This window comes from Mus caroli, unplaced genomic scaffold, assembly GCF_978045245.1.
Source record: "Mus caroli unplaced genomic scaffold, Mus_caroli_1 scaffold_14, whole genome shotgun sequence".
Lineage (NCBI taxonomy): Eukaryota > Metazoa > Chordata > Mammalia > Rodentia > Muridae > Mus > Mus caroli.
Genome location: NW_028227269.1, coordinates 5,618,737 through 5,679,684, shown reverse-complemented (window position 1 = coordinate 5,679,684; position 60,948 = coordinate 5,618,737). Strand labels below are relative to the sequence as shown.

Below are 60,948 nucleotides of genomic sequence, written 5' to 3'. Positions count from 1 at the left end.
TTTGAACTCTGGACCTTCAGAAGAGCAGTCAGGTGCTCTTACCCACTGAGCCATCTCACCAGCCCTAAACATGGTTCTTATTTTTGGCCACTGAGCCATCCCATGGCCACCCGCTGAGCCTTTACAGAAAGAGTTCCCGGGCCATGAAGTTGCTCTGTGGCCAAGAATGACCTCGACAATGGTGATCTGCCTACTCTCTGCTCTCACTGCCCTCTCCAGTCCTAGAATTACACACGTGTACCACCATGCCCAGTTTACTTGGTTCTGGGGCTCAAACTCAGGGCTTCTGTCGAGCTAGGCAAGCACTCTACCAACTGTGTATATACCTCTGACCTTCTAACACCTGTCTTAAATATTTTAGTTAAAATTAAACACCAGAAATTTAATTCCTTCATGGTATGAGGGACAGACACTCCAAGTACCTATAGCCACCTGTGGTTGGAGGCTGCAGCACAGCCTTGGAGCAGCATGCCCACAGCCCTTTAGCTCTTTCCCCAGATTCTGGGTTAGGCAGGGAGAGAGGTCAGACCAAAAGGCCATTGTCCAAGTTCCCAGGTTTAATAGTCTAACTGTGTTGGTTCTCTGAGGAGTTCACTAATCTGTTTTGAAACCCCCAAGTCAAACTAGGTCTCGAGTTAAGAGACAGAGAAGCTGGAGGGCAACACACACACACACACACACACACACGCACGCACACGAACCCACACTAAATGTAAAAAAAAATCAAAAGAATCTTCTTGTGAAGTGTTTTTTAGAGTTTTATATCTTGTAACCGATTTTAAAATAAAAATATTCACAAATGCCAATTTTAAGTGCTTTTTTCATATTTTTTAAAAAGAAAAAAGTTATGGATACTGCCACAAGGTGGCGCTAAAATCTAGTGAAAATTCCAGTGTCTGGTCTGATCTAGTAGGGTGTGATTTACAGCCGCCCCTGGGGGAGGGAGGTGCAGTAACAACAACAAAACCCACAAAACAAACAAAGGGCAGATACATTAGGTTGCAGATAGAAATAAATTAGTCCCTTTCGGGTTGAAAGGTAAGTTCTGCTCTCACACTCGGATGACTTCAGTCTCCTTCATACACATAATAACTCCTGGAGAATTAAATCTAGTCATTGCCTTGCAGTGACAGTGCACTTCGAAGGGTGTGGGGCCTGAGAAGGGGATACTATAAAACGCATCAGCACGTTTGGAAAAGTTAATGCTATAAGCAGTGAGCTAGGTCTTTGAGGCCGCCAGTCCTCCTGTTTTGAGAGAACGCCGTTTTGCTTCTTCTTCTTTACTTCAGCATAACTTGCCCACTTTGTATTTTTAGCAATTACTTCAATATAGAGATTTGAGCTTGGAACACCCCGTGTAATAGTCTGGAAATCAGGAAGCGGGTGGCCGTAATCCTGCTTCCTGGTTCTTTGTATGTAAGTCTTTGAAAGACGCACACGGAACAAAGCTCTGGTTTATATTTTCTTAATATTTAAAGCTGAAGGACGTAGCCAAGATTCCCAAGCTATATTAAGACCATGGAAAGCAGAGCTAATAACACAGCAATCAAAAGGAGAAAAATACATGTAGAAAAGATATTTCCCCTAAAAGGTATATGTGGTGTGTGTGTGTGTGTGTGTGTGTGTGTATGTGTGTGGCCCTGCAGTGGGGATAATCCAGAATGCAGGGAACACAGCTCTCCCTCCCGCACTGATGGAACACTATGGCTTGACCATATCTGTACAGATACACAGAAACTGTAACATGGGGATTATATGTGAAAACATTGGCTGCTTGTATGTGTTTGGTCTGATTATAGCAGACTCTGGTGTTAAGAACTAAAAAGTTCCACTTTTGAGAAACTGGGTTAGCTCCCAAAGTCATTCACCCCTCCCCATTGTTTGCTCTCTCTGTCTCATTTGGTTGCCCAGACTGACCTCCAGAAGGCCCACCCCTGAGCATCCTGTGTGGCTGGGTCTACAGGTGGGCAGGGCTACCACTGCACTGACCATTTTTACTGCTTCTTTAGGGCCCGGCATAGTGCTAGGTCTTCATGATGCTCAGGTGAGAGGAAATCCTGGCCCTCCGACAACTCACAGTCCAGGGAGGGAGACAAAGATATGGGTAATAAGGTCATCATGACATGGTGGGTCACTGATAAAGCTTTCTCTTAGTTGGTACCTCTAGCCTAGCCCTCCATGAGGGACCCCAAGCAGCAATCTTAAGCCATTTCCCCATTTTCTTTCCTTCTTTTTCTTTGTTCAGTTTCTCTTGGGGGCGGGGTAAGGCCCTCTTTGACGCCCTTTGCAGCTTTCTGTCTTTTCTATTTCTTACAGTGGACTGACTTAAATCCTTTAAGATAGGAAGAGGTGTCATCTCCTGCAGGAAGGGGTAATTCACGAGTTAAGACCTGGTGTATATGAAGAGACTCCATCCTCTGCACAGAAACCGTGTGCCCTGCCCACCGGCAAGTCCCCTGTGAGGCTGCATGCCCACTTTCCCAGCTTGAAGCTTTTCATCTGCTCCATGAGAGCTGTTGGGATAGATGGGTTTTCTTGCACAGTGTACTTCAAGCAGTTCTCTGGCTTTAGGGAGAGAATCAGATGTAATGTGGTAGAACTGGGTGAAGGTTGCCTGCCCAAGCTGGGGTGCTTTCTTTTTCAGCGGAGTGCCCTGCACCTCTCTTTCCTTTGTCCTACAGCTGTGTGTCTCCTAGATTCCTCCCCTTATCTTCTTCACCCGGAGACCTAAGTGTGGGCCTTGAAGAGAAAGCCTAGAGGGGACTCACCCAGGCCCACACAATTTACTGTTAGCCTTTCTCAGTGAAAAGGCTGCCCCTGGGTTAAGTGTCAGAGTTCGGCCCAGAGCAGAAGAGGGGTTAGTTTTCTAAAGAAAGTTAAGAAAGACCGAAACCCTTGGCTAAGTAACAAAACCGTGCACGGGTGTCTGTTTAAGTGAAAACAAAACCACGTTAAAGGCGCCGCCCCTCCCCCATGTTTGATCACCCGTAGTTCGCTCGGAAGCTAGATAAAGCTGATGCCGTGGGAGCAGCCAACGCCCCACAAGAATGTAGCTCGTCTCGGAACTGCCCACCGAGACCCGGAGGGCTCCAGGCTGCCTGCTCCACGGTGTCGCGCTCAGAGAGGCTGCGACGAAGGCGGGGACCCGGCGGCCACACAACCCCACGAGGCGGGTCGCTGCGCAGACTCCATAGTCACCGCCTCTCCCAGCCCCGCGGACAGGGCAGTCAATCAAGCTGAGGCGAACCCGCCTTCGGACTGCAGCTGGCGACCAATCGGAGCCAAGCTCCGCAGCGATGAGCTCAGCCCTATGGCTTCCTATTGGGTGGCTATATTAAGAAAGTGGCCGGACTCTTTAAATAGCGGGCGCTAGGGCCGCAGCCCGCATCTGCCACCGCAGTTCGGTTGTCGTCGTCTGCGCCCCTGTACCCTAGGTCTGGAGTGAACCCGCCCCGGGAAAGAAGCTAGGCCGGGTCCGCAGCATCAGCCTTCACTTCGCACAAAGCAGCGCAGCTCCGGGACCGCCGAGGACCACAGCTGCGCGGCAGCAGCGCGGCGACACTCAGTGCACCGTATGCCCCTGCGCCCCTGCCGAGGCAACCGGAGCGCCCCGAGAGAACGTGCCGCCGCGGGGTCCAGGTGCCGTTAGCGAGCCTAGCCCGCAGCGCGCAGTCGCGGGAGAGCGGGGAGCGGCAAGCAACAGGGAGCGGGACGGCGGCGAGGCGCTCGCGGGCCCCTCCTGCTGCCCGCGCCCGGCGAGCTCATGGCGGCCATCCGCAAGAAGCTGGTGGTGGTGGGCGACGGCGCGTGCGGCAAGACGTGCCTGCTGATCGTGTTCAGTAAAGACGAGTTCCCCGAGGTGTACGTGCCCACCGTGTTCGAGAACTATGTGGCGGACATCGAGGTGGACGGCAAGCAGGTGGAGCTGGCGCTGTGGGACACGGCAGGCCAGGAGGACTACGATCGTTTACGGCCGCTCTCCTATCCGGACACCGACGTCATCCTTATGTGCTTCTCGGTGGACAGCCCGGACTCTCTCGAGAACATCCCCGAGAAGTGGGTGCCCGAGGTAAAGCACTTCTGCCCCAATGTGCCCATCATCCTGGTGGCCAACAAAAAAGACCTGCGCAGCGACGAGCATGTCCGAACGGAGCTGGCCCGCATGAAGCAGGAGCCAGTGCGCACGGATGACGGCCGCGCCATGGCGGTGCGCATCCAAGCCTATGACTACCTCGAGTGCTCCGCCAAGACCAAGGAGGGCGTGCGCGAGGTTTTTGAGACGGCCACGCGCGCCGCGCTGCAGAAGCGCTACGGATCCCAGAATGGCTGCATCAACTGCTGCAAGGTGCTATGAGGGCCGCGTCCTGCCTCACGCCCTTGCCAGCGTGGCTCCCCCACCTTGGCCCGGTCGCCCACGAACCGGGAGAAAGGGAGACCCATGCCCCCAAGGACACCACCAGACTGCCTGACATCTGCTGGTGGCTCTGGCTGGTCACGCTGAGAATTAGCGTGGGCACCGAGCTCCCCCTTCCCAGTGTCTGTGTGTGTCCAGCTGTGTGGCACAGGCCTGGGCACCCTGCTGAGTGCCAAGGGGTTCCTGAGCATCCTTTTCTAAAGAGCCAGGCCTCAAAGTGTGGTTGTGTGTGTGTACGACTCCCTACACCCCACCCGACTCCAGCCCCACCCCCGCCTCTGGTTTCCCCAGGGGCACGCAGAGTGGTTGCGCCCCCAGCAGATGTTTGCTTGTAACCAGCAAGCCACTACTGTTGCTCCATGTCTGTAACATAGACCCCTGGAATCGCGGGAGGGGAGGGCTGGGGGGAGGATGGGGCTGTTACATAAATACAGATTTTATTTTCGGAGGCAGAATGGTGTTGTTTAGTGGTGAGTGGAGCGACCAGGGCCCAGAGCAACTCCTTTCCCAGGCTGGGTCAGGCGCCCACCCATCCAAGCATGAACTGGACTTGGCCATCTTTCCACACCCTGGGGAAGACATTTGCAACTGACTTGGGGTCGAGAGGAAGCAGCTCAGACAGTGTCTCCTGGGCCAACCCCCAGCGAACCTCCGGCAGAGGATCCAGGGTGTGCAGTGGGGTCACTTTTGCCATAAGCGAACTTTGTGCCTGTCCTACAAGTGAACATTGTTCAGCTCAAGAGACTATTGTTACCGAATTTATTTAAAGGCTGGAGCTTTTTGTTGTTGATGAAAGAGTTCTTTGCACAATTGTCCCATTGTTTGATACCCAGTGTACTTGTCATTTGCATAAGACAGCATTCTGACCACACTTGTATGCTGTAACCTCATCTACTTCTGATGGTTTTTTTAAAACTATGATGACTTTAAGATTACAGAAACAACTAATTTTTGCTTTGTTTTCTTGAAAAATGTCAACAGTGTGATTTTTTTTTTCTTTAAATTTGTGTAGCATACGCAGTTTTGGTAAAGGAAGGCAACAGGTATTGGGGTCTATTTAACCCCCGCCCCCACAAGACAAGTCTCTTCTGTGTGAAATTTTCTGTACATTCCATGTGCAGAGAAAAGCCGACCCCCTTCTCCCCTCCCCCCCCACTTCCCAGCCCAGTGGTACTTCTAAATTGTCTTGTTTTGTTTTTGTTTTATTTTTTTTTAAATAAACTGACAGATGACAAATGGTGAACTTATGATGTTTACATAAAAGTTCTATAAGCTGTGTATACAGTTTTTTATGTAAAATATTAAAAGACTATGATGATGACATTTATAAACAGCTCCTGTGGCTTAATAGTGTCATAGAAGATGTCTGAATTGGGGGTAAGGGAAGAGTTCTTGTGGAGGTCCTTTCTGGCAGTAACTGCAGCCTCTATATAATAGTAAATATGGCCAATGAGCCTGGCACCTTTTAGGGGTTGGGTGACCCTGAGAGGCCAGGTTATTCCTGTCAGATTCCCGGAGGAGGCTAAGCTTGTCCATCAGACACCCAGAGTGTACTAATTACTGTGAATTTAGTCCCATTAGGTGAGGCAAAGGTCTTAGTTTGACTTCATCTGTAGGTCTTTAAGAAGTTTATTCTGGGCTCTACTACTGTCACTTCAACAATAAGAAAGGTTGCTGTTTGTGAATGTTAAACATAGATGACTTTTTTTTTTTTAAATGTTTTTAGGGGGGTGGTTAATCACACGTGTGGACCAGGCTAGAATTTAAGAGGTGGGAAATAGCATGGTAGTGATGGCAGATGCCTTGAGTCCCAGCAAAAGCAGGCAAATCTCTTGAGTTCTAGGCCAGCCTGGACTACACAGAGAAACCCTGTCTAAAACAAACAAACAAACAAGCAAAGGAATAGACAATACTCTCAGAAACTAAGCTGGTATCTCTGGGAAAGGTGTGTGTGTGTTTGTGTGTGTGTGTAGCTCTTGAGTGGGAGCCTAGGGAGGGAGTTGAAATAAGGAGCTGGCTCTTTAATTACAGAACTTTTGCCTGAATGTTTACAAAGGAACGCATGATGTCTTACGCTAAGGACCAGGAAAGACCCAGTGTTTGTGAGGTAGGCACTTTAAGCTAGAGCAGACCCGTTTTTTTGTTTGTTTGTTTGTTTTTTTAGATTTCAATATTGAGCCCCCCTAATTTCAGACAGGCTTCCTTCTGCAGTGTACTCCAGCTAGAATGGCTGGTTTGCTCTTCAGAGCCCACATTAAAACCCTGCTCTAGACGGGAGGGCTCAGACCCGCCAGCTCCGAGAGGCTTCCAGAGAAGCGTGCCAACCTCTCCCATCTCATTCAGGGGTGTGTTTTTGCTTTTGACAGCTTTGCTTTCTGGGCTCTTCGCGCTGGGTTGCCACCCTCTCTATGCCCCACCCCCACCCCCCGGGGTCCAAGCTGGGGAGGCCTCCTTTGAAGTTGCAGGCTTCAAAGAGTAGGCTTCTGTGCCCTTGTCTTCCCTCAGACTCTGAAGCACTTTTGTGAGCTCAGAAAAACCTGTCTGTGGTGACCTTTCACCCACTTAAGCATCCAGGAGCTGGGCCTCCAGCTCCGCAGAGCCAGAGCCCATAGGCCAACAGTGGGGGATTGTCTGGGCTCTGCCAGGAGTGCCAAGGCTGGGTCTGCCCTGGGTGGCTGCTTCTTTGAGCAGAGCTTACTCCTTCCCCGTCCCTTAACACCGCTCACCTTTATCCCACAGTTCATTTTAGAGACAAGTCTTTTTGATGAAAAGCAGTGTTTACTTGCAGATTTCCTGGTCGGAGTCCTTCCGTACCAGGGAGTGCGGGAACTAACTCTGTTGGGGAAGAGTTCAGGCTTGGGCCAAATGCCCAGAACTTAGCTCTACAGACAGCTGTCTGAGAACCTGGGGACCCAGTCTCCTGAAAAGGCCCATTCTGGACTTCCTGCCACTGCAGATCTGTCTGGTACCGAAAGCTGTTTTTCGTGTTTGGGGGAAGACCAACACACAGATAATGCACGGCAGCCCTGAGTTACCCTTGGTTTAAGATTCAGGGCACTTACTGTAATATTCCTGCCAGAACACACTCTTTTTGTTACACCAGGGACCAACTGGAAAATATAAAGATGAATTGCTCTAGGCTGGAAAATCAATTAGGAAAAAAAGGTAAAACATCTGGTGTTATTCTTAGGATATGAACATTCATTTTGCACATTTGAAATAAATGTGTTGAGTTCATTTAACTGCCAGTTGAACTGTTTTTCAGAAAAATGGTGGTGGTGGTGGGGAGTTTCATTTTACAGTAAGGGGTGTTGTCTAGTATTCTTTAATCTTAATTTTAATTCAGACTGGGTTGGAAGGTCTTTTCCACATGTATTTTAATGGGGATTTTAGAATTTGTGTGACAGGAGTCATATGGCAAGCTGGCTAAAACGCAGATTACTGCTAATGGCATCCTCAGAGTTTCTGATCCAGTCGGTTGTAGTGGGTGTGAGAACAGGAGGTACTGATGGAGCCCCGTGTGACACTGATGCTGTGAGGTCGGGGACTGTACTTTGAGGATGAGTGACTTGGAATAAGGGAGAGTGGACAGGTGACTTCCATATTAAAGTGGACCAACTTCTACAGACTTCTGGGATGTCCTGCATGACGAGAGGAAACAGAACACCTATTTATTCTGTATCAGCATCTATTTTGTTAGTCCCGATGAGATGGGGACACAAGAGCAATAGAATGCTCCATGTCCTTCAGGAACTAGGTCACAGCTTCTGGCTCAGGCAATGGCAGCCAAGCCCTCACCGGGAGTGAGCATCTCCTGTTAGGGGAGGACAGGGGCCCAGGGCAGCAGTTCCAACATTTATCTTGAACATTGGGAAAGATGTCATGGAGGAAGTCATTTGAGTGGGTGAAGTGTGAGTGGAAGGAATAGTGAGGGGAAGGGTGGGAGGGAGGGAGGGCAACTGGGCTACTAACGCTTTGATGGCATGTATGGCTTCTCTTTGTCACTAATCAGATGTGGCCTCTTTGAGGTGAGAACTGTGTGTATAGCCCCTCTGGCATATATTTCTTCAGTCAAGCCTCTACTCTCCCCTGCCATCCACAGCTCAGGATTTGTCTGGTAGACCAGGGAAGAAGGCGGTTACTGATTATTTCAATGTTTTCTCTGTGTCTCCCAAGAATGTGGTGCAGACACGGGCTAGTTTTGAAAGCACTGTGGAGACACACACTCAGTTCAGGAAAGTAAACTGACGCACCATGTGCCTCAGTTCCTTGGATACTTACCACATTCCTTGGTTCATCTTCAGGCTAGAGAAAGGACCTGGGTAACCAGACTATGTCTCCAACCCTCAATAGATCACACAAAAGTCTATCTAGAGGACTTAATTCATTCTTACCTATTTATTCTCCTCCTACCCCCCTGAGACAGGGGCTCATATAGCCCAGGCTAGCCTTGAACCAGCTATATAGTGGAAGATCACCTTGAACTTCTGACCCTACTGCCTCTACCTTGTGAGTGCTGGAATTTACAGGTATGGATGCATTACCATGCCCTATTTATATGGTGTTTGAACCCAAGGCCTTATGCATGCTGGGCAAGCACCCTACCAACTGAGCTACTTCAACAGTCCATCTTGTTTAACCTTGCAGTCAACAAAGTACTAGCTGAAAGACTCTGGGTTAAGCACTTTGTGAGGAGTTTGGCATGCAGTAGATGGACTTCATCTCTCCTCCATTAAGAGTATCCCATGTCTAAACAAGCAACAACAATCATATTAGTGAGGATTGATTGACTATGCACCAAGTATTATTATTCTAATCCCTTTATTTCTCATATTAACATCTATGATTACATAGCAAATCATTCCAAAACTCAATGGCTTAGAAAACCATTTATTGACTCAGAGTTTCTGTAAATCAGAATTCAGGCACAGTTTAGCTGTGTTTTTCTGGCTCAAGATTTCTCACAAGGCAGAAATCAAGTGTGTTTATGATCAGAACCTGAGGTTGTGTGGCCTCAAGATAACAATCTGTGGTGGGATTATGATTTGAGAAAGGTAGAACTGACTGACTGGAGTGTTGATGATGATGATGATGATGTGTGTGTGTGTGTGTGTGAGAGAGAGAGAGAGAGAGAGAGAGAGAAGATCTGGAGGAGGACTTTGTCATGGACAGCTAGAAGTAAGGGACTGGACATTGGAAAATGAAGTAGCTGGGAAAGGAAGGAGAAGCTGTGAAAATCGTCGTGGCAGTCACCATGGCAACCTCAGGATCTTGGCAGAAGAAACTTTGAGAATGTCAGTGCCATTATTTAAGCCACAAAGAAGAAAAAAAATGAACAGATCCAGGTGAAGGATGTAAGAATTCTGAAGTACTGAGTTTCATTTTCTACATATTGCAAACTGGATATCTTTGGAAATGTCCACTGCCCTTACTTCCTGTATCAGACTATGATTCTGTGTTCAGGTCATCTAGAGAGGCCACAATTTTTGTGGATAAGAATAGAGTCTCTGAAGCAAGGACTTGACTAAATGTCCTAGTTAGGGTTTCTATTGCTGGGATTAAAGTTGTGTGCCACCCCTGCCTGTCCACAGATTCTGAAGACTGAACTCAGGCCCTAATCACTGTACAAAAAGAACTTTACCAACTGTCTGTCTCCCTAATTCTATCATCATCATTGTCATCGTCAGCAGCAGCAGCAGCAGCCGCCTCACTATCACCACCACCAGCATCACTACTAGAACTGCTATACATTGCTGTGCTGGAGACCAAGCCTAGGCTCTGATGCATGCATGCTAACCCTGTGCTCTACAACTGAGCTACAGCTCCAGCCTAAACCCATTCTGTGTTAAGGCCAGGCTTTGCACGTCAATACCAGTGGAGAAAAGGCCTTCTTCTCTGAAATCCCCACTCCAGTCAGCCCCAGCAGAAGTGTATGATTCGATCAACCTTGCCAGGTCTCTGGGGGAAGGTGGCAGAGCTCCTGAGCCAGGCAGGAGCAATGCATTTCCAGGGCCGAGAGCCTCCTTCACAGGAGGCTGCATGTACTCAGCTTAGCCTCAAGTTTCAGAGGAAGGTGGAAAAGGTTTGGGCTCTTGGTTGGAAGCTTGGCAGAACTGAGCCTATCTTTCCATTTCAGAAGGGCCGGGGAAGCGAGCCTCTGGCTTTCAGGACTCAGCTCTGTTTGCCAACTGCGAGTCGGAGAGTTTGCTTCTCTTCAGTCCTGAAAAAGGTAAAAAGCAAGTGTTACAAGAAGTGAGTTTGATCGGTTCCACTTTGTTCCAGAGCTTATTTGACCTTTGGATAAAGAACTAAAACCTCCTAGAAGCACCTCAAGGGGATGCAAGCACACAGGTGTTATTTTAATAGCAGAAACGTTTTAAGTGGATCTCTGACAGTATTATTTATATCAGTGCAAAAAAAAAAAAAAGCACTTGTAAAATATACACTCTTCAGTAATAGCCAAATATGGAAGGCGCGGATATGCAACCGCACACCCAGGCAGACTCTGGAAATGGGAAGAGCCACTTGTGCCCCTTCCTTTGCATTGTGCAGTCACGTGACTACAAATTCCACCCAAGGATGTCTACAGTTGTAGACCACGGAGACCCGATGAAGTAGAGAAGAGAACATGAATGTAAGCCTGGGCTCTCTCTGGGTTTAGTTGGGCCAGGGAGGAATTGTTCAAAGTTTTAACTGTATGAGTGATGGTAAAAACTGTGAGGTATACTGATGGTCCCCTGCCGAATCTGACAGAATAACCAAAGGCAAAAATGCAGTGAATGTACAAGCAATTTGAAAGCAGAAAGGGCAAACCTGGCCGAGCAAGCCCAGCATTTTCTCCCAGGCTTTGCTGTGATCTGATACCTCTGGGTGACATCGCGACTAAAAGTAAACAAAGAACATTCAGGAGGATCAGCAGGATCATGAGTGGGGTTCAGGGGAGGCCTGTGATAGCAGTGGCCAAGGTCACAGGGACACGTTGCCATTCCCTATCATTTCTATGTATCCCTTTCATCCTCAGCCGATGATGGAAGAGATCCAAGCTCTTAGACTTTGCTGGGCATCTCAAGTGAGGGGCAGAAGAGTGGAATAGGAGAGGGAGGGCTCCCCCTTCTTCTGTATTCATGGGGAGCGCATTGTTTCCTTCATCTTCCAGGGTAGCATGGGTAGTAGTCGGTATCCGGAAAGCCAAAGCTCCCAGGCAGAAGGCCTGCACCTTCTCTGTACGGACAGCCTGGGCATTCTTGGGCTAATTAGTGAGTGTCTGTGTGTGCATGTAGGTGTGTGGGGGCATGTGTCTTTGTGTATATGTGTCTGAGGTGTATGTAGGTGTGTGGGGGCATGTGTCTTTGTGTATATGTGTCTGAGGTGTATGTAGGTGTGTGGGGGCATGTGTCTTTGTGTATATGTGTCTGAGGTGTATGTAGGTGTGTGGGGGCATGTGTCTTTGTGTATATGTGTCTGAGGTGTATGTAGGTGTGGGGGCCTCTGTGCACTGGTGGGAGCAGAGGCCAGAAAAGGATGCTGGGTATCTGGTATCTTTACCTCTCTATATTTTATTCATTTGACATAGGTTCTTTTACTGACCCTAGTTTGTTTTGTTTGTTTTGTTTCGTTTTGTTTCATTGCTATTCTGGCAGCCAGCAAGCCTCAGAGATTCTAGTTCTGGGCTTTCAGGTATGTGTAGCCATGCCTGACTTCTGAGGTCAGAACTCCGGTCCTCCGGTGCCCTTAGCTGCAGAGCCATCTGCCCTCCCTCAGGGCCAATTATATTGTATACATTACTGCCTCAGCCTTTTTACTTGTAAAATGGTTTCAAAGATCAAACATGGTCAAGGCAGGGAGTTGGCACAGTGCCTAGTTCATCTGAAGTCCTCAAACAGTCTTGAGTACCAGTCTTTGAATGGATTCCTCTCAGTAGCTTAAGTACAAAATGGAAATGGGAGAAATTTGGCTAAGTGTGTGACTGGGTCATCATGAAAACACTTGTTTATAGAAGATCTTTCTTTTTGTTTTTATTTTATTATTCTTTTTTTGAAGATAGATTTCCCATCCCCTCACATAATATATATTCTGATCATGGTTTTCCCTCCTTCTACTTCTAGACCCTCCCATGCCCCCTCCCATCCAGACAATTTCCTTTCTAGAAAAAAAATAGGCATTTAAGGTATAATAAAAAAAATAGCAAAAATAAAATATACTAAGATAAAGCAAAAGCGATCACATCAGAATCGGATAGAAGAGCCTTTCAACCTGCAGCGCCATCTGCCCACCCTCAGGGCCAATTATATTGTATACATTACTGTATACATATTATATTGTATACCAATTATATTGTATACATAAGACCTCGGAGAATTGTATGGTACCCATTGCTTGGCAACCTCAGCATCTGGTGCAGGAGCCAGCACATCACAGCTGCATAGTGACTACATAGTCACTGAATCCTTCCTCAAGGTCAATCAGGGGCCTTTGGTAAACTGGAGACCCTGAGAATTGCAAGGATGAATTTGGCAGCTTATGCTGGGAAAGTAGTGCCTACCATTCAGGTCCCAGGGGAAGAGGTAGCAGGAGTGTAATCCTCCACCATGCAGTAGAAGGGTCTGGGACCAGCAGTTTTTCTTCCTAAGAGCACAGTGCTCTCGAGTGCTCATCAGAGGCTGCATGGGGCCAGTCTGTTGACTCATTGACTCATAACAAGGAGCGGGCCTTGCCAGGGCAGAAAGCTGCAGAGGCACTGGCCTGCCCCACCTGGATGACATAGGCATAGACAGGAGGGGCATCAGTAACTTGCCAGGGGGGATGCATGATGGTAAAGATGTTGACCATCTTTAAGAAATCCAGAAATATGCACTATAAAGATTTATCTGTTAGTCCCATGTGAGCAAGAAGCAGACGTGCTAGGCTCCGAATATAATTACATCTGTTAACCAAGAAAGCAAGTTTCTGTCTCTTTGTAGTCCAGGAAAATCCTCAGACTCAACCAGAAAGAATGGAAAGGAAGAATCTAGGTGGTTTGGTCATGTGACCACCAGATGGTGAGTGTCAGAGCCCAAGGCTCTGCTTCTGCTGTGGAGTTCACTAAACCCAAGGCAACTGGGCTTGTTAATCCTTTTAAGTCAGGACAAACTTGTTTGACTAGCAGGGAGGGAGGAGGGAAGCTTCGTTAGACTGCAGGAGTGGACAGGCTGAAGAAAATCCCTTTAGACAGGTTGGCTTCATGGTTTCTGTTTGCAATTTCTTGTCAAGGGGTACTGAAAAAAAGTTATATCACCAGGGCAAAGCACCAGGTGGAAATGCATGGGTGGAAATTCTTGCTCAAAGCAAATCTCTCCATGCCCACCGTGGCCATAATTTCAACCTTTTCAGAAAACTGCCTTTGAACTTGACACTCTGGTAATGCTTGATCTCTATGAGATTTGGACTGTGTTTTGGCAAGGGTAGTCACTAGCAGGATACTTGGCTGTTCCTGGTTCACCTTGAAGGTTTTTTGGGTTGGGTTTGGTTTGGTTTGGCTTCTTTCTAAGTGACTTTGAGATACAATGTCAAATCAACTCAGCTGTGCCGGATTCCAAATTCTAAGAAACTGGGGGCAAACTTTGGAATATTGTAAGGTGGGAATGCTGTCCTGCGGTACTTGGGTATAGAGGGCACAGTTAGTTGATCACTCCCCACCTTTGAAAACGAGAAATGTGACTTCAGGTTTTGGCTGGCACAGGTGTCTGGAAAGGCTACCTTAGCTGGGTTCTGACTCATTCTCTTCAAATCATCCTGTGATTGGTCAGGTCTCTCCCTCTCTAGGCCAAGGGCCAAAATGCTATTTGAGTTTAAAGATGCACAATTTGAGCTGGGTGGTTATGAACTTTCTTCTTGAAAGTGGTGTCTGAGACTGTCAGGTCCTGATGGGTCAGAGCTTTAGGAGAGTTTGAGAGAATCAGGAAGGAGTCTAAGCCTGATGTTTGTAGCTCTCTCCTAAGGGCAGACGTGCTAAAGATCTACACATGAAGTTTGCTTCCGTTTCTACCTGGACTCTGGCACTCCGGTAGCTAGGATGACTCCTGATGTCTGTTAGTCTAGTGACTGGCCCAAGTGTGTGTAGATAGTGAAGAAGTCTCCCTTCAGTGAATAGGCACATGCTGGGTGAAAGAAGCAGGCTGAACTCAGGCCTTCTGGCCAGGGGCTCCTATGAGCTCTCTTGCAGGGGATACCCATCTTCTATGCAGTGTGAGACTTCAAGAGATAAAGAGCATCTTAGTGTAGCTCATCCTTGTGGCTTTCCTACTGCTCTGATCGAAGAGGAAGGTCTAAAGAATCCCTCATTAGTTCCCTAGAGTAAAGGTTCTTGTCTTTTTCTATGACGCTCCTAGGTGCTATCCCAGCTCTTCATAGCAAAGCTTTCGGGAGATTCATGCTTGAAAATCACTCTAGCCTTCCTGGTCAGTCTACATGCATGTGCGGTACATATACCAGGCTCTCCACACATGTGTTGTATACTACACTAGACCTATATACAGGAGGACAGCAGAGATCCCAGCTAACTTCCACTATCCCCAGGAATTCTTTGAGTCTTCTGAATGTCTGAGGTCTTAATAAACAGAATAATAACAATATGTACATTAAGAGTCTTGTATGGGGCTGGTGAGATGGCTTAGTGGTTAAGAGCACCGACTGCTCTTCCAAAGGTCCCAAGTTCAAATCCCAGCAACCACATGGTGGCTCACAACCATCTGTAACGAAGTCTGATGCCCTCTTCTGGAGTGTCTGAAGACAGCTACAGTGTACTTACATATAATAAATAAATAAATCTTTAAAAAAAAAAAAGAATCTTGTATGATTTTTTCCCTTGGAAAAAAACCATAAAATTTAGAGAGCAAGATTCTCTCTCTCGGTAGTAACTTTTTCTCTGGACTTTTAGGGTCTGGGAAGGGCAAGTTTCTGATGCTTCAGAACTTGGGACAACTATCATTCAATTTCTACGGCAGCTTTCCTTGATCTTTCAAGACTGGAGCGAGTTGGTCCAGTTTCTGTGGTTAATTGGGCAGTGCTATAGCCTGGGTAAATTATAAGGCAAAAGGCCCCTGGTTCTGGAGGTTTAAGAATAAGAGGTACATTTGACGATGGTTTTCTAGTCTCAAGGGGGCACAAGACATTACATGGCAAGAGAAAGGAAAACACACACACACACATGTATGTATATGTACATGTATGAGTGTGTGTATATCTTTTAGTTTTTCTCTTTCACAAAGCCACCAGTAATTCAAGCATTACTCTACTCTGATGACATTATCTAATCCTATTCACCACCCTGAAGCCCCTTAGAGTTGGTATACAGTCCTACCTTCCTAATTCCTTACAACGGTCATTATATCTCAAAACCTTAACCTCTGGGAAAGATGGAGGGCAGATGCCCCGGTCACGCAGGTATCATATAAATACTAGGAAGGTTATGTTTAGCTTCATAGCTACATCCAGTGAAGCTCGAATGTTGCTTGTGGAATGGAAGAAATTGAGCTGTTGTAATCTTCATCTGCCTTCTCCTCCTCTTCTCTCCCCCACTCTCTTCTCCTTCACACATTGTCGTGTTTATGATGAACCTGTTCTCAGACAGTGAAGACAGACTCCTCTGCAAATGACTTAGACTTATCCCACCCCCTGCAGACAGGGCTAGTTTCCCGAGCATGGAATCCAAGGCTGTTTTCTCCATTTAGTCAGTGTTGACAGTGACTTCACATTTATAAGACTTTTTTGACTAAGGAGTGTTGTGTTTTTACATTGCATGGAATCAGGAAACCGATTCTCTGGTTTCATTTATAGACGTGGACCTTGTAATCCACAGCATGGAGGAATCTTTGGTCCCACTTGGCAAACTTGTTGTGTGGAGCAGAGGGTGGTGCCCAAGGACCCCCTGAGGTCCTGTCTCTGGGATTCCTGATAATTGTCATCTCTCTTCTGCCTGGCCCCAATCTGCGGCTACCGTCAATCCAAAATGAAATAGCTCTGGGGAGCACAGAGAATCCAGCAGTGAGTTCTCATGGCCTTGCTTTACTGCAGTTGCCAGCCCAGGAGTGCTCCTCCTATCAACTGGACACTTTTATGGTACACTTGGTAAATTGTGGCCTTGTAAGTACAGTTCTCACAGGAACACTCTGCCTTGCCACTCTTGAGGAATTTGGGGGATTGCCCTGGCTTGGCTGCAGAACATTGACACATCTGTAGTTTATCTTGCTGGTAAACCAATAATTTCCCATCTCTTTAGCGATAACCTGAGTGTTCTTCTATGTCAGAGTAAGTCTGTTAACCACCAGGGCCTCTTGTCAAGGTGGGGATGACTCTTTTGCTCTTTTGATTTGAGGACCTTGATCTTGATGGTCTGGGGACCTCTTTAAGTGTACAAAGTCCTGAGCATCTAACTTAGAGAGACAAGAGTTGACATGCTAGTGGGAACCCTGGTACTAGAGTCTGGGAGGGGAATAGCTTTCTGCATGTATCCAACATGTGGCCTTTGGACCACCTGTGTCCCAGGATAGCTTCAAATGTGGCCTAGCACATTCATGTTGTGTTGTGATGCCAAGAGGCTGGACACTTCCGAGACAATATGCCCGTTCTATGCCTGATGCATGGGGTGAGCACAGGTAGAGTCATTCTCAAACATAGCAAAGCCACCCAACTGGGACCACAGAGCTTGGGGGCCAGGCGCAAGGAAAGGATCCTTGTGAAGCACATGCCTGGCCAGATCTGGATGGCTGTTGTTTCTCCATCCCTACTCCACAGCAGGGCTCAGGCCAGTTCTTTACATCCAGAATCATTTGAAAGACCATGTCTGTGGGTTTCCCGGTATACTTCAGGAGGTCTGACAAAAGTGTCCAATGTCATTCTTTCATGACATTTTTTTTTCTCATGTTTATATTGATTGTTTGAGAATTTCACATTATGAACCCTGAGCACACTCACTTCTCAGGTCTCCCAGGTCTACCCCTGTCACCTTTGGGGCCTCCCTTGTGCCCTGAAAAAGGAGAAGGAAGAGGAGGAGGAGGAACTAGGAAAGGAGGAGGAGGAGAGAGAAGGAGAGAGGGAGAGGGAGAGAGGGAGGGAGGGAGGGAGGGAGGGAGGGAGGGAGGGAGGGAGGGAGAGAGAGAGAGAGAGAGAGAGAGAGAGAGAGAGAGAGAGAGAGAGAGAGAGAGAGAGAGAGAACCAAGAGCCAAGTCCAGTTTGTGTTGGGTTGCCCTGGAGCATGGTCAAACTCTCTGTGACAGCCCCCATTAAAGACAACTGAGTCTGAGTCCTTCCCCATCCACATCCCCACCAGAAGCCAGTTGTGGAGAGCTACACTTCAACATCCTTATCACAATTTTTAAGGGTTCTCTTTGCGACCCATATTACCACTAAAGACCACACAGATGTCTGTGGTCTGTGCTGCCATAGAAGGCCATATTGATGTGAATGCCTTCGCTGTCTTGAGGAGTGTATCAGATTTTTAAAGAGGGCCTGGAATAAGTCTCAGTCTTTTTTTTTTTTTTTTTTTTTTTGTGCTTGTTCATATTGCTTTATTGGGAGTGGATGCAGAGGCACGCCTTTTTTCAGGGTGAACCAGGGATTATATATCTTTTGGGGGAAGGATGTGAGAATATCCAAGAAGGCCATTGGCTGAAGGCTAAGGCTATCTAGATACCTCATTAATATGGAGAAGAGCTAGAGGTGCTATGATACACGACTGAGTGCCCAAGGCCCTCTCAGTAAAGTGGAGAAGTGACTCAGAAAGACATCTGACAGCAATCTCTAGCTTCCACATGTATACTCACACATGTGAACACAGACACCACACAGTGTTAAGAAAATAGCTATTTCTGTAGAGATGGTGCAGTGACTAAGAGCATTGGCCAGCATCATCCAGAGGACTCAATGCCCTGAGCCCACACGGTGGCTCACAACTGTCTGTGACCCAAGTTCCAAGGGATCTGATGCTCTGTACTGGCTGGTTTTGTGTGTCAACTTGACAAAAGCAAGAGTCACCAGAGAGAAAGGAGCCTCAGTTGAGGAAATGCCTCCATGGTATCTAACTGTAAGGCATTTTCTCAATTAGAGATTGATGGGGGAGGCCCAGCCCATGGTTTGTGGTGCCAGCCCTGGGCTGGTGGTCCTGGGTTCTATAAGAAAGCAGACTGAGAAAGCCATATGAAGCAAGCCAGTAAGCAGCATCCCTTCATGGCTTCTGCATCAGCCCCTCCTTCCAACCCCCCTTTAGTTCCTGCCCTGAGTTCTCTCAGTGACGGACTATGATCTGGAAGTGTGAGGGTTCATTGCCCTTTCATCCCCAACTTGGTTTTTGGTCCTGGTGGTCTCAGCAATAGAAACCCTAAGAAACACCCTCATATATTCCTACAGGTGAAACACCAATACACATAAAATAATCAAATAAACCGTTTAATAAAAAAAAAAAAAAAAGAAAATAGCTAAAGGGCTGAAAAGAGGCTCAGTAGGTAAGAGCACTTGCTGTTTGTGAGGTCTGGTATTCAGATCCCAGCACCCGTATCAGGCAACTCACAACTGTGTAAAACTCCAGCTCTAGGGATCCAACCCTCTTCAGGGCTTCAAGGGCACATGCAAACACACGACATACATCTAAATAAACAAAATCTTTTTAAAAATAGCTATCAAAATAGATAGAGATATTTCAAAGACAAAAGTGTATGGAACACAGCTACTTCACTCAGACAGCAAGCCAATGAGGAAGTTGGAAGGTTCAGCCCTGCCTCCTGGAGAGTGATGAGAGCTGTAGATTTTAAGAGCAGACAAGGCAGAGCTTGGTTTGTGGGTGTGCATCAAATAATTCTACCTGACAAATTTTATCAACCCTGTCTTTGCAGGCCCCTGAGAAACACCCAGAACATTGAGGGGAAAGAGAAGGCAGAATCTATGATGTCATTATCTGACCTCTGTGATGCCAGAGAGAGAGAGAGCTGCTTTCAGGGAACGAGCCCCTTAGCTCCCATTGGGGGCGGCAACGCCGCCCCTTACGCAAAGCCTCAGTCTCTTGGAGCCTTTTACCAGCTGGCCCTACTGTTGCTGCCACTCTGATAATCCTTCTCAGACAAGGCCAGGCTGAGGGAAAAGAACTCCCGTGTTGAGGGTGACAAGAGGCCAGGGGAACCAGCATACCAGGAAACCAGGATGCTTACAAAATCTGTGTGTCAGGATTAGGACAAAACCCTGTACCACAGAAGAGCTCTGTGAACCAGAAAAAGGACTGAGGCCACCACTCAGACTGGAATATCAGGTCAGAGTCAGGTTAGGGGTCGGAGGGTGAAGCGGGAGGAGGGTGGATAGACTGTTTCGTGACTGCTCTCTCTTCCAGGACCCCTATTTGATGAAGTGTCTTTCAATCAGCAGAAGGAACGCACGCTGGTAAAGCAGTGCACAGTACTCTTCAGTCCTTTCCCCATCTGGCCCTGCCTGCTCTCTGTGGCCCATTTCCCCTCAGTCCTTTCCTCTTTCCAGCCAGAATCTCCACTTTCTTTTTTTTCTTTTTTTGGTATAATTTTTTTATTAGGTATTTTCTTCATTTACATTTCCAATGCTATCCCAAAAGCACTCCCCCCTACTCCCCTACCCACCCACTCCCACTTCTTGGCCCTGGCGTTCCCCTGTACTGAGGCATATAAAATTTGCAAGACCAAGGGGCCTCTCTTCCCAATGATGGCCGACTAGGCCATCTTCTGCTCCATATGCAGCTAGAGACACGAGCTCTGGGGGTACTGGTTAGTTCATATTGTTGTTCCACCTATAGGGTTGCAGATCCCTTTAGCTCCTTGGGTACTTTCTCTAGCTCCTCCATTGGGGGCCCTGTGTTCCATCCAATAACTGACTGTGAGCATCCACTTCTGTGTTTGCCAGGCCCCAGCATAGCCTCACAAGAGACAGCTATATCAGGGTCCTTTCAGCAAAATCTTGCTGGTGTATGCAATGGTGTCAGCATTTGGAGGCTGATTATGGGATGGATCCCCGGGTATGGCAGTCTCTAGATGGTCCATCCTTTCGTCTCAGCTCCAAACTTTGTCTCTGTAACTCCTTCCATGGGTGTTTTGTTCCCAATTCTAAGAAGGGGCACAGTGTCCACACTTTGGTCTTCATTCTTCTTGAGTTTCATGCATTTTGCAAATTGTATCTTATATCTTGGGTAGAATCTCCACTTTCCTAACTTTCTCTATAGCATCTTGCCAGATTTTCTGACCTCAAAGGTGACAAGCTGCTAGTCTTTGTTGTTTTGAGACAGACTCCTAGAACCCAGGCCAGCCTCGAGCTCCTTATACCCCTGCTGGGATTACAGGCTTGTGCCAGCATGCCACTCTTATGTGGTCTTGGGGATCACACCAAGGGCTTCATGCATGTTAGGCAAACAATCTACCTGCTGAACAACAGCCAAAGACCTCACATCGACGGTCTTGAGTTCCCACTGGAAATGAGCACCTGAAGCAGAATCCAGAAGTGGGCCAATCATCCTGATATTTTGACCTCTGTCTTTTTTCTCCACAGGTCCTAGAGTGTCTTCATCCTGATTCCACCCAGTTGCGGTTGTCCCTCTGTTCCCCAGGGACAACTCTCATTCTGTTTCCATACACCCCCAGCGAAAGAAAAGCAACAAGCCAAGCTTAGATGCAGGCTCTGGACTGAGCACACCACAGCCAGGTAGAAGAGGCTGCTGCGGCCACACTCTGCACAGAAAGCAGTCTTGACCAGCAGCCACAGCTGGCCACAGAGATCCCCATACTGACTGTTAGGTCTCTAACCACTGGTCTTGTCCACCCCATCCATTTCCCTCTTGGAGTCAAGGCAATGTTGCCTCAAAACAAGAACCAGGTGCTGCTACAGAATGCAGTACCGCCAGCGTGTTTCCCTCATGTCTTCTCACAGTTTGTGGACTCCCCTCCACGCAACTTAGCATCTCCTTCTCCCCATCAGACCCTCCCTTCTTCCCACTTTCCTTTGCCCGCCACCACGCAGACCCACTTTCCTTTGCCCGCCACCACGCAGACCCACTTTCCTTTGCCCGCCACCATGCAGACCCACTTTCCTAGACCTTACTTCTACTCTTTGGACTCTAATTCTGACTTTGTTCCTCTTCCTTCCTCTTCCTCTCTACCAAGATCCTCTTCTTGCTTTCGCCAAAACTGTACTTATTTTGGTGAAAAACTCCCCTCTCCACACTCCACCTCTCCCTCCAACTATCAGCTCTATGTCTCTCCCCCTCTTACCTGCTCCTTTCTTTCCCAGCTACAAAATTCCTCTTCTCGTTCCTGTCAGTCCCCTTCCCGCCTCCAGAACTTTCAAAGCTCCAAGATCACTTCCCCCGGCCCCAGCTCACCTTCTGGAGGGATCCAAAGTAAGAAGCAAGCAGGGCAGCGTCCTCAGTCCAGAAGCACCAGGTCCTCTAAGCGGGGAAGGGGATGCGTGCCAAGTAAGGTGAACCCTGCAGAATTCAAGGACCCAGGGGCCCTCACCCAAGTCCTGGTGGACCATGTGGGGCGCAGCAGAATTGCACGAGACCTGCAAATACAGCTTCTGCAGCGCCTGTGGCTTGGCACACCCGGCCCGGCCCCAGTCGTGGAGTACCCCATATGTCTGGTGTGTCTCCAACTCCGCACCCCATCTTGCCCCACCTCCAAGTACAAGACTATACCCCGGCTGCTTGCCTTCCCTAAACTACTGCCCTGTGCCCAGTGCCAGGAACCTGGGCCTCTCCGAATAGGCATTGGCTTCGGGCTCCGCCTGACTCGGGGCCAGGCCAAGGCTTTGAATCTGCTGCCTCCAAAAAACCAAAGGAAGTAAATTTAGTCTAGGAAAAGGCCCTCCACAGTCAAAAACCGGCAACCCAGGGACCAATTCAAATCACCCACACACTCTTCCAGCCTCCGGTCTGTAGACCTTCAATCACTAAAACCCAGCCAGTGTTCCAAGTCTCTACTTCAGGAGCCAAGACTGTGTCCCCAAAGCCCACGCCTTCTGTCTCAAAGAGGCCTGTGTGTCTAGGGTTTATTCTCCGAAAATTGACATCTTAATTCCAGAGCAGCAGAGACCCTCTGGAACACCACCTCAAACTTCACCCTCCCTACCATAACTTCTCAGACCTTGGAGGACTGGAAGCCAAGTGTGTTCTCCTGCGCTGAGCCCTGGCAACCCCTTGTGGAGTCTGCTCTCCCCTAGTTGAAAAGACCAGAGGCACCCAAGTCCTCATTCAGCCTTTAGTGTAGCCAATAAAGCCTCTCTCTGAGAATTTTGTGTTTGTGTCTACTATGCCCACAGGATGGAATCAAGGCCATGGGATAAGGCCAGTCCCATAAAAGACTGGGAGACAGAAGGATTAAGGACATCAAGTGCTATGTACTTGAGTACATGCTAGTACCTGATGCTTAGAGACCTCTACAAGGCCCTTCTTGGGTTTAATTCAAGTCTGTGGACAGATAATTAGAATCAAAGATTAGGCCAATAGGTCTATTTCTCCAGGGACAGCCTGGGTTGACCAGGATGCAGCAGCTCATTGTCCTCACAGGGAAGGACATTGCTAGCAACTCACTGTAGGAGAGCACAAGTAGTCCATGCACAGACCGGAAACTAGAAGGCTCCTGCAGAAGGGCTAGAGATGCTGGCTCAGAGCCCACTGGGTAGTTCACAATTGTAACTCGAGTTCCAGGGCATCCAATGTCCTCTTCTGTCTTCAGTGGGCGGGCACACACACACACAGACACACACACACAGACACACACACACAGACACACAGACATAGACACACAGAGACACACACACACAGACACACACACACAGACAAACACAAACGAGAGAGAGAGAGAGAGAGAGAGAGAGAGACAGAGACAGAGAGAGAGACACAGAGACAGAGACACAACAACAGACAGAGAGGAGGAGGGAAAGGGAGAGGAGAGAGAAGAGAGGAGAGGAGGCAAAAGGAGGAGGAAAAAGGAAAAAGAGGACAGGGAGGAGAGGGGAGGGGAGGATTAGAGGAGAGGAGAGGCCAGGCACAGTGCATAGAAAACACCTGTCAGGGAGCAACTGCCACCCATAAGTTTGATGCTCCAGAAGTGGACGTCAAGCCATAAGCAAGAGTCCAATCAACCTCGGAGGATGTTGTCGAAGTGGAGAAGACTGATTTCTTCATATTAGGATATTAGGAAGCAGTGAATCTGTTTTGGAGTGTCTGTCCTCCACGCGACCCGGGAGAACCCACTTCCTCCCTGGAGTAACACACAAAGGCCCCGCTTGTACGAGTCTGTGTATCTCTCCTGAAGTGGGGACTGTCCCAGTCTGAGAATTTTTAATTCATGATTTACTGAGTTTCAGTAATCTCTTCCAGTCCCACCTCCCATGCCCCACACAAAGATGGCAGCTTTGTCGTCATTTGGGGCTAGGACCCGGATCCGATGCCAGGTTCTCTGACAGTGTGTTCCGCTAGTGCCAGTCTGTCTTTACAAAAGGAGTAATCATGTTAATGAGTAGAAAACAAATAGCAAGGAGGTGGACAGTAGCGGCTTCCAAGTTAAGAGTGTTATCTCACAACTGATTCTTTTTCCCTGCAAGAACCACTGCAGTGGCAGAGACACCTCAAATCATTCAAGCCAAATGGCTCATTTAAAAGACAGAAAACGAGGCTCAGAGAGACTGGGTGGCTGCCTAAGACCACACAGAGCCTCAGGAAAAACGTTAAGAAGTTCTGTCACCTTCCTTTTGTGCTCCTGCTCTCTCCAACAGAAAAGTCTTAAGATATTTCAGTTATTAACTAAATTAACTAATTCACTTGGGTTAGGGACCCGAGGAGTGAGTAGATCAGGGCTTGCCACGTCCTCAGAACATTACAAGTGGGATTGTGGTAGTTTAAATGAGTGAGTTTTTGTTCCTTCATTTTACCATACATTCATCATTGGCTCTTTTCTGAACAACTGCCTTATCCCAGGCTCCTAGCTTAGAGCTATGAATAGCAAGTAGATATGATTTTTGTCCTCAAGAGCAATGAGGGGCAGGGCAGAGAAGAGCGAGAGAAGAGAGGAGAGAGGTAGATAGATATCTATCTACCCAAATAATCTACCCTTTGTTGTGCCTCATCCAACTCGGTTTGAGAGCTCTGGTCCTTGGGCTTTAAAAGTCTGTAGTAGGGACAGACACCCAGCAGGCAGGGTGGCCTTCTCTGCTTTGTTTCAAACCAGAGCTGATGGTTGATGGATGATTCAGTGGGGCCTGAACATTCTGTCTTGCTGGCTGATAGAAGAATCTAAGCCAAGATTAGACTAACATTTGTTCTTTCTGTCTTTCTGTCTCCCCCCACCCCTCTCTCCCAGAAGCACAGAATACCAATTATAAGTTCTATGATCCTTATTTACCAGACGGGGAAATTGACACCTAGAACAGTTTAACCACCTGGTTAAGTTGTGGATCCAGGTGACTAGTGAACTTTCAACCATTTAAACTATTCATTGATTTAGGAGCCAGTGCCCAGGAAGAGGTTTCCTTAAGAAGGCCTTCATCTGAAATGCTGCTGGTCCTGTGATAAGATATCTTGGAAAGAAATCAAGTTGGCTGTGATCTCACTTTGCCACAGACTTTGACTAAGTCCCAGCTATAATGGGTAATTCCAAGTGACTGGAAGTCAAACCAGATTGTCCCAAATGCCAGTTGCTCCTGCTCCCTCTGACAAAAGGCTGATCCAGGTGGTAGGCAGGCCTGTGTCTCACCAGTCCCAGCCACAGGAACCCCCAGGGAACCCTGAGAAGTTTTCAAAGGCTATGGCCCCACCCCAAAATGTTTTGGGTTAAGCATGGAATTATTGTTCTCCCTTCAAAGCCCCAGGATAGAAGCTGCTCATGAATGCCGCGATGCCCTGTAAGGGCTTGTGCCTTTGATGCTGTGAGGACCCTCTGCCACAGAACGAGAGTATCACAGCACTTGCCTGGCGTCAGAACCCAACCTTCTGGAGTGGGTGAGACCTCAAAGTTTGCTGATCTCGCCTTCCCCAGTGAGCATGCATTTCTTGGTGTACTTCTGCCCAGTCCTGTTCATAGTTCTCAAAAAACACAAAGGCACTTTCCCTTATGTGGACAGGGCTACAGCTTGTTGGGAAAGTCCCCACCCCACATCCACTCCCTCACACCTCCCCACATCTAGAGCTCCCAGCTCTGTCACCTGAGGCCTTAGCCTACACTCTGTCCGCACCCCTGGAGAAGTTTGAATCTACTATGGGCTAGGCTTCAAGCCAGCTCTCCAGGTCAGTACTTGTCTGTCTTCCCATGTGAGGTTCTGAAGCGCCCCCCCCCCAATATCAGGGGGCTCCCAAAAGCACAAGCTGAAGATGTGCAAAGCAGCCCCCCAGACTGCAGTTCTGGACTGTCTAAAGAGGAAATGGGGTTCTTATCTCCTGGGCTCAGGACAGTCTGATCAACACAGAACCATGGACATCAGGAACTGTTTTGGGTTTGCCCTCCACTGTCTTGGAAACCCACTATCTGTGTATTTTCTTCCTGCAGGGGTATGACTCGTGACTGGCTATCCTAGGTCTGGGCTTGGATTTAATTCTCTTTGACTCCTGGCTCAATGTAAACATTGTTGAGGTCAAGAATTTTCAAGATGATTTGAAAATGCCCAGAATACAATGTCACAGGCCTCCTGCTGGGCTTGATTTTGGAGGGGTGTGCCCAAGGCTGAGTAAATCTGGGTATGCACCCATATGGGCAGTCAGTCACAGAAAGTAAGCAACAGCTCTAAGCTGAGGTCTGCAGGCTGGGATGGGAGCCCACCCAGTAACAGGCCAAGCTCCAAAGCTGACCACTGGTCTTTAGTTTTGTCTCTGGAAAAGAGTCAGAGGACACTGGGGGCTAGTTGCAGCTGGGGTAGCTTGTAGGGTCGAGCCTACTCCGAAGTCTCAGAGGTGACTTCTGGAGGGCTGAGTGGTTGGTGTTAGCCTGGACAGCTTCTTAATGAGCTCCTCCAGGCCTGAGGCCTTTCCTTTCATACACTCAGAAACACTTAATATTCAGTAGAGTAACCCAGTGGAGATGAGTCTTTTATTGTCTGTCTAACTGGATGAGCAAAAGCCCCCAGGGTTATTTAGACCAGAGGAAAAAGAGCTCAAGAATGTGGCCTGATCTAAAACATACGGGGGAGAATAATGAAAGCTTCTTCCAGGTCTTTGGAGATGCAGTGGTGAACATTAGTGTGAGTGCGAGGCTCTCTCTGTAAGTGGCCTGGTTATCCCTCACGCTCCAACAAGAATACAGTTCTAAGTCAGGATGAAGAACAACGGCAAACAAATCTGCTGAGCAGTGGCGGGGAGCTGGTGGGCTGTGTGCAGTTAGGAAAACATGGCTTACTTCTCCTCAGTGTGTGTGTGTGTGTGTGTGTGTGTGTGTGTGTGTGTGTGTGTGTCTCAAATCCCAAGTCCAACTTGACTTATTCTACCGATCACCTGAGCCTGTCCCTGCTTCCTAAGACCAATGGTGGCATTGGATTTGACCCCCATAAAATAATCCAATTATAAAACAAACTGCCAAGGATTAAAGTAGTTCCCTATTGCCTAACAGGGAAGCAAGTGGCTCACTGTGGCACCAGATTGTACCTGAAAAGAGAGTCTGACATTTCCCTATGGAAACTCATGCTGAAGAGGTGGGCCTACAGGATGCTGCTGAAAGGGGGGCATTGCATCTGAGGATGAGCTTGCTCAGTCTGGTTCTGTGGGAGAGAGATCAGGTGCTCTGGATAAAGTTGGTCATTACATATGGCCTTGGTCTGCCTCATTTATAGGTTCCATTCTCCCAGGTCCCACCACCTCTAGAGCTAAGACTTGGGACGATCTTAGAGATCGCTGTTCCCGACTTGTGCCCAACTCCTTTTAGCTCAAGGCTATATGCAGTCAAAAAAATTACTTTTCTTTTTCTTTCTTTTCTTTCTTTACATTTCAAATGTTTTCCCCTTTCCAGGTCTCCCCTTTGGAAACTCCCTATTCCATCCCCCCTCCCCCTGCCTCTATGAGGGTGTTCACCCACCCACTCCCATCTTCGTGCCTTGGCATTCACCTACACTGGGGCATTGAACACCCTCAGGCCCAAGGGCCACTCCTTCCACTGATGTCCAACGAGGCCATCCTCTGTCACACATGCGGCTGGAGCCTTGGGTCCCTCCATGTGTGCTCTTTGGTTGGTGGTCCAGTCTCCAATACAGAGGATGACTTTATCAGGAACAGAAGACAGTCTGTTGTGTAGGTGAAGATCTTTGCCAGACAAACACAAGCAGGGCAACGGTGAAAGAATTAAAATTCCTGCCCCCTGGATAGGCGCTTTCCAGGGTTTCTTGGTGAACTCATTCCCTGCTGATCCTTTCAAACTCCAAGAACTAGGGCTGGCACACAATGAATCTTTGTTGAGTGGGTGGTTCACACAATACTGATGTTAATAGTGAGCCAGCCTCACTGGTGTAGTAAACAGCTGGACGCTCCCAGAGTTTGAGCAGGTGCATGCGTGACTTTGAAAGCTGCAGGGGACAGTTACCTGTTGTTAATGAACAGGTTGGAAAAGCATGGCTTTTGTCACCTTTCATTTTGACTTGGGTCTGTCCTACTGCTAAGAAGCAGAAGCCATCATCAAGGCCATACTTGTCAAAACTCATACTGTAAAGTTTCTTAGTTTTTTTTTTTAAATAATGTTTTTATGAGAGTTGGATTTTGCAGTTCTCCTTGGGTTTGTGGAGGGCAAGGCAGTTTCAGCATTCCCATTTTACAGATGGGGATGTTGAGGCTGAATGTGTATCCTCAAAAGAGCCAAAGCTGAGATAGAAATGACTGGAGATTTTGTGCCTTTCTAATACCTCAAGCTGGGGGTAGTTGAGTCATCAAAGTGTACAATTTTCTTTTTGTTCCACCAAATGAGAGGTGGCACTCGATCTGGTCTGCATGGAAATGCTATTATAAGCCAGATGCAGGCTCTGAATGACTATGCAATTACCAGGACAAGGCTATAATTTGGGGAGTGCAGCCTGGGTGGGCTTTCCTTATGATAAACTCTGCTATTATCAGACAAGATCATGTGTTTGAACCAAACGAAGGTGATTCTGGTCCCAAGCAAGTCTGGCCCAGACAGACTTCATACAGCCTTCATCTCTTGAAGGTGCCCAGTGGAATTCTGTGTCTATGGTCATTTCTGTGAATTCAGAGCAAAAACCAAGTGAAACCCAGGTACAGCAACCCTGGTAGGGACCTGTTTAACTCCATCACCCAGGTTCTGGGCAGTGTTCCAGCCCCTGTGTGAAGCCCAGGCTGAACCTTCCCTCTATTTGGAGTACCAGAGCCAAGTGCCAGTCTTGACTGATGGGCTGAGCTGTGCTTCAAAACAGAAAAGCCAGCTGCATCCTGCGGATGGATGGCTACTTCCCTTCTCTTGTTCACCAAAGCTCACAGGGGCTTTTAGATCAGTTACCTTAGCTAGAGACCTGGGGGCGTGGGGTGACAGCGACTGCTTGCTGGTGCTCCTGGGCGCGTGTGCAGTGGATCGCTCTCTGCTCCATATCTTCAAACCAGCATGTGAGGTTAACGAGTTTTATTCATGTTTTACAGAGGGAAATATATATATATATATATATATATATATATATATGAAGGGATTTAATGTCTCAGCAAAAAGAGAAAGATAACAAAAGCAGACCTTAACCAGTGTTCTATCACAGCTAACCTGTGTTTGCTACCATACCTAATTATCCTCACAAAAGCAAACCCGGAGGTGGGATGAGCCAAGGCCACACCCTGAGTTTGACAAAACCAAGGTTACTGTGCCACACTCTTGCTTACAATGCCAAACATCCCACTGTGGCTATGCAAAACTTCTTCCCCTATCCTTGGCCTGATCTTCCTTGAAGATAAGATTTATGAAGACATTTGACCATAGAGTTGCTGTGCTTGCTTACAGCATCCAATCTGAGCAGACTCTGCCTGATGTCCTGTCAACCCTCACTCTTTGATACCCTTTTGCTGAGATAACCCGGTGTGTTCTCGCTCCCTCTCCACCCACATCTCTCTCCAATAAATAAATACTTACTCAGGTACACTTTTGCTTAAGGCCCCAAAGTTGGCGATGGATTCATACCTAGGAATCATCATTTTCTTATCCTAGAGTCTGCATATTGGGACCTCCTTCTCCTCCTCCTCCTCCTCCTCCTCCCCTCCTCCTCCTCCTCCTCCTCTCCTCCTCCTCCCCTCCTCCTCCTTCTTTTTCAATATTTATTTATTTATTTATTTATTTATTTATATTTCATGTATGTGAGTACACTGTCACTGTCTTCAGACACACCAGAAGATGGTGTCAGATCTCATTACAGAATGTTGTGAGCCACCATGTGGTTGCTGGGAATTGAACTCAGCACCTCTCAGTCAGTGCTCTTAACCACTGAGCCATCTCTCTGGCCCTATATTGGGACTTTCTGTCTAGGTGAATGAAGCATTCTAAGCACTGTAAAGAGCTCTAGTCACCACAGTGTGCTCCCCACTGAAGGAAGGAAGGTTGAAGCTCTTTAGCCACTCCTGGTGGCCCTGATGGTGGTAGTACATTCTACCCTCCCATATGCTCAGAAGTCATCCCAGCCAGGGGATCTTTCTACCAGCTGACCATCTGGAAGAAGGGATAATAAAATCAAACACCTCTCACTGTCATGTGCTCACACCCTCTGGACAGGCCAGTATGTTACGCCCACAGCCTGTAAAGGGACCATCTTATCCACTTCTGGTGGTCTACTCTGTCTGGCACATAAGCCGGCCATGTGCTCTACTGGAGAAAACAGCTGAGACCCCTTTCCCGGTGTTGTTCTTTGTTCTTGATAATGTCTCTAGACAGCTTCCCTCAGCCCAGCAAGCTTGAGGTTAAAGGAGACAGCTAGCTATGGTAACAGACACCCTTGGGGCCCTGTAGTCTATGCACCTGATGGCTTTAGACACAGATTTGACATAGCTCCCATCCGCAGGCATCCAGTACCGATGCCAGGGAGCCATTCTGCCTCTGCAGCTGCTAAGATAGCAACAATTACTGTGGGCGCCCAGCATCAGTGCCACTTATGAAACATTGTGCTGTGCCAAGGACATTTTTATACTTATTTAATCCTTACTTTAAAACACTCTAAAGAATGGGGGATGTAGCTTAATTGGTAGAGTTTTTGCCTAGCATGCACAAAGCTTTGGCTTTGATCCTCAGTATGTATAAAACTAGGCATGGTATTTCACATTTCTAATCCCAGGAAGATTTTAGGAGGTGGAGGCAGGAGGGTCAGAAGTTCAAGGTCATCTTTGGCTACATAGTGTATTAGAGGCCAGCCTGTGCTACATGATAGTGATACCTTCTCACCAACCAACCAACAACCAATGAATAATACTGCAACAAAAATAATGTTGTTATTATTTTATAAATGAAGATCCAAGAGGTTTGATACTATTCTAAGCTGGTACAGTTTATAGTTTATAAGCTACAAGATTACAATTTGGATGCAGTTCCATCTCCTACCCTACTGAATCTCTCCAGCTCTGAACATTGGTCATTCTATCTGCACCGTGGTAGCTATGCTGTGCCATGGCCCCTACCATGTCCAGAAGGACTTCTGGTTCTACTGCCAACAGCCTCTCTAAGGACGGCTGCCTAAGGCTAGCTCTTTCTTAGGGATGACAAACAGCCATTGATTTCCAGAGGTATATTGATAGGAGAGGTATATAAGCCCAGCCTTTGCCATAGCTGAGGACCATGATGAAGGCCTATCCCTGTTTTTAGTTCTCTATGGGGTCAGCTAGACTTCATGATGAGGTCAGCTAGACCCCGTGATGGTGCTATAGCCCAGTGGCTCCCTCTGGCAATCCTACACACCATGGCCCTGTCATGGTCATCTTAGGAATCCTAAGAGTCTCTTTAGGAATCTTCCTATATACTGTCCTCTCTCACAGTCTGTTTTTTGGGGACCCACCCCCCGTAACAAGGATATTTTGCAAGATTAGCTTTGGGAGAGGTGAGCTTTGCCCATTGGCTTCTGTACAAAATTGCAATGCCTGAAGAAGTTCATGTCCTCAGCAGGAAGGACAGGCATTCTTATGTTCTTGGCCTCATATACTAACACACACACACACACACACACACACACACACACACACACACACACACACACACATTCAGGCTAGAAGGCCTGGCAGCAATCTGACTAAAGGACATTGGCATGCATGGTTTAACCTTCAAAGCACAATAAATCATTTATAATGGCTGGACTTGAGCAAACAGCGGGTCATTCTGATACCATTCCCTGAGTCTACCAACTCACCATTTACTTAGTTCTATTCTATGCCCATCCCTGTGCTAGCAGACAGGAGGACGGAGATAAATCAAATTATTTCTGGTTTTGAGGTACTAACTATCCAGGGAGAGGGTTGACATGAACCCATCAGAATAAAGTATGCAATGATGGTCATTTGCTGTGTCCGACTGGTTGAAAATGTTGAAATAATAATAATAATTTGTGAGCATTATACTGCTACACTTAATTCAATGGAAATGATGACCAGGTGCATGATGTGGGCGATGGCGCAGTTAGTATATGCTTATTACACAGACATGAGGACCTGTGTTCAGTCCTTGGCATCCATGTCAAATCCAGGTGCAGCGGCATGTGCTGTTTGGGAAAAGAGCCAAGCAAATAGATCCCTAGAGATCACTGGCCACCCAGTTTCACCAAATCAGTGGGCTTCTCAGTGAGAGACTGTCTCAAAAACTAAGATGGATGGCTCTTGAGGATGGATAATTAAGGCTGACCTCTGGCTTTTCCAGGAGCGTACATACATGCAGACCTGCAGGTTACAGACCCACCTGGCCATGCCCTCACACACAGAAACATTGTCAAGCAAAGATAGTGCAAAAAGAAACAGGCTTTTGAAATGGACTAATGTAAAAAGCAAAAAAAAAAAAAAAAAAAAAGGCTTTAGAAATTAGCTACGTTTTTGTAGTGTTGGGCAGCCTATGGCTATGACCTCAGGGTGTAGGAGGCCACTCTAATCATCTTATGGGATCATGACTTGTGTGTGATAGTAGTTGAAGACTTCAGCCCTCTCCAGCTGCCATGCTAACTTCTCAAGAGTTAGTGTTCTTTCTATTTATATTTGTATAAATATTTATATAAACTCTGTGTCTATGGTCTTCTAGATTAACTTCAATCACTCTTTTGATACCCCATCAGAAAAACATCCCATCTTCTACCTAGAAGTCCACTCTCTAGCCAAGGTTTTCTGACTACTCTCCACCTTCTTGTCTTGGCTCTCGCTAGTCTCTCTCTTGGGAACGTGTCTCCGTTCTCTTGCTAGACTATAATAGGCTCACTTTTCTAGCTGGCTCCAACTCTGCTGACCTTTGTACAGTCTTCCATGAAAACTGCAGCCCTGAAAGTGTCTTCTGCTCTTTAGACCTCTGGCGAGGGCTCGGAGGGAATGAGGAAGGACTGGGTGTTGGGTCCTGAAGGTGTCCAGTTGGATAAGGGCCCTGCCTGTCCTCCTCGTGTGATTTATAAGTCATAGCTCTATAAGAGCAAGAAGCTTCCTTCAATTCATATTGAGAATCCTCCAAAAATATCAAACAACTTTTATCCAGCTACTTTGGGGGTCAGAAGTAGCATTTTTCACTGGTGAGCATAAATTAAGCCAACTTCTTTTTCTTTTTATGGAAAGCAATAAATCAAAAGGGAGCAATGGGGGGTGGGGGTGGGAGGGCACTTTTCTGACCGGACTTGGTTCTCTGGGGTCAGCATAACTGGCCTTGATCCCAAAAAGGAGTAGGAAACCATTTTTCATATTGAGTTCAGTTCAGTTTTTAGGAAGAATGAGTTATGGTCCATTTGCCTGTAAGTTTACATCTGTGCATGTGTGTGTGTGTGTGTGTGTGTGTGTGTGTGTGATGATGTGTCCCCATGGATGTCCACCTGCCTAGCCGGCTCTTAACTAGACTTGGAATGTCATAGCTAAAATCCTAAGGGAACATTGGGCCAGGGAAGGGGCAGACCCTTGGCAGAATTGGACTTGTAAGAGGACATAGGGGTAAGCAGCACCCCAACTCATTCTTAGAAAAAGAATGGCACACAGATGCTCAGAGGACTCTCTACCATCTTGATTGCATGCTGCTTGGGGTGTAACTCTGTGTGTGTGTGTGTGTGTGTGTGTGTGTGTGTCTGTGTGTGTGTGTTGGCGGGGTCTCAGAATTAAATTGTTTCTGTCCTCTGCTGCTTTATCAAAACTCCGAACCACAACACCCCTACTGTTTCCTGAGTCTGGGTTCCACTTCTCCTGGGGAGGCCTCTGGCCTGGACATCTGGGGACCCTAGAGCTGCTAATTCTTTTCTCTTGTTCAGTGTTTCTCTTGTCTTCCCTTCCTGAGCGAACCCAGAGTTCCCATTGCCTGCAGTGTCTCTCCTCTTGGCATTTTTCTCCTGAGAACGCCCACTAGCCTGGGGTGGGAGGACTTTAAATCAGCATTTCACAGCTGAAGAGTCAGAGTGGAGAGAGAGAGAGAGAGAGAGAGAGAGAGAGAGAGAGAGAGAGAGAGAGAGAGAGAGAGAGAGAGAGAGAGAGAGAGAGAGAGAGAGAGAATGAGAAGCACTTCCAAAGCCTTGCTGTAAGTGGCTGTTTCAGCCTCTGCCCATGGAGACATAGATCATAAAGAAGGGAGTCTTGGTCAGGTTCCTCTGGGCTTCGTGCAGTCCTAGAGCCCGTGAAGATGGACCATTAGAGGCAGGCAGGCAGGCAGGCAGAGAGAAGATGCTGAGTTATCCTGATTTGCCCCAAATCCCCTGGAGTGTGTCATGAGGTTGGCAGCTGAGGAAGCCGTCCAGGGGCCAGACCCTGTGGCTCCGTGTAGCTGCAGGTGCCCTCACGATCCTATGAGAGCCCTGACTGGTGAGATGAGGTCAAGGGTGGGACCCTACAGTGGGGTTAGTGCCCTCACTAAAAGAGGAAGATGCCGCAGTCTGTAGCAGCGGAAACAGTCCTCACATAACCTGATCTGGGACTTCTAGCTTTCTAAAAAGCTATGACTTCTATTGTTTAAACCACAAAATGTGTGGCTGGAAATATTGGCTTAGGGAACCGGAGTTTGATTCCTAGCACCCATATGGTGCTCACAACAGTCTGGAACTCCAGTTCCAGGAGCTCTGATATCTTCAGATCTCCAAGGCGTAGGGCACGTGGTGTACATACATACACATAGGCAAAACAGCCACAACATAAAGGCAAATGTTTTAAATCACATGGTCTGTAATCTTTTATTCTAGACATAACCTTCCATCATGTTCCTATCACCCTGGTTCTAGGGAAAATCTGCAGTGGGACCACAGGGGTCCAGCTATATCGATATGGGCCATGGGGAGGAGGAGCCAGGTGTGGGGCAGAGCACATGGTGCTAGCGCAGGTGTGGGAAGGCCAAGTGTGAGGCTAATGCAGGCAAAGGGAGTCTGAAGGTGACCAGACCCAGTCTAGTTGCCCTGACTTACTTCCCCCCTTCTACCTTGGTTGGGTGGGACAGGTTATTTCCTCAGACAACCTTCTTGAGAAGACACAGTGATTTCTGACCCAGACAGTAGTTTAGCACTCTGTTGTGTAATTAAGCTGGGCTGTGGGGGGCCTGGCACTCAGCTCTGTCTGTGGTAAGGCTGCCCGGGTCTGTCTTGCAGCTGCCTGGTTCCCCTCACTGCTCCTCTCCTGAGAAGAGCATATTTACTTGGTTTCACTCCCAAGGAGCTGTGCTATGGGGAAGAAACTTCCATTAGGTACATAGAGAGGTCAAACCCTCCTCAGGCCCTTTGTCCGGAGCCTTCTTCTCCAGTCCAGGACTATTCTCTTAGCCACCTGAATTTCTGCTGAAGAAACCTCACAGTTTAAGGGCCCAGGGTCAGGGCCTCCGGCATGGACCACAGCAGATTTGGCTCCATGTGGCATTAGAGCATCCACTTGGTCTCCAGTGTAGATGGAAAGAAGCACTTCCTGCTAAGGTTACCCAGTAGGGAATCTAGGTAAACAACTGAGGATGGGGTGCGTGGGGAGTGGTACAGCCTTCAGGGAAGATGGTGTGGGCTCTTGGGCCTGAGTGCAGCTGTGAATACCACACTCCTCATATACTATGTATGTGTATATGTATGTGTGTGTGTGTGTGCATGGCATTGATGTCAGCTGCCTTCAGCTGTCACTTTATATCTGAATTGGAGGCAAGTGCTCTCACTGAATCTGGAGAGGTAAGAGCTGGCCAGCAAGTCCCAGAGGTCCTTCTGTCTTCCCTCCCTCAGCAGTAGAATTACGTGCACACAGCACCACTCCTAGTTTTTTACATAAGTACTGGGAATGTGAAAAAAGTTCTTAATGATTGTGTAAGCCACCACTTTACCAACTGAACCATCTCCTCAGCTCAGAGTCTCTCTCTGTCTCTGTCTGTGTGTATGTGTCTGTCTGTTTCTGTGTCTGTGTTTCTGTCTCTGTCTGTCTGTCTGTCTGTCTGTCTCTCTCTGTGGGGTGTGTGTGTGTGTGTGTGTGTGTGTGTGTGTGTGTGTGTGTATGTGTATGTAGACCAGGCTGGCCTTGAACTCAGAGACCTACCTGCCTCTGCCTCCTGAGTGCTGTGATTAAAGGCGTGCGCCGTCACCTCCCCACTTGGAGCCTTCTCTTTAAGGGACTCTCTGCACAAGTGATCTCCTACTTCTGGTCTGTGGCCTTCATGGAACAGCTGGAAGAGGAATGACTGGGAAAGGGGACAGAGAGCAGAACGAGAAAGAGGAGCCACATTGTATGGAATGAAGAAGGAAGCATTTGAGAAGAGACACATCCAAACCAGGGCTCAGAACACCTGGCATCCTTGGTCTGTTTCCGATGTGACAGTTTGTATGGCTGTCCCATTTTCTTATACTTTTTAGGAAGAGAAATTTGCAAATTCACTTAGCTGGGTGAGGTGCTACACAGCCCACACCCACAGCAAACAGCATCTCTCCTGCCCCTGACTCTGGCCCTGTGTGGGTGCAGGATTCCCCGTAAGTGCCTACTTTTTCTCTTGTTAGCTGCTGCTGGGACTGTACCCGAAAGGGATGTCTGCTGCCTGGCAGAAGGCAGGAACTTGACCAGATCCAAAAGCTCAGGCCTCTAAGCTACAGGAGATGCAGTGACAGATTTGGCTGTGTTTAAAAATGCTCGACACAGATTTTGATAGTCACATATCTCAAGCCACCCATATTCGAGCTCGTCTCTCAGAAGCCCACTTAAAGTATTCCTCATGCCAAGGTTATATACAGAATGGGAGGTAGAGCTTGGGATGGGTAACAGGCTTTCTGCCTCAGTTTGCACATCTGAGATTCCTAGGCAGGATGCAGGCTTGCAGCCTCTGAGCCTGGGGTATTTTGCAGTGATAGATGCTCTTCTGAGCCACAGGGTACCTCTTGGGTGTCTGGCCTGTCTATTTCCAAGCATGAGAGAGAGAGAGAGAGAGAGAGAGAGAGAGAGAAGCACTCCTAGCCCAGGGTTTATAAGTGCATCTCAAAGCTAGACTCTGCTTGCCTGTCACGGGATTTCTAGGTCTGGAAATGTCATGGATTCCACAGGCCCGGGCACCCAGTCCTCCCAGTCCTAAGTGCGGGTTATAATTGCCACCCCCCCAACTCCTCCCGTCTCTGACTTTCTGCTAAAATGTAACCGTGGTAGCTTGGTCAGGGAAGGAGCCCAGGGCAGTTTGGAAAGAGCTCTCTTTCAGTGCTGCTACAAGCAGCTAGTCTTGTAGCTTGTGGTTCAGGTGAATCTCAGGGTTGCCCACGCACTCTGAGAGTGGATTCCTCAGGGTAACAGGGTAACAGGGCTTTGAATGCTCTCGCCTGCGCCTGTGTGCGCTTCTGTTCCTCCCATCTCTTCCCTCTCCCTCCAAGGCTACTTCTGGGCTATAGTTTGAGCAATATTACTTACTACTTTCTCTGGAGACAAAACTTTCTGGACAGGAGGGACCCGGTTATTATGTCCCTTTCTCTTTATGGAATCAGCCCCCAATCTATTAAAGGGAAAAAAAAAACACCAGCAGGATCTTTAATAAATGGGCTTTAATCAAGGGAATTATCAAATGTGATTCATCCTCCCTCAGGGCAGATATGCAATTTATCTTTCAGCAAAGGACTCGGTGTCTTAATGCACAGGGCCTTGGAACAATGGCCATTAATCCCATCTGTCCCCATGAGAAGGAAGAAGCATTTGATGTTAGTGCCCAGGGCTCTGACCCCATTAGGAATTCTCCACTGGATTGCCCATAATGCTGACATCTTAACTAAAATGGGGCAGGAGAAGAATAGCACGCAGTGCTCCAGGGATGAGGCTGAGCTGGACCATAGTGACCCCTCCTGCTCATGGGGACAGTCCTGGCTACTAGGCTCAGGGAGGAGTAGAGGGTGGTTGCTCAAACCCTCACTGTCTTTCTTGTTTCTTTGGGTTTCAGCCCAGATCAGGATGTGGATGGGTGGGATGAGGGGGTAGGAGTGGGGTTGATGGTGGGGTGGTAAATGGGGTGGTAGTGTGGGGGTTGAATGGGATGGTTGGGTGATGGAGGGGGGATGGTGGCACATTCTTGTACTGAACAAAAGCAATAAAGTGGGAGCTGTTCCAATCCCTGCTTTATTCACTCAGGTACGGTCATGGCACCTGGCCCCATTGTACCTACTATTGTCAAATAGAATGTGGCAGCAGGCAGGGGTACCTGGTGGGCCCATGCCAAGTTGCCCCCCTGAGAAATCACACATTTGACAGATCTGGTATAAAGAAGGTTGATTTGGGGGAAGGGGAGGAATTAGTGGCTTGGAGAAGGGGTAGAGGCAGACTGGAGGGAGAGAGAGGCTAGACTCACTTGGGAAGGGGGGGGAAGGGGAGGGAAGATGAAGGGAGAGAGAGGGGGAGGGGGAGGGAGAAGGGGAGGGAGGCAGGTGGCAAGCACTCTTTTCTACCTGGTGTGCCACCCACACCTGGCAGCAGGTAATGGCTGCAGATGGTGACTAAGCTGTTGCTAGGTCCCAGGGAGGAGCTGAGCGGCTTCTCCTGTAAGCCAATACCTATTGACCTATAAAGTTACAGAATCAGGGGCTAGAACTGGGCTGAGATTATGGACTTGAGTCTACCTCTCTGTTTTCTTTCCACAGGGAAATGATTATATGCTCTTTTTTAGCCTAGTGAGGAAGAAGGACTGATTTCCCTACTCTAGATTCTCACAGCTGCAGCCCCTTACCTGGGCCAGGCCTGGCAAACCCGAACTCAGACTTCACCACCATCCCATGGCAGCACCCCCACCCCACACCACCCAGCTCAACCCTTGTTTTGCCTTGGGTCCTGTTTGCCATAGACCCGGAGCCCAGGGGCCTGGAATGGCTGCCACGACACTGTTACAAGCTGACTCATTCCTAGACGTACAGAACCTCTTACAAGAAAACGCTAGAGCCACTGCAAACCTAATGCATTTTCAGAATCAGAGAATTAGAGAAAAATGGAATAAGTTGGGAAAGAATTTGTAGCAATCCACTCCCCGCCCCCACAAAGTACCCTTTTTGTTTTTGTCTTCATCTTGGTCTCCATGAACAGCAGCATGCCCCAGGGAGCAACATTCTCAGGGCCTCTCCTGCCATTCCTGGTTCTGTGGGAGACCCACACTCATTGAAGCAAGGAAGGGCTGAGTGGCAAGAAATCTGACATGTCTGTCCCATTATGGGTTGAGGCAGTGGGATGTCCCTGTGTTTTTCCCAGTAGCCTTTTCCCCCTTTACTAATGGTTTCCAACAATTTCTTTCTTTTAAAAGTGTGTGTGTGTGTGTGTGTATTTTGCCTGCATGTATGTATGTATGTATGTGTCCTGTGAGTATTCCTGGTGATCTAGAAGGCCAAAGGGACAGTGCCAAATTCCCTGGAGCTAGGAGTTTGGCTGGTTGTGAACCACCATATGGATGTTGGGAACTAAACCTTGGTCATCTGCAAAAGCAACAAGTGCTTTAACTGCCCAATCATCTCGCCCACCGATTTCTCACAGCCAAATCCAAGCAGCCTCACTCACTGGGAACTGCAGGGAGGTTTCAGCCTTACAGAGAGACCCAACTACACAGATGTTGCCCAAGAAAGAAAAAAAAATTAGCCAGGCGGTGGCTGTGCACACCTTTAATCCCAGCACTTGGGAGGCAGAGGCAGGCAGATTTCTGAGTTTGAGGCCAGCCTGGTCTACAAAGTGAGTTCCAGGAGAGCCAGAGCTACACAGAGACACCCTGTCTTGAAAAAAAAAAAAAGAAGAAGAAAAAATCTTGCAAAGTCAAGACTGCATGCTTGGTAAAATGGGACATCCGGCTTGTCCTAGAAGTTTCAGGTTTGCATTTCAGACCTGTGGGGTGGGACTTCTCCAGGACAGATGCTGCTCAGCTCCTTGAGAATCTATGAACTCATGCTCCCTGTAACTCAAGTTGGCTTCCTCCAACCTCCTTGTCTCCCTCCTCAGTAGGTGAAGTCCATCCTGGGACACGGTTGTTGTCTCTGACCTTATGGCTATCGAACCTCCATCTGAATCTGGATAGGCTAGTGTAGTTATACAAACAGTGCTAGACTCTACTTTGGTAGATGTTATAGACTGAAGATGTACCCTAGATTCCTGTGTTAAAATCTTCAATCCCAATATGATGTTATAACTAGGTAGGGCCTTTGATGGAATCACAAAGGCAGAGCCCCCTGAACAAAGTTAGTATCCTTACGAAAGTGCCCATGGAAAGCTCTCTCATCTTATCTAGAGAAGTCAGCCATTGCAGTCCTGAAGATTTTCTGCACCAAACCAACCATGGTGTAAAGCTCTCTGTAACCGTAGATACCCCACCTCTAGAGTTGGGAACAGTGAGGGACAAACTTCTGTTGCTTGCAAGCTGTGCAGTTTATGATACCTTACTATAGAAGCAAAACTGAATTACAGTGGGGCAGTATTTTAGAGCAAGACCCGCAAATTTGCATTTTCAGCAAGTTCTGAGGGTGGGGGTGGGGGGTGGCTGGGTGTTGCTACAGTTATTCTGGGGACCAACAACTGCTTTGTACATTCTTCTAGGTCTCTCTAGGAGCTTACTAGCCCAGGCATGACCACGGAGGCACATTGCTCTGCTGAGCTCCACAGTCAGGCCCTATGCCCGAACCCCCCTGAACCTGGGCTGGCTTGGGGACTGGCTTTGACCCATGCATGAACTATGAGCCACCTTTAGCCTCATCCAGGGATGGTCCTGATGGGAAAGGTGCTCGTGAATGTTTACTGAGTACACAGGGACCCGGAGCAGGAAGAATGCCTCTTCACCACCGCTGGAATCTCTCTAACTTTCAGAGAGACACTCGGGTAGCTCACACTGCCCCTACCCTGCAGTCAACAGGGCCAGTGCTGGCTCCCAGGCATGGTAGGACTGGGAGTAGATCCTATCTTCCCCTGAGAACTGTAAGTATGGGACCTCATGTGTGGGGGAGGTCCTGATTGTTCCTGTAAAGAACAGTTTAACACGCTTGTACCTGCAGTCGGATTTATGGGTGGCTTCTCCTGCTTCACAGAGACCAATCCTGATTCCTGGGAAGGATTGTGATGTTTTTGGTTTTGCAAACATAGACAAGAGAGCTCCTGTGTGGCTGCATTGTAGATGGCAGGGCCTTGGCTCTCTGGGGGAGGGGGTGGTGTGGGGGGATGGGAGTGGGGTTCTTCTCAGCCAGGTCCCAAGCATTTCTGCCAGAAATGGCTGCATCCCATTTCCAAGCGTCACATCCTGAATCACAGGCCTGCTGGACTCAGGGCAGTGACACCGTGACCATTTATCAACCGCTCATCCTTGCCCCAGGAGGAAGCTAAGCCTGATGCCTATCAGTGAGGCCTTCATAATCCTGCCCCAACCCCCAGCCCCATCTCCTGCTTCTTTTCTTTTCTGTTTATGAAGTGTTCTTTACAAACGATTAACTGTACAGGAAGAAGGACAGGCTAGCATAGTCAACTCCACACACCCATTCCCTAGGGTTAACAGCTGCTCACATCCTGCATCCTCTCTTCCCTTCATCTGCCGTTTGTTTTTCTAAACTAAACATTTTATTATTTTGTGTGCATGTGCATATGTGAGTCCGCGTGAAAAGGGCCCACATCCGTGTGTGTGCCCATGCGTGTGGAGATGAGAGGACAACTTCAAATGTTATTCTTCAGCCGTCGTTCACCTTTGAGAATGCTGTTAGACAGTCTCTGAAACTCGATGAGTTAGCCTGGAACTCATCAAGCAGCTAGGCTGACCAGCCATCCCCATTGTGGTCATTTGAATATGAGTGGCTCCTGTAGGCTCATAGATTTGAGTGCTTGGTCTTAGAGAGTAGCACTATTTGAAAGGATTAGGCCTTGTTAGAGGAAGTGCATCACTGGGGGTGGGCTTTGAGGTTTCAAGGGGCCAAGAAGGGCCCAGTGTCTCTGTCTTTCTGCTACCTGCAGATCTGGATGTGGATCACTCTCTCTCTCTCTCTCTCATTCTCTCTTTTAAAAGATTTATTTATTATTATATCTAAGTACAAAGACACACCAGAAGAAGGCATTAGATCTCATTATGGATGGTTGTGAGTCACCATGTCGTTGCTGGGAATTGAACTCAGGACCCCTGGAAGAGCAGTCAGTGCTCTTAACCACTGAGCCATCTCTCCAGCCCTGGATGTGGATCTCTTAATTGCTTCTCCACCACCCACCACCGTGTCTGCCTGTGGGCCACCATGCTCCCACCATGATGATAATAGATGGAACCTCTAAAACTGTAAGCCAGCCCCTATTAAATGCTTTCTTTTATTAGGGTTCCTTAGTCATGGTGTGTCTTCACAGCAATAGAACACTAAGACACCCATGGATCCATCTGTGTCTGCCTCCTAGCTGAGATTATAAACACACGCTAGCTACCACACTCAGTTCAGGGAGGCTTGCTTTGTTTTTAGCATAAGATTTAGCTCACACTCTTATGCTTGAAAGGCAAGCACATCACTGCCTGAGCCATCTCCCTGGCTCATATCTAAGCATTTTAAAGAAATTGGTTGTTGTATATTTTACCCTAAGCATTCTAGTATGCATCTGTAAAAGGTAAGAGGTGTTATCTTCATAAACATAATCTTGTCACGTCCATCCACTGATTGTTTATACTCAGAGTATAAACAGTGGACATGGAATTTGGACAGCACCCCCACCCGCACCTCAGACTTCAGAGTCTGTGTTCTCAAACCCTGTTGTGTGCTAGCAGCTAAGCCCTAAGACTACAGTGCTCTTAACTGGGTCTTCTGTTCTAGCTCAGAGCTCAGAGGTGCATTTTGGTGCTCACTGGAGCAAGAACACCTGGCAGTCCCTGACCTCTAGTCCTCTGCTTTCTGTGACCCACTGTGCTGGGCCACAGTAGCTCATGGCTGTAGTAATGAAAAGCCACAGCCAAGTTGCACTTGAGCAGGGACTGTGGGGCCGGTCAGTGTGGGCTGAAGTTACAGAATATGGGTGTGTAAAGGGGTGAAGGCTTCTCTCTTCTCTCCCCTCCTTCTCCCCCTCCCCGCCCCACCTCTTGTTTCAAGAGATAAAGTTTCATATTTGCTGGCCTGGAAAATTAACCTGTAGTTGAGGGTGACCTTGAGCTTTATTTACTTATTTTGCACTTGTTTATTGTGTTTGTCGGTTCTTTTTTCTACCATGTAAGTCCTGGGGACTGAATTCAGGCCATTAGGCTAGGATCACTAGGCCATGTTTCTGGCCTCTGGCCTTGAACTTCTGATGCTTCTGAGCCACTACACTGACTTTGCTTTCTGTCTCTGTCTCTCTTTCCCCCTCATTAGAATGAAGGACAAAAGCAATTTCCAGCAGGTATAACAGAAAGGGATCCCCATTCTCTTGTGTTTTGGCTCCCAGTGTAGATCTGGCCTGCTGTTTTGTCCTGCAGTGCTGGCCTACCATCAGACAACAGAATGAAAATGGGGTCCCAAGCACTGCTTTCAAGACACCATGAAAGTCTGGTGTTGTTGTTGAATGTCTTTAATCCCAGTATTAAGGAGACAGAGGCAGGTAGAGCTACAGACTCAGTTCTGGGCCCACATAGAGAAACCTTGGCTCAATAAATGAATGAATGAATGAATGAATGAATAAATAAATAAATAAATAAATAAATAAATAAATAAATAAATAAAATTTTAAAAAGGCTGGAGAGATGGTTCAGCAGTTAAGGGCACTGACTGCTTTCCAGAGGCCCTGGGTTCAAATCCCAGCACCCACATGGCAGCTCACAACTGTCTATAACTCCAAGTTCTGACACTTTTGCATAGACATACATGCAGGCAAAATACCAATGCACATAAAATAAAGGTTAACAAACAAACAAAACAGAAAAGACTGTCAAACTCCAGGAGGCCTCTCCTGGTAGCTGGCTGAGGAGCAGGCTGTGGCCAGGCAGCTCTGTGAGTTCACTTTGTGGCGTTGCTGTAAGCACACCGAGTACTTGGCACTAGGGCTCCCCGCCGCCCCCCCCCCCCCCCCGGGGACCAGATCCGGAGGTTCAGAATGTATGCTATGGCTGTGAAACGTGAAATCTGTGCCCGTCACTTGCTGCACAGGGTCACCGATGCACCAAGAACCCTTCTCCTGGTGTTGGGAAATGCATGGACTTTACCTGATGGAAATCTGGCCAGAGGATGGGCATCGAGGGCAGAAAAGAGTGTCTGAGGTGGCAGGGCACACAGGAGGAGCTCCCTTCTGCACTCCATCTGTGGCTGGGGCAGGAGGGATGAGGGGGAGGAGGGGCTCCTGGGGACATTCCTGAGTCAGGCCTGGCACAGCAGCTGTAGAGCTCCAGGGTGGGACCGTGGTGGCCGTGGTGGCCTCTCCTTCCTTGGGCTGAACAAGCATTCTTCTGTTCCTCCTGTCCGCAGCCAAAGCACTGGCTGTGTTGGGCAGAGACTAGCACTCAGTCTTCCCCACAGGGAGGCTTGAGCAGGTGGAGGGGGAAGCGTGGCTTAGGACGTGAGGAACAATGGAGTCAAAGGTACTGAGGTGTCTTGATGTTTGCAGGGAAGGGAAGGAGAACTCCATCACTACATTGATGTATTTTGTGTTACTTCAGCTGAACTCCTTGCTAAAGGGAGAGCCACTGGAATTTGGGTCCTGTAGGGAACATGGCAAGCGGACTCTGGGGAAATAGAGGCAGGTTCTGAGCTAGTTGGGGCAGGGGCAGAGGGTGGGAGGCAGTGGATAGAGCTTGTACACTGGAGGTTGGCCTGTGGGTAGGGTAGTGGTGAGAAGGGAAAGATGAGATGGGGGAAGAGTCAGTGCATGGGTGAAGCTCACGAAATTTGGGCACAATGATGTCTCCTACTGCCACTTCTCTATTGGGAGTTGAATGTGTTAAAACGGTCCCACTGGGCTTGGGGAACATGTAAGTTATGCTCCATCACGGTGACAAGGAATCAAGTGGAAATGTCCCTTGGATGTAAGAGGCAAGAAGTCTTCTTGAAGCTGTGCTAAGGGTCAGAGATGGTGGAGCATCTGCAGCTCTACATACATGCTATGGCATGAAATCACCCAACACACACATAAACTAGATGAGAGCTAACTCTAGAGACTTGTCCTCTGTATGCTACATACATGCTATGGCATGAAATCCCGCCTCCCCAACACACACGCGTATAAAGGCAGGTGGTGGGGACCTTACTCACACTGTCAGATTTCTCTTCCCAGAGCAGTGAGCGTATTGTGTTGTCTATAGACTAGCACACAGCACCTTGAACAACTTTGAACCCATTTTCCCGTAATTCCACCCACTCCCACAAGCTTCCTGACTGCTGCTCAGAGCACCCTGATTCCAGGGACCCAGGCTTTCTCCCTCTGCAACTTCCAGCTTTCTCTCCCTCCCTGGACAGACCAAACTGAGTGCCACTGAAGGCCTGCTCATCCCAGCAGCCATTAGAGATTTAGCTTGAGTCTTGCTTAAATTCTGTCTATGCAGCCATGGCAATGCCTGTCTACTTATCAGAGAAGAACGAGGGGTATGTGTCTGTCTTTTATTCCCTATCTCACCCCACCTATGCCTAAACACACAGACCAGACATTGGGCCCTAAGGAGAAAGGTGCAAAGAGACATGGGAGAGTATTCTGTTCCCGAGGCTCAGGCGCCTGAACCTGTACCAGTCTTGGGAGCTTCACCCTGCTTCTTAACCATTTATCCACTACAACTATGTCACTCTATCAACAAACCATCTGACACCAGCCTTCAGGGAGTCTGTTCTCTGCCATTCACACACATTTTTAAATAAATACACATCTATTTTTTTTTAAAGAAGTCCCTGCCCCCATTAATGCTTTGGTTAGCATATTTTGATTTAATTTATCATGACATTTTCCTACACGAACATAAATGTATTTGAATCCTATTTACCTCTCCAGCTATCACTCTCTCTCATCCTCTCCTCTTCCCGACAGTCTCCTTCTTCACCACAAACCAACTCCACTCTACTTTCTTATTTTGGTGACCCAGTGGGTTTTATTTTTCTCTCCCTTCTGTCTCTTCTTCTCTCCTTCACTCCCCAAAGCCCTCATCACTTAAAAGAATTTTGGTTCAGATTTGAGTCCCAAAATGTAGTTCCGCTTTTCATCTTTACCAGCACCCCACCCCCACACTTCAGGACCCAGCTTCTCACTGAACAACTGGGCAAAGTGCTCTTGAAAACTCAGGTGTTGGCTCTGGCTTCAACGGAGCCTGAGACACTCAGGCCTCTTTGTAATAATGTCCCTGCCTCTCCCCGGAGTCCTCTGCTGCCCTTTGCCATTACTGGTTAAACCCAGGAGAGTTCTCACAGCCATCTGCAAGGAGGCTCTGGGGCCTTTGTGCTGGGAAAACTCACCCTGGATTAGCTATGAGTGTTGCCAGACTCTCAGGTAAGCCAAGGGCCTAGCTAAGGATTGCTACCCCAGGAGGTGGGGTGGAGTGGGGTGGAGGAGTGGTGGGGGGAGGAAGAGAGAGAATTTGGGACTCAGGACTAACTAAGCAGCAGAGAGGCTGATGAACAATGAGGCATTAATTCTTCGTTAGTGGGAACTAATCACACTCTGCTTGGGTAGAGTGGGAGCCAAGCTGCCTGTGTTCCGTTCGAAGCAACTGAACAAGCTGTCCTTGCCATCAAGGCTGAGGCTCTGGGGTGCATGTGGGTGGCTGAATAAGAGTTTTCAGCATGCTCTCTCTACAGTAGAGCAGAAACCCCCAGGTCTCAAATCCCAGCAGAGAAGACAACACACAAATCTGTGGGTAGATGTCTAGAGCATGCAGGTCTGAGATAGCTGGATCATGGGACCAGATCCAGCCCTGTAAACCTTGGCTAGTCTCCATACTCTAAACTGAGCAAGTGTTTGTCTGCCTGCAGAACACTCACAGCTAAGCACGTCCTTTTTTTGGAACCTGGGCCCTGGCATGGCAACTCCTGTTGGGCTCGAGGGTCACTCTGTGTGGCTTCTTGGCATTTGTTGGGAATTGGACTTAGAGAAGAAGTTGAAGACTCTGGTCTAGCAGTAAGCAAGAGACCGGACACAGTTTGGGCTCATGCTAGAGGTTCCTGGGTGTGTATGGTGCACAGATGCTCTACCCACCTTGGGATGGACAGTTTTCAGCTTTGACAGCAAGCACTGATCACATGAAACTTACCAAAGTTCAACACTCTCGTACTGTAAAAGACCCTATGGCAACCTGGTGTGGTGGTTCTGTCATCCCAGAATGCAGGAATTTGGAGGATTGCCACTGTTAGCAGTCAGCCTGGTTACATAGTGAGTATCAGGACAGCCTGGGCTACAGAGAAAGAATGTATATTCTAAAGTGGAGCTGGGGTTTGCTGAGGGATGACCAACCACACACAGGGAGAAAGTCTTTATAGGCCACAGGTATTAGCAAAGATTAGAGTCTAGAAATGTGTCTGATGTCCAACAGTTTAAAAATAAATAAACAGCAAGCAATCCAGTTGTAAAGTGGCTAAAAGGCACAGGAGAGAAGAACTAGAGATAGGAGGTGAGCATGTGAAAGGATGGCCATTGTTATCTTCTCAGGAGATGATAATGATATCATCAGGGATGTTAAAGCACAGTGGGATGTAATTACCTGCCTGTCAGAATAGCTACAACGGCATAGAGTGATGACAATCTCAGGGCAAAGCTGGCCAGTGGTGGCACACGCCTTTAATCCTAGCACTTGGGAGGCAGGGGCAGGAGTTTGAGGCCAGCCTGGTCTACAGAGCAAGTTCTAGGACAGCTGAGGTTCCATAGAAAGGCCCTGTCTCAAAAAAACCCAAACCCAAACCAACCAATCAACCAAAGAACCAAAAGACAGACACAGGGCTGGAAAGAGTACCTGGTTCCTGGCCAGGGCTGTTCTGAAGTCAGGCCTGGGAGGCTCAGTCCCCACCGTGAACTCATCCATTGTACACTGCCTGCTGCCGCCAGCCTTGGCCATCTTCTATCAACCGCCACCCACGGTGTAGAGCCAGCCGGCCAGGGTCAGGCTGCTCTTGGCTTGGTTAGGAAGCTAAGTCCTGCTTCTTTTCTCTGGACAGCTCAGAACAAACTGTTACCAAAATCCATTATTTTGAACTTCTAAGTCTGGTAAACTTAGTCCAGGGCTGTAAGGGAGTCAAGCCGACTGCTTCCTTTCCTCTGTGCTATTTAAGAAATAAACCAGGCAATTTGAAACAGATAAAAGTTTTAAAAGAATTAATCTTCTAAACTGTTTCCAACTTAATGTACTAACAGCAGTTGCTATTTATATGCTTGGCTCTGTGCTAGGCCCCATGCCAAGAACTTTTTGTGAATCATTTAATTGAATTTTTACAACCTTAAATGTTAGGTTACTCCTTTTTCAGAGATGAGAAAACAGGTTCAGAAAGGTTAAGTGATTTGCCTGAGATCACACAGCTAGGAGATGGCGTGACCACAGCCACAGCCAGAGTCTCTCCCACTGCCTCTCAGCAGAGTCAGTGGAAGCCTCTTGGCTCACAGCGTCAAGTGCCAGGGTCACAGTTGTTGATTCAGGACCCGGCTAGTGCCAGAACGTCACATCTCAGTGAGTGGCATTATTCTACTGGTCGGAACCTCCTTGCATGCACTTTACTAAATGCAAAGGATGGTGGGAAATGTGGCCCTGCAGTGTGCCTGGGAACAGGAAATGGTTAACATGTAATTGTTGGGATTCAGACCTGGGACAAACAGAAGGTACATATTTTACATACCAAGGAGGACCTGGCCTCCAGGTTATCCCAGCATCCCTCAGTCCCTACCCGTTACAGGACATACCCTGACCCTCTTGCCCTGCCTGACCTTTCCAGCCCAGAGGCTGGGCTTCCCCCTCCCTCAGAGGCTCTTTCCTGTATAAACCAGAGATTTGGGGCTTATTCCTTTCCCTCTCCCTGCATTTTCTCTCTCCCTGTGTGTTCACACTCTTTCTCTCTCTCTTTCCCCTTTCCTTTGTCTTCCTCTCCTTGGTGACTTCCCTGTCCTTTTTCTTTGGGACCAGTAAACCTACCTGAGAGCTGCTTCCCAATAAACCTGCCTTTGCATGCTCTAATCTGGCTTGAGCTGGCTCATTTCATCAGTGCAGACTAATTTATCAGTAGTAGTGCCTCACCCAAGTCTATCTGAAGGGACATTAGCACACCACACATGCACACACACAGTACACTCATGCATACTCGACTGCACAGCACACACACACACACACCCCACACACACTTATCTGTGTAAATGTGTATGGACTGAGGTGTGCCATGGTGTGTGTGTGGAGGTCAGAGGGTAATTTCTGTGAGTTGTTTCTCTTCTTCAGTAGACTATGTGAGTCTGAGTTCACCCCTGCCCAGGGCTAGCCAAGGGCACTCAAGTTCAGCTGAGCAGCAGAGACCTCCACAGCCTAGACAGTGGGTCAGGAGCTCCTGGCTGCTGCCTCTTGGGCCTCTGCCTTCCTGACCTGCCAAGTCAGCCCATCTTGTAGACAACTCGCAAGCTCCAAAACAGCAGGAATTTGCACTGATTCAATTAAGCAATTAGCCTCAGAGCAGCAGGAGATGCCCGGACTAACTCCTTCTGCAGACAGAGCAGGACTGCAGCCTTACATTCCTGATCTTGGCTCTTCCACAGGCAGCTACAACCTCCCCCACAGCCATGGTTCCCTCCTTGTGTGCCTGAGATGCCGATATGTCTTAGAGGAGTTTTACATTTTACCCCCATTCCAGGAAGAAAGGTCAGTCTCAATCTGCAGTCAGTGGGCACGAAGAGCCCTGTGGAGGATGCACCCCCATTGTCAGGAGGGGAACTTAGCACAGACTTTCATGTAGATGGGCACTGGCCTTTTCCGAGGGCATAGGATAGCCTTTGCCATTCAGGAAACTTCTCTGTGCTCTCTTGTTCAGACAGAAACAGAAGCAGAGCGATGTGAGACTCCATCGAGAGACTCAGCAGAGTAGGGGCCAGGACTGAAAGTCCAGCAGAAACCTATTTGTGTATCCTACCCACCACACACAGCTTCCTGGGGATCCCCCCAAGAGGACAACCCCTAATGTCTCACCAAGGCACTTAGGCAAATGCAAGGCCTCGACTTGATGCAGTGTGAGGTAAAGAAAGGCTCTCTGGGGACTCGCTGTTGTTCTTGAGGCTGAGATGCTCTCTTCTGTTTCCCTGGCCCTGGTCATATGGCACACGTGGTCCTGTCCCGAGGCCCAGCAGCAGCCCATAGGCTGGACCTCCCTTCATGGTAAGGACAGAAAGGCAGGCTCCGAACCCATTCCTCACAGGTCATCTGATGGTTGGAGCAGATGAGAGGTAAACAGATGTCTGAGATACGCATGTTCCTGGGTCACCTTTTGGTTGTGGCTACGAACTGGGCTGGGAAAAGTGACCATGTGTAAAAGTCTTCACAGGTCTTCTCTGTCTGGATCAGACAAAAGAGGTGAAAATGACTCCCAGGAGAGAATCAGTGGGGGTTTCCCTTCTTAAAGTTGCCGAGTTTGGAGGGCTCCTGAACTTCTTCTGAGTCCTGCTGGGAGCAGGGGTCCTGCAAGCTGGAGCAGGGGTCCTGCAAGCTGGAGCAGGGGTCCTGCAAGCTGGAGCAGGGGTCCTGCAAGCTGGAGCAGGGGTCCTAAGACTCTGAAGCATTATGTAGTGCTAATGAGGCAGAGATGACTGGGCAGCCAGCCGGCCTGGTAAGCACCAGGGCACTTTGCCACTTGCAAGCTGACTCAGCCCAGCAAGTATGGATTAAGCAGCTGCTGCCTGCCCAGCATTGTGGTTTGTGGCTGGGAGGGAGTAAAAGGAAGTGCCAGCCCATCCCAACAGGGTATAAGAAGATGGCCGAAGTGAGTGATAGGAAGAATCGAACCCGTGACAGCTGAGCTGCTGCTCATTAGCACCAGGTCATGGCATCCTAACTTCAACTTAGTGGATGCAACTAGGTCCTTCTGCTCAGTTGCTAAGGTCAGTCCTGCCAAGACGCAGAGGATTGTGGGAAATGACTATGGGGTCCTCCTACCCTGAGGTGGTTGTATAACACAAACAGCCTCAACCTCACTGGGCCTCTGCCTTACCAATGATCTCTTCATCTTCCTCGGACAAGAAGTTCTTGGAAGAATCTGGGGCTCACTTCTTAGATAGCTGAAAATAATAGGAAAAGCATTCTATTTTAGAAGGTAACACTTACATAATGTGGAACCTTTCAAAATGTTCAATTGGATCCTATTTAAGGAAATATCAAAGAACCCCACAGACACAGCTGGGAGGAGACTGCTCTGTCCTCCTGGCCTCTGTGGGATGGCATGGCCTGCCCAGCTGCCTCCCATCTGCTGAGATAGTCATCTCATTGTGAGTGGGCAGAGTGGCCCAGTTGGTGGGGGGAAGCCTGCCCTGGATCACTGCCTGGCACTGACTGGCTGAGTCAGGGTACCTGCTGGTACCTTTTTGCCTGGGTGCCTCAAAGTTAGTGCAGGTACAGCCAGGAGGACCTGAGCCTCCAGGTGAGGTCTTGGGGCTTCAATCCAGTTTTTCCAGTATCAGGTCCTTTGTGCTTGATCTTTGCATGATGGCTCTTGGGAGCAGTGAGTGTATGTGTTGAGAAGTTGGGAAGAATTGCTCAGGCTGTTAAATATCTGCTTACTGCCATTTGCCAGATCTAACTTTGAAATCCCAGAAGGAGAAGAAGGAAGGAGAGGGGTAAGGTCACATTTCACGTCTTTTTTGCACTAACCAGAAGCAGAGTTTTCAAAACATTTTCCATTCTCCCCTTTGAGGGAATGGGTCTTGATCTCCTTGAGTGGCTCCGATCTCACATCTCTGAGCACCAGAGTAACTGGCCAAGCCTAGTGGGAGAATCTAGAGGACCCTGGTCCTTCTTCAGAAGGGACCCTCATGAGCATCACCCTTCTCCCCAGAACTTCTCACCCAGCCAGTAAAGCCACAGCCACACAGAGGAATCCAGAGGTCCCTTGCCTTCTCAGAGTACCCTGGTCAGTGACTTAGAATGGCCCTCGTACCTGGAAGGACATTGGTTTCCCTTCCCAAACCCCACATGAGCAGATTCCAAAAAAGGCTAAAGAGGTGGTGTCTTTGAATGCTGAGTTCTGTTTTGTCTGTTTTGTTTTGTTTTGTTTTGTTGTTTGTTTTGTTTTCTGAGACAAGGTCTCTCTGTGTAGCCTTGGCTGTCCTGGAACTCACTCTGCAGATCAGGCTGGCCTCAAACTCACTGATATCCGCCTGCCTCTGCCTCTCGAGTGCTGGAATTAAAGGTGTGTGCCACTACGGACTGGCACAATTCATGTGTTTTGGATGGGGACGCTCACATCTCCATGCTCTGCGTGCCATCCCTGCAATGCTTTAATAGCTGTGGGGAATACTCAGGAAGTGGTCGTGGCACACGTGCTTTGGACTTGGAATTTTAAATCTACTTAAGACTTTTTTATTTCTTTATCATCTCTATTGATTTCTTAGACTGGAGCATCGCATGCTCCAAGAGGGAAGGTTCCCTGTTCTCTTCATTACCCATTGAGTATCTTCTTCTTCGTTACGGAACAGCCTCAGTTTAAAGATGAAAACCAAACTTTCCACACAGATGAGGAGGTGATAATCCTGTACGCAGGGATTGCCTGTGGACAGAGACATGGGAGACGCAGCACTCACTTGAGATGCAGCGCTAATGCCAGTCTTCAGGGGTCAAGAAGTAAGGACAATGTCAGGGGGTACCAGGGTCATAAGGGCACATGGTACAGAGTATTGTAAGCCATGCCAAGCAGACCAGACAAGAGTGAGAGGAAGTTCCTAAAGTGTTTTAAGGAGGAAATGAAGACTCAGTTAGCTCGGCCTGCATGAAGCCCTCAATTCAGCTCCCAACACCACATAAGCCTGGAGTGATCACACATACCCATAACCTTAGTGCCTAAGAGGTAGAGACAGGAGGATCAGGTGTGCAAGGCCATCCCTTGTCTACATTAAGAATTTGAAGTCAACCTGCGATATATGAGATTCAGTCTCAAAAAAGAAACAAAACAAAACAAAACAAAACAACAATAACAACAAAACAGCTAAGGGGAAAGTGAACATCTGAGATTGGCATTTCACATGTTAGGGCATACCTACAACAGAACCCTGGCTCCAAGGATGTACAGTGTTTTCTACCTTAACTATGATTGCCTGTTAACCAAACATGTCCCATGATAGTCCTTGCCCTGGCCTGGGCCCTGAAGCAGGTGCTGCAGGCATAGGATCCTACCTGAAATCTTTGTGGCTGTTGCCTTTGTAAACACACACCATCTTTGCAAAGGGGTGCTTGAGGGTAACCAGAGATGAATGCAGAAACCAGGAGAGGAGGAGCTGGACCCCCTCTTCACCTATGGAGTTGATTTGGTCACAGAGTTAGGCTGAGTTTTGACTTGGCCAGTTAGACAGCAAACATGGAGAGGAGGGAAAGAGAAATGTGGCCCTCAACATTGGTTTAAGGGTCAGTTTCCTATCGTGCAGCACCCCTACCTCAGTCTATAGTAAGAACCTGGAGGCCTTCCTCAGACCGACTGTTTGCTAAAGAGCCAGAAGTCAGCCTTGCATTGCCAGAGTAATCGCCCACGTTAGCCTGGAGTCCACACAACTGCTGCCTGTGTCTCTTCAGAGATGAAGCTGGCGTCAGTTCATGCCTTCTGGGGCCCAGCACTGAGCAGTCACAGCTGGGGCTTCTGGTGTAAGTTGGCTGACCAGCTAGATAGGAACAACTCTTTTCTTCTCTGCCTGAGATCTGAGTTTCTGAACACAGCTGAGGACTCCCTCTGTGGTTGGAAATCTTTTTACCTTCATGTTACATTGGCCAGGAGTTACCTATAACCCCTCTCTCAGTCCCACTCCCTCCATGGTGACCACACCCTTGCCTTGTCTTCTTCCTCTTTCCCACTGCCAGAACCTTCCTGAGTCTCACCAGGAGGAAGCTTGTGTTTTCCCTTCTATCACATCCTTTTCTTTTGAGACACTGGACCCTGAATGAACCTAAGGTTTAGCCAGGCTCAGTCCTGTGCCCTTAAGGCTCTGGAAGAACTAAGACCCCTACCAGAGCTTTGTAGCCCCAAGGCTCCTCCAAGACTTGAAAACCACTTAGGTGGGTCATTACTCCACTTAATCCGGAAGGTTGGGTCTTTTCTTTCCCACTGCAGGACTAAGCCTGGTGTCCCGGAACCAACAAGACTGCCCTCCCTTCAAGCCAGGCAGGCGGCTTCAGAGCACACAGCACAGGACATCTGAGTGACAGAGCTTTCAAGATCAAAGTCGTTCCTGTCTCTTGGAGAGGAGACAAGGGGAGATCACATTTCAAAAGAATTCAGAGGGGAAGGAATTAATCCATTTGCTGACACGGGGCCTTTCATTTTGCTCCAGAGATGCCCTGGCTGTCCTTCCTGGTGAAGCTGATTCCCTTGCCTAAAGAAAGCTTAGCTTTCTTAATTAAACCCTAGAGGGTTTTAGTCAAACCTTAAGTGGGAAACGGCTACAACACACCCTCTCCACAGCCACTGCCCCACTATGTAACCGTGATACTGTGACCACTGGCTTCCTCTCCCAAGTAGGGCCACACCTGGTTTCTTCTGTTACCTGGGGAAGAAGTCAAGGTCAAATTCTGGCCCTTATTAGGGCCAGAATGTTAGTATCTCTGGTACTTTGACTCCACTCAGAGGATGCTATGGTCATGGTGTCTGAGAGGATACAAGGAAAATAGCAGGTTTTGCAAAGCTACAGGAAGAGGGTTTGCTGGCTCTGCCATCTAAGGAGCTATGCGACCGTGGGAAGACATCTTCACTTCTCTAAGTCACTTCCTTATCACCTTTTTAGACATACAGGTCACTCAGTGAGTGTGTACAGTAAATCAAGACCCTTTGTTGCATCATGTAGCCCTTTTAAGAATTCGATTGAGGGCTGGAGAGATGGCTCAGTGATTAAGAGCACTGAGTGCTCTTCCAAAGGTCCTGAGTTTAAATCCCAGGAACCACATGGTAGCTCACAACCATCCGTAATGAGATCTGATGCCCTCTTCTAGGGTGTCTGAAGACAGAGACAGTGTACTTACACATAATAAAATAATAAATCTTTGGGCCAGAGTGATCGGGGCTGGAAAGAGAAGAAAGTGTGTCTGAAGACAGCTACAGTGTACTTACATATAATAAACAAATCTTCACACACACACACACACACACATACACACAAAGAACTCGATTGAGTAAACATTATGCCTATTTTATGCATTTTTAAAAACCAACAAAGTTTGGGGAGATTTCCAAACTTTTCCAAAGACTAGCTGGCAAGTAATGGGGACAAGCTTTCATCAGGCTCCATGTGATTCCAAAGTTGATGGGTATGTGGTAGACTGTAGAGTAGCCCTTGAGAAAACATGTCACCTGTTCTAAGTCCCCAAACCCTGTGAATGGGCCCTCACCTAGCAAAACAGAACTTGTACATGCCGTTATGGATCTTGAGATGAAATCACACAGGCTCACAAGGAGGGAGTCATGTAAAGAGAGACCCAGCACTTTGATTGCTCTCCTAGCCTCCAGAGCGGTGAAAAGATGAAGGACGGTTGTGTCCACTCTGGGGCATTTATGTAGACACTCTTCAGATACTGCTAGCCCAGTGGGCAGTGGATTGATTCAGTTGCATTGTAATGCTGGGCTTTAGCCCTAGGAGACTTACGCACTGGAGCAACAGTGATGGAAAAAAAGATGTAATGCTAGTTAGATCCTCTCAGGCTGGATCGTACTGTTCAACTCTGCTCCTGCTTAGCACATCCAAGTGGCCTTGAGCCACCTCCCTTGGGAAGCCACACTGAAAGGACAGGGTGAGATTCCCATAGACTAGGGACAGGTCAGGGAAGAATCTCCCATAGCAGAGCAGAAAGCTCCCTGCCTCCTTTTGACAGCTGCCCTGCCGTGAATTTCTGTTATGTGTGGTAGCACCCAGGCTCCCCACCTGCTCCCATCTCAGGCCAACTGGGCCAGGAGAGTTGGTACAAAGAGCCTTTGGTGAAAGACCACGGCTGGGAGTCAGCCCCAGGCTCCTATATATGGAACTGGCCACTTGCCCTGTCTGGGCTGGGCCTTGAGTCAACCTTTTTCAAATTGAACACAGTCTGCCTTAAGGAGCCTTGAGAAGAACTGTGGAATGATATGGGTGATGGCAAGGCATGCTCTCTGTTTCTGTTCATGTCTAACCAGGTGCACCCTTGAATGTCTATTGGAGGGACAGACAGATGGATGCTGTTCCTGGTTGACAACTCCTCAGCGTTTCCTGTTAGGCTCCTGCATATATCTTTCTGGGAGGGATTTGGCATCTGTGACTTTCTTTCCAAAGCCTTCTGGGTATAGTGGAATAGTACAAGAACTGGGCCACGTCCAACACCAAGAGAAAAATAATTGAGGAACTTGGAAGCTAGATAGGAAGCAAGTGTGGGCCAGCGCTGGGGCCAACAGTAGGGGAAAGGACAGTGGCATTGCAGATCTCCCGAGAAGGGGATCATGGGATTGTAGTCGTGGCAACCACAGTGGTGTTCCTAATGTAGAATGTAAACAGGCCATGCATCTATCTAGGTCCCCTATGATATGTGTGTGAGAGATTCTCTTTTGGGAAGGAGCCTGTTTCATTTTGGGTAGATGGTGAGCACAGGGTACTCTGGACCAGGATTCATAGCAGCAGAAGCCTGGGACTTGAATGTTACTGTTGTAGACACCAAAGGCTCTGTAAGACTAGGGCAGCTTCCTTCCTCTCTCTCTCTCTCTCTCTCTCTCTCTCTCTCTCTCTCTCTTTCTTTCTTTCTTTCTTTCTTTCTTTCTCTAATTTATTTTTTGCTCTGGTTGTGTGCCAAGAGGAGCAGGGAGCTGTCATAGACTCCCAAGAGACACTCATATAACCAGGGCAGGATCCAGCGCTGGAGGGCAGGGTTAGCAACAGTTTCTGATAATTTTAGTCTCATGAGGAGGAAGCCATTGTCTTGGTTTAAATGAACCCACCCCAGGGAGGCTGTCTTCAGGGACAGGAAGTCCAACAGAGGTGGGGGACTTGGGATAACAGCTTTTGGACCTCTCTTCTATGCCAGGAAGAAGCAGCCCCAGGAACAAACAGCAGGAAGACAATCCAACTAAGTCCCCAAGGAAGCTCAGAGAACCACTTTCTGATGGAGAAGGGGCAGGGGACAGATCACGGGAACGGAAGCGTTGGGAACATGGCCTGAGTTAGGAACATAGGTCCATCTGGAATTAGTTGTTAGCCCATCCACTTGGGGAATTTCCACAGGACAAACAAATGTTCCCCACTAGGGACTAGGGTCAAAGGCCCTTAGGACACAGAGCATCTTCTGTTTCCCTGCTTGCTGCTTTACCAGTTCCACTGTGTGACCTTGGATGGACCTGGTTCCAGCTCCTAGACAGTGCTTTCCTGGGGGTGCTAGAACACTAGGGAATTTGAGAGAGTTGGAGGGATGTTCCCAGCAGCCCTTGGAACCTGGTAACAAGGGTATCATCCCAGGGCACTGGTATATTTAAATAAAGACATTCTGACATAGTGGGCTTGTCTGTTCTCAATAGTTTCATATATATCTTAGCTCTAAGGCCCCGGCTTTGTCTGTTTAATGTCTGACTCTGTCAACTGAAGGTTATCATGAGGCACCAGACACTGTGTCACCTAAAAATCTATACACAAGACCTTTTTGACTATCCTAATATTCAGCTGAGATCATGCCCGGGCAGTATTCTGGGACAAGATCCAGAACTGGAGTTTGTGTCCAGCCAGCCTGGCTCCAACATCTATTCTCTTCCCTTGGGGTGACCTTATGGGACACTCTTAGGGGATGACCCTTGTTACCAGGGGCTTTCCCTCAGTCTTTGAGCCTCCACCTGGACAGTTATGATATTGTTAAAACAAAGCCCGGAGGTTTTTTGTGGATCTATGTCCTGATAAGACAGCACAATGCATCTGATGAAGGCTGGTGTTCTGAGCCAGCGCTATCCAGGGTCACCATTTGCTAGATGACCTCTGCCAGTCGCTCCACCCACTTGAGGTTTGTTTTTCTCATTTGTTAAAAATAATAGTGTCCATTTCTAAGGTTGCCAGGAGAATCACATGAGAGATGTTTGGAAAGCTATTGGAGCAACCTCTGGTCCTGCCTGGTAAACTTTCTACAAATATAGCTCTCATTCTAATATTCTAATATCTCTTGCTCATTTGTTACTGGAGACAAGTGTCGTTGACTGGCTTCCCTGTGTGTGTGTATGTGTGTGTGTGCTCGAGTGCACAAGCATATTCATCCATACCTCTGAACTCTATCCACATGCTGTGGGTGATTCGTTCTGTCTGCTGAAAGGGAGCAAGTTCTTCATGTGGTTACTTTGAAGGGCAGTAACAAATGCACTCTGCTAAAAGTCAAATCCAAGTCGAAGAAGGGTAGGGCTCTTCCAGGATTACATATCCAGCTAAAGACAGGAAGAGTGTGAGGTTTGAAATAGAGGCATGTCCTGGAATTTTATAAAAAGGCTCTGGGTTCTATTCCTAGTACCACATAGGCATGATGGCACATGCCTGCAGTCTCAGCACTGGAGAGGAAGAAGCACAAGGATCAGAAGTTCAAAGCCATCCTGGCTATGTAGTGATAGTAAGGTCAACTGGGAATGCATGAGACCCAGACACTGTTTTTAAAAATCCAGAACAATGAAACCATGGACATCTTTCCAATCTGACTGGATTCAGCAAAAGGTTAGACAACAGTATCTGGGCTCATGGGATCCAGGACAAGGAAGGAATGCCGGACCACCAAGACAGAAAACCTATCATGATACTGGCACCTCCTGGGTCTCTGTGAGGGGCTTTGCAATGGATGTTTAGACTGTTGAGTTTGGTCTGATTAGGTGGGATCCTTCCCTAGGCCTAAACACAGTTTCTGGGCAGCCCTCACATTCATAAGGAGACTTCAGGGACATATTCCTTTTTCCAGAACAGAGGCCCAGGTCTGGGATCAAGTGTAGCACTCTGACCCCAGACTGGCCTCAGAGCAACCTCATAGGTTTCAATAATTGGCTCATGTGGCCCTCTACACTTCATAGACTTTGTACAATGCTGATATCACATTGAAACTATCACATCAATAGTTGTGCATGCTCACTGAAATGACAGCATTTAGGCATACATCAGACTCCACAGTAAGAGAAGATTTCTTACTACATTTCACGTCAAGCCTCTCCCTGTCTCCCATGAATTGGTTTCTTTTTCACCATATCATAGCCTAGCATGAACACCACACTAGTCCCTTCCCAGTCTCTAGAACAGCGATTTTCAAGCTGTAGGTTGTGACCCGTTGCAGGTCTAATGATCCTTTCACAGGGGGCACATATCAGATATTCAGCATATCAAATATTTATGTTATAATTCATAACAGTAGTAAAATTATAGTTATGAAGTAGCAACAAAAATAATTTTATGGTTGGGGTCACTACAGCAGGAGGAACTTATTAAAGGGTTGCAGCAGTCGAAGGCTGGGGACCACTGCTATAGAGTAACAAGAGTTATCAGGCTCTTCTCAGACTGTGCCAAAGGCACAAATTTCTCATCGATTGACATTTCCTTAGCAACCAATCAGTATCCCAGCTAAGGCAACAGGAAGTTCAGTGAGTCACACAAGGACTCTTTGCTAGGAAATGGTAATACTTGGATCCAAACCCACCCTTGGGCTTCTGGCGAGGGCTTGCCATGCTGAGGTGGGGGTACTGGGGTGAGGGTCATGGATAGCCTTCTCCCAGTGATCATGCACACTGGTGCCATTGTTACCAACCCCACTGTACCCTTGGGGAAACTGAGGCTGGTGCAGGGGCTTCATATCCACCCATAGTCACACAGCTAAGCAGCGTCGCTAGGTTTCCAGGGAGGCTCTGGCATTTCTCTGTTGCCCACTGGCCTCCAGTTACTGGTGTTCATGTCACCACGAGCTTTGCCACTATCTATCTCCTTCCGTAGCCTTCTGGAAAGGCCCTGAAGATTTCTCTTTCCTCCAAGGTCCTGAGTGCAGAGCTGTTAGAAAGCAGGGAAAACACAGCGGAAGTACCAGCTCTGCTGAGATGGCTCAACACTGGAAGGGAAAAGCTTTGCTCCCTGCATCCCTCCACAGAACAGCCCAGAGTGGCCTGGGGCTAGGATTTGGATTGCAACCCTGGCCTCACCTGGGGACAACTTGGCCTGAGCAGCTTGAGCTAAGACTTCTCCAAAGGTCACATCGCAGCCTGAATCCACAGGACGAGTAATCCTACTCTGGCAATGTTCCTGGGGTAAAGGCGAGGCAGGAAGCACTCCCGGCCCTTCCCCGAGGCTGCTAGAACCTCCGTGGTCTTGTTTCTTCCACTCTGACTCCAAGAAACACCCAGGTTTGATGGTGGTCTCTCAAATTATGTCCCAACAAATAAGGCATTGTTATACCAGGGGTTCTGCAGTCAATGAGTGAGAAACACTGTCTGCTATGACCAGCCCCTAAGGAGCCTCACCCCACGACAGCATTGGCTGGGAGAAGCTCCATTCTAAAGGCCCAGGTTTAGTTTCACTTCACCCAATATCGCCCATATTTGCTCACCCATAGAATGTCCTGGAAAGTTTTCTGTAGGGTAGAGGGCATGTGCAGAAAACCTGGCCTCTTCTGTTCTGCTCCCTCCACACTGCAGTCAAGGTCTGAGGCAAACCACTGTGGTCACCTAGGGCCCCACACCTTCCTGCTACCTCTGCCTCCCAGTGTGGTTTGCAAAGCTCCAAGCAGACAGCAGGCTCTGAATTAGCCTATTCACTGGGCAGCTTCTGCTGGCCTTTCTATCTGAACCCCACAAACAGAGGAAGAGGCAGCTGTGCTTGGGAGGAGCAGTGGCCTGGTGGAGGCCTGCGAGAGGGGGTCCCATCTGCCAACAGAATCAGGAGTGCGAGAAGGGACATTAGAAACCAGGTG

At 48.2% G+C, this 60,948-nt stretch overlaps 2 protein-coding genes across 2 annotated transcripts; both read left to right on the top strand.

The window, feature by feature from the left end:
• Positions 1-3,366: 3,366 nt before the first annotated feature.
• Positions 3,367-5,745, top strand: Rhob (ras homolog family member B). The gene has a single exon (XM_021178847.3). It carries the CDS (start codon positions 3,764-3,766, stop codon positions 4,352-4,354), a length of 591 nt encoding a protein of 196 aa, XP_021034506.1. The 5' UTR covers positions 3,367-3,763; the 3' UTR covers positions 4,355-5,745.
• A 13,634-nt stretch (positions 5,746-19,379) lies between these two features.
• On the top strand, positions 19,380-22,674 carry LOC110307061 (proline-rich protein 30-like). The gene is made up of 2 exons (XM_021179277.2): positions 19,380-19,688; positions 20,945-22,674. The coding sequence occupies exon 2, from the start codon at positions 21,245-21,247 to the stop codon at positions 22,235-22,237; it is 993 nt and encodes a 330-aa protein (XP_021034936.1). The 5' UTR covers positions 19,380-19,688; positions 20,945-21,244; the 3' UTR covers positions 22,238-22,674.
• The last annotated feature ends 38,274 nt before the right edge of the window (positions 22,675-60,948 follow it).

Excerpts from the sequence above, each read along its gene's own strand:
- Rhob (XM_021178847.3), top strand. The coding sequence starts at position 3,764 with ATGGCGGCCATCCGCAAGAAGCTGGTGGTGGTGGGCGACGGCGCGTGC.
- LOC110307061 (XM_021179277.2), top strand. The coding sequence starts at position 21,245 with ATGTTGCCTCAAAACAAGAACCAGGTGCTGCTACAGAATGCAGTACCG.